This window comes from Macrosteles quadrilineatus, unplaced genomic scaffold (genome assembly GCF_028750875.1).
Source record: "Macrosteles quadrilineatus isolate MER2022 unplaced genomic scaffold, UCM_ALF_1.0 Scaffold_20__1_contigs__length_2534061, whole genome shotgun sequence".
Classification (NCBI taxonomy): Eukaryota; Metazoa; Arthropoda; class Insecta; order Hemiptera; family Cicadellidae; genus Macrosteles; species Macrosteles quadrilineatus.
Window position 1 is genome coordinate 1,282,983 of NW_026542613.1, and position 68,798 is coordinate 1,351,780.

The following is a 68,798-nucleotide window of genomic DNA, read 5'->3' on the forward strand; positions in this document are numbered from 1 at the left end:
GTGCATAATCGAACAGAATAAAAATATTTACACACAACTGCGCTGTCGAATATTTAATCCGTCCGAGTTAGTTTCAACAATGCCATACAATACTTTTGTCTGTCTTACTCTACGTATTTAATAAATCATAGCTATTTACAGCTGTCACTGCATTTTGTGGTTTTCTCGAATTAATTCAAACACTACTAGGCTAAAGCGACTGGACTAAATTTTACTGGAAGATAAATGATTTATCTGGCTAGTGATAAAATGTAGTAAATACACCCTTAAAGGCAATCGTTGAAATAAAATTTCGCAACATGTTTCCGCTACGAGACATCTTCAAGTTGTATGTGGACGCCCTGGTCATCTTCTGCGGAAGACCGTTATAGTCTAGTTGCCAAAAGGCATTTTTCACCCAAACCTGAAAGTAAGGTCCACCCGATGTTTTTTAGTGTTTTCTGTTTCTTTAAGACCTACATAATTAAAATCTGCAGGGTGCCACTTTGTCACTCTTGAGCAAATTGAAATATTCAAGATGGCGGCCAAGATAGCTTAAAAACTGTATATTTGCTGTATCTTTCCCTATAGAAGAGACAGGATAATAATTTTTGCGTCTAATTTTATGTTTTAAGGGTCAGAGAATACCAATAATTGATTATCTTAGTAATAAAATACCCCCGCCGCAGCAAACCTGCCGACTAAGTGAATTTCCAGTTGCCTGAATTGATTTTCAATGAAATGTATTTAATTAACATTAATTTTTATGAGTACATAGGCTTGCTGCTACAGGGAGGGTAAAAAAGTGTGTTTTTTAGTGAAATATTAATAACTTAGTATAAAATAAATAAATTTAACAAGTTTGATCAAAATATATCCATAAACATGCAGACTACAACATTTTACAATATTCCCCATAATAATAACATGTGAATTTTAAAATAACAATTATTTGAATTTTCTCCGTAACTAAAAATGGTACAAAAACTTTGATATACTAAATTATTTGTTTTTTTTAAGCTCTTTAAGAAGGTCTGAAGAGAAATTGGAAAATTATGCGTTTAGAGGGTCAAAAATTAGAAAAACCAATTTTTACCCCATAAAACCCCGCGTAAAACCACACGTAAAACCCCGTTGCCATGGTCTGATCATGCTGGTTTGCGAACTCATTCAAGTTTATCTCGCCTTACACCTTCAAACCAAATTTCATCAAAATTGTATAAAAATTACTCAAGTTATCGTGTTCACGGACACATATATGTAATTGTCTATTATGAAAAATTGAATTTTGGTATGTTTCAAAACCCCTACTTTTTCAGTGTTCTCATGCTCGGTTTTTGTCAGATTTTTTTTATACATTGCCCTATATGTATGAATGTTCATTAATAGCTCACCTGTATGGTAACGGTTTAGTGTAAACAAGCTCATCAAGTTAAAATATAACTCAGTGCATTTGCTTTCACACACGCACGCACGAACGCTCACACACACGGACCTACACATAAGACACGGAAACACGTAACACTGGAAAACAGCTGACTTGACAAGACGTGACCGCTGAGGAATTTGAGTGTAGGATGCAGTCAACTTTTTGCCCACACCAAATGATGAGTTTCTATGAAGTTAAGAATTTTACTGTGGCACTCAGATGACTTATATTGAAGATAACTAACTGCATTAATCTAAGCTGTTAACAATTCAATTAAATTATTCTAAGTTACAAGCTTTGTTCCCTATTAGCTCTGTGTTTATGTAACTATTTGTTACAGGGAATGAAATTACCCCATTAAAACTGTGTCCTCATTATGCAAGCAAATACATTAAACTAATTCACCTAGACAAACCTAGTTGCACAAAATGAAAGCGTTACGTTTTATTTCGTTGCAAAAATATCCAATTTGTCTGTTGAAAATATACACAAAAAGATCTGGTGGAATGATATAACAGATTTAACTCAATGCTTGGAGGATTACATTACACCCATGACGAGTTCATGAACAAAAAGCTTCTGTTGAACTCGGTGGGAGTTGTTCAGAAATGAAACTAGCAAAGCGTTTTTATGAGCTAATGAATTTTAATTCGCACCGTTGGTTTTGTTTAGAACAAATAGAATTTCAAACGGATATAACTGGGAATGTTTCTGATTTCAAATATTCATTTAATCAAACAAATACGTCTGTTTGTTTTCTAGCTTCAGGTTTAAAATGTATATTTGTGTGACTAAAGTTAAAAACTGAAAACTTAACTTTTGACCTGGGAAAAAAGGTCAACAGTTAAGAGAAGTTACATGGTTGACTTGAGTTGGTTGCTGCTTACCTTACAATTAAAAGGTTACTGGTTCGGCACTGAGAAAAGTAAGGAAATGTTTAATTGTTCCAAAACTGGGCCCAGCTGTGCTTAATAATTGGCCTTCGTCACAAAAACAGCTGATCAGTAACGATACTCCTTCATTATACACTTTCCTGTACAGTATATTCAATTTATAGCATAGATTAAAGAGTAGTGTCCTACTCCTTTAGTCTATAGTTCAATTACTTTTGCGAAGTATGCCACTAAAGTTTAATTTAAATTATTAATCGTCCTGAAAACATCTTTCAATGTTTCATCCTAATTTAATTGGTATAAAAACTAGTTATTACAAGAGCTGAGTTGAAAATTCGCTGGGAACAAATTTTCTAAAAATAAATTAATCTTTATCTTTAAAAATACGTTCACTAAATAATCCATCAAGCAATAAACATGTAAAAACTGCGTAGGTCGTGGTTTAACCTGCAATGTCGTCAGCTGTTTAGTTCTTGTAATAATTTATCTCCACTTTCTGCTTGGCTACTTTGATAGGATCTTGGTTTGTCGCTGTTTGACGTTGCTTGGGAAATATCACGGGGTTTTCTGTAAAATTGTGATGTTGGATCATAAGTAAAATGATTATAAAATATTTTAAGTTTAAGTGATGGCAAATTTATAGTTTTTATGCAACGTACTGATTCAAATACAAGTGTGTAGTCATATTAAACTATCATGTAACACTAGTAAGAAATCGATTGGACAATATTTAGAAGTGTATAATAGAAGTGTTTTCATGTTGTAAGTTAAATTAATTTGTATAAGTGTAACCTGGAAAACTCAGGTTGGAGAAGTTATTAAAAAGTTGAACAAAGCATATGTTTCAATTCTTATTATATCTAGATAGTAGATGTCTCCACTATTATTATGGTGTATGGATATCTTTATCCTATTCTTAATTATGGAATAATTTTTTGGGGCGATTCTGACAAAAGGAAAAAGGTATATAAATTGCAAAAACATTAGAATAATTTATTCTCTCAAAGCTAGAGGTCCATGTGAATTTATATTTAAAAATCAAAAACATTCTTAATTTTTCTAGCCTGTACATCTATAATTTACTAATTTTTACTAAACAAAACATCTCTACATTTTCGGTAAGTTCAAACAACCACAATTATGACACCAAACACAAAGACTGCCTTACATATCCCAAACACAAATTTTCTACCGTTGAACTTTCGTCCCACTACTCTGGTATTATATTGTATGATAACCTGCCTGATTCCATTAAATCTGGACCTTCCCTCAGGTCTTAAAAAAAATCATTTAAGTTGTTATGTAACAAATTTTGCCATAAGGTCAATGAATTTTTGCGCTTACTTTTGTACGGTTTGTATATTATTTTAATGTTAAAATTCTTAAAACTATTGACACTATCAATTTATATTTTTTACAAAATGAATAAAGGATGATTTGATTTGATTTGCAGTCTAAACATAAGTTAAAATAAACACGGTATCGAAAGCTTGTATACAAATTTCTGTTGGCTTTGCTGTCAAATTAAGTGCAATGTAGAGTTGAATTAAATTTTCAAATATATGATCATATTTTTAGTGTATAATATATATTATAACCTAAATTGTATGAAAATCATGCGGAAAGTCCGTGTTTTGTCGTACGCCTGCGAGGAGCGGTCAAATCAAATAAACATGTTTAGATAAACCCACTACTGTAAAAAATAAAACATTGCCCCGATGTTAATTTATAATATAATTTCCTCTCATGTATCTCTTTTGTATTTTATCATCACCAATTAATTAATGCAATTGTTTTCAATTAACTATTTCTCAATCAACCAAGACACTCAACTATTAGGATAATACTGATTATAATATTGTCTAATCATATAAAATTGCTTCATTAGTATTAGCAGTATGTTGTGTTGGAGACGATTCATAATAGTATTGCAGTATACATACATTGAGTATATAAGTGTTGCTTAAATTTATCAAAATATATAAACGCTTGTAACTTTTATAAAAATTATGTTCTTCTTATTCGTTGTCAGAAACAGGTGAACCGAGAAATTCAAAAGGGTTTTACTCTCGTATATTTTATATAAGAATTATTGCATAATTTTTATAAGTAGATCCACATTGAATTGCTATTTTGAAACGTATTATGTGCACTATAGGCCTAACTTAGTTGATATAAAGTTTTATTTTATTTTAAATATTTAAGAAATTAAATACTCATTTATTAAAAGAATATTAAAGACCACCAAGCTTTATGTACATTAATACATTGCACATTCCTTGGAGCAAAATTAAAATTTATAATTATTTAAAATTAAAATTTATTAAAATTAAAATTAAATTTAAATAATAAACCTTTTAAAATTTTGTTTCCAAAGACGCCTTTAGAAAGCAAAAAAGCGTTATTAGGTGATAAATTGCAGTCAGAGCATTCGAAGGAATTGAAATAAAAATACAATCGTTTCAAAAGACCTGCTTTTGCTTCCAGATATTTTTAGTCGTAATAACACTCCTTCAACTTCAAATTACCATTTAATTTCTTTTGATCACTATTTATATATTTTTTAAGAGGAATCACTGATATTGTTTTAAAACACAATACTAAAACATTGTTGATACGGTATACTTATTATAAATACTGTTTACCCAGGTGTTTTTTATACATTTAGCTTATTTTATACAAAGCATGTTCTTTAAATATTCATTTATATTAAATTTAACACGAGTTAGTTTGGAAAAAAACTTACTCATGTTTTGATAAATTATGCAAAAATCTTGAATATTTACAAAAATATTATATGTTTAGAAGAAGAGTCCCTAGGAAAACTACTATATATTTCAACTATAAAATTACAGAAGGCACTAAGTTTTGGTATATTTTAATTTTTTCTATTTTAGATCACTTAAAGATATTAATAACAAATAAACTTACATAATTCTTAAATATGGACAAGACAGAAAATAACATAAAGGGTCCACAGTGAAAGCTTATGATCCGATTTGATATCCACTCCTTAACATTCTTTTTCTGATTAAAAAATTCAAGAAAGTTATTTACAATTTTTTTTCTTGTAAATTTTTAAAGTAGGATGCAAATTCAACCAAATAGATGAGCAAATCAACTTTACACATTCCTAAACTTTGTTATAAATTTGCGGCTTCTTGACGCGTACTTACATGGAATTTATTTACTTCGGTTGGCAAGTTTACTTTTAATTAGCTTTCAAACAGAAAGACGTGTTTATACTGTTATATTTTATCAAATTGTATTAACGTTTGCTGACTTAATTCAGTCTGTGTATGTAAACAATGTAAAATCCGATTTTATTTTCTTACATCATGGGTTTTCCCATTGGAATTGAAAAATGTTTACAAACTGAACTACTACTTAATTGAATGTATTTCACAAATATTGAGTTGTACTTCAATAAAAAAAATTGTGATATGTTTTTTTAATTCCCAATTTTTTCCTCTAGTTTTTGTTAATTTGTGTTTTAATCGTTAAAAAGTTAAAAAAACCCCAAAACGTTCGCTAAAACTTTCAACAGTTGTTTATTATAGTCCAATAATTTTAGGCTTACCATAATTCTACCATAATTCTTTAGTAAGTTAACTATGATTCTAGTTAATTTCTAAATAGCTTTATGTTTTTCATATTTTAAACAAAGAACGTCATTATGTATAAACAAAATAAATAAATAAAAAACCTGAATGATTAATTTACATCCTACGTCTGATAAATAAAGAGATCGTTTTATAAATCCATGCGAGATTTACACATGTGCAACTAACAAAGCGGTTTTATGAGATAATGAATTTTACTGCATCGCTGGTTTTATTTCGTACAATCAGAATTTTTAACGAATGGAATAACTGGGCGTGTTACTGTACACATTTAACTTGAATTGTGTAGTAAAACTGTACCGGCATTTTTTGTGGTGTAATTTTTATATATTTTTCACTTTATGATAACTACAAACTAACGATTGTAGTTTTAGATTGTAACTTTCGTTTTGTCAATTGTGTTTTAAGAGCTTTATATTTTTCAGATGATTGTGTGCGATGTTTAGTAAATCATTGATGAGACTGTCGTAATTCTTTAGAACCAACTGGTTGATATTACGTAGGATGATTGGGATTTAGCTTCTATTGCTTTGACTATGTTTATTATTGATTTATCGACAACATATCAACTGTTGTCGAATATCTGCCATTTATTATTGATTGTAGGGTTACTGTTAAAGCTGGAATTCCTTGACATGGGGGATGTCAGTTAGTTGTCTCAGCCTTATCAATAACATAAAGTTGTCAATATAATCTCTCTACGGAATGTTAGGTGTAGTGGAATACTTAAAGGGAAGTTGGCTTTTATTCTTCTCCTCGTTTATATGGTCGTGCGGCTTTATAGGCAGCAAATAATGCAAATAACATAGCAATGGGACATTTCCAAAAAGCAAAAATACTGTAAATTGGCTCTTACGTGTATATTGATGTTTACATATTGTTAATCAACTTATCTTATAAAGGATTATGTGATCTAGTTTATATGACCTTTCTGTCATGACAGAAGCTGCTTAAATAGTATTTTTTCTTTGTACCATCTTTTACAGCCAAAATATCGTGTTATTTTCAATAACGTTACCAAACCAGTGCGCCAAAGTCCGTAATATAGGCAGATGCAAATAATTTGTCAAGATGGGTACCATTTTAGACAAAGTTTCTATGTTTGGATTTTATTAGACACGATAAGAGCAAATATTTCTACATAAATATTTGATATGAGTAGAATATTTAGAATATTTCTTGATATGGACAAGACAGAAAATAACATAAAGGGCCCACAATGAAAAACTTATGATCTGATTTGATATCCACTCCTTAAAATTCTCTTTCTATTTAAAAAATTCAAGAAAGTTATTTACAATTTTTTTTCTTGTAAATGTTTAAAGTAGGATGCACATTCAACCAAATAGATGAGCAAGTCAGCTTTACACATTCCTAAACTTTCTTATAAATTTGCGGCTTCTTGACGCGTACTTACGTGGAGTTTATTTACTTCGGTTGGCAAGTTTACTTTTAATTAGCTTTCAAACAGAAAGACGTGTTTATACCGTTCTATTTGATCACCTCGGATTAATGTTTGCTAACTTACTCTGTGTATGTAAACAATGTAAAATCTATTATATTATTAAAGTGATACAATCAAATTTTATGTAAACGGTTAAGGTCATTTTCTAAATAAAAATATAGGCATATGGCACATCAAAATGAAGCTTAGAGTGTGTAGATTTGCCGAAAAGTATTGATATGGACGAATTTCCTAAGGGCTCTACCCCACAGGCTAATTTCCAAAGGGCTACCCCTGGCATATTTCCAAAGTTCAAATTACATAATTCAATTTAGTTCATGAAACGGTCAGTGCAATGAATTGGTATTTGTTTATTTACTAGAAAAATGACGATTGAGGAGGGTTATGTTTGGTTTTAAAGAAAGGTTGTATAAGTTTTGTTTAAGTATTGCTCAAAGTTTTTATTTTGTAATTTATATAGTAAGCTACATGGAAAGAGGCTTGACTAAAATTGAAGAATTATGGTAAAACATGTCATTCATGAAGCAGCAATATGAAGAAATTGATGCTAAGGTATGTGTCCGTATGGAGGTATGTTCTTTTGGATCTATTAACATCAAAAGTAGGGGTTTGAAAGTAGGATTACACTTTTAAATCAGTTTATATTTTCAAACTAAATCATAGAGTTGCTGTATTTTAAAACACACATCAGCACCACTTGAATAGCTCTCTAGGTCACATTTTCTTCCCGTTGCAAAGCACGGGTATAGCAGCTTGTCCGATTTTATTTTCTTACATCATGGGTTTTCCCATTGGAATTGAAAACTATTTACAAACTGAACTACTAGCTAATTGAACGTATTTATTTCACAAATATTGAGTTGTACTTCAATAAAAAAAATTGTGATATGTTTTTTTAATTCACAATTTTTTCCTCTAGTTTTTGTTAATTTGTGTTTTAATCGTTAAAAAGTTAAAAAAAAAAACGTTTGCTAAAACTTTCAACAGTTGTTTATTATAGTCCGATAATTTTTGGCTTACATTTCCAATTCGACTATAATTATTTTGCAAGTTAACTATGATTCTAGTTATTTTCTAAATAGCTTTATGTTTTTCATATTTTAAACAAAGAACATCATTAGAATATAAATAAATAAAAAACCTAAATGATTAATTTACATCCTACGTCTGATAAATAGAGAGATCGTTTTATAAATCCATGCGAGATTTACACATGTGCATCTAACAAAGAGGTTTTATGAGATAATGAATTTTACTGCATCGCTGGTTTTATTTCGTACAATCAGGATTTTTAACGAATGGAATAACTGGGCGTGTTACTGTACACATTTAACTTGAATTGTGTAGTAAAACTGTACCGGCATTTTTTGTGGTGTAATTTTTTTATATTTTTTTCCATTTAATGATAACTGGTACAAACTATTTTAGTTTTAGATTGTATATGATATAATCTAATGTAGTTATAGATTGAATATTTTTCAGATGACTGTGTAGATTGTAGATTAGTAAATCATTGATAAGATATGATTGAATATGTTTATTATTGATTTATCGACAACATATCAACTGTTGTCAAATATATCTGCCTTATTATTTCTATTTTACGCAATATAGAAGTAATCATGAACGACGAGGCGTTATTTTCACAAAATCTACATGTCATTCCAATATTCCTCGCAAATAATACCAAAAGAGCGAAATTAATGTATTCATGATAAACAACATTTCTCTAATTGACCTTAGTATTGAAGACATGGCTAAAAGAAAGTGGTAGCAGTAACAATTTAACGTTTGACAATTAATTGTAAAACATTTTAGTAAAAAGCATGTTTAAATTGGTACACAAGAAATGTAGAATTATCGATGAAAAATGTTTTAAGATAGGTTTAAATGGGTTATTTTAATAATTGTATACTCTTTGTACATGCTAATAACGAATCTTTGTGTAACTTTTCTTGGAATTCAAATTAAAACAAAATCAATTGACAATATACGTTATTAAAATCGCAAGACTTTGCGCCCTTTGAAGTTTAAATTAATTGTGATTTTAATCTATTCTTTATAGTAACATTGATGAAATATTTCATTATTTCCCTTTCTCCCTTGTCAGATAAAATACAATTTCCAATTTAAAAATAATTTATAATGTTTATACCTTAAGTATATTACATTTAACATCAATTTATTTATTTCTGCAATTTATCAATTTATTTAATACCATCCAGTTTGTGTGGAATTTTTACTATTTGCAAAATTAAGAGCATAACAATCCAAGTTTCTATGTTTGATGGTAATCCTACAGTTATATATAAAAAAATCTATGAAAATAAAGGATATATAAATTTGTATTCAGGTAATTGATATTGTTTTTTCCTCATTCTACTGAAATCTGTCAATGCAACTTATACAGGGTGTGTTGTGTAGTATATAACCAATTCTTTTATTAAAGCATGCTGACAAACCAATAAATTTCCCTAATTTTTTAAGATTTTTTTTTTAGGACACGGATGAAATTAGCATAATTTTTAAGAAACGAATAATTGGTTTTCGTACAAGTTTCTTTGTGATTTCCAATTCGGTCTATTCATAATACAGAAGTATGCAATTATTACACATTTAATTCACAATAAAAAGGCACTTGATATCAATTATTGATGATTTCGTCCGTTAAAACATTTTGCAGAGTCAAAAGTTTAACTCGTATTCAACTTGAGGTATGTGAGATGTTAAATAAACATAACTTTCTTGTTAGAAAATTGAAGTACTTAAAGCACATAACATAGTGAGTCGAAACTTAATTAAAAGCCAACTAGCAAAGTTTCTGATCTAATTTAACGCGGTTTACGTGGAGATGCTTCAAGGAGTGTTAGATTAAACCACAACACTTTATATTTACACTTTTGGTTGGTAATATGATTATATTCGTAGCCTTCTCAGTTGTACTAAATTATCTGCAAGGAATTAAATTAGACCTTCTGAATTCTGTTAGGACAGCTTAAACAATTCGTCTTCTAACCTGAAAGAAAAAAAAATTATGAAGTGGAAATCATTACAACCAATTGATATGTTCTTTGGAAAAAAATTAGGGGCATCGCATATTTGGAATATATTTTATTTATACAATCCCGTCATACCACAGTTTGTATTTTGAGGCAAAGATGAGTTGAATGAATGACATGACAACATACTGACTAGGATCAGCTGGGTTTTTGAACCAGGATGATTCGATCAATAAAAATTATATCCCCGTTATTGTTAGTTATTAAATCATCGCAACGATATGAAAATTTTTATTTTCACGTGTATCTACGATATTGTCATTGAAAACTTTATAAACTTGGTATAAATATTTGCCTTGGTTAACATCACAGAAAGACACGACCTTCTGCATTCTTCTGGACACTGCTGGAACTACGTTCTGTAAGGTGCTGCCACCTGACGACTATGTTGGGTGTTAAAACATAATCTGCCTAACCACGTAATATGTGATCTACCTTACCACGGTAATAAAATATGATCTGTCTTACAAAAGTTATAAAATGCGATCTGCCTGACCGTCACCTGCCTACTGCACCGGAAAATTACGGGAAATTTATAAAGGGGAACCTACCTTTCCAGTCAAAGACCAAGTATTATGGGGAAGTAAAACTTATTCTTGGAAGAAATCATCTATATAATAGTTAAAACTTACTGTTCTTGCAAGAGGATCCATAACTAACCTTTTTTTTGTTTCCCTGATAACGAATTCTATGTTGAAAGAACAGATGTAAATTTGAAATCATTTTATTCCTGATAATTTTGTGTTATATTCAAAAAGCCATATTATTAATACTTAGTGGGTCTTACATTTCTTAAATCATCAAAAATTCCTATTTTTTGTGTTAGTGTAGGTGTAAAATAAAGTTATATTAAACTTAGGTACTCGAATATAATAAGGCTATTGTAAAAACGGTTCACTCTTTTTTTTTGTAGCATTGACATTTTTTACTCTTTTTTAATATGACTTCGAGTATTATTAAAATTTTTATTCAATAGCTCATCAAAGATTGAGCTTCAACAAAATCAACAAATTGATCTAAACAGTAATTGTTCCAGACAATCTTCATTATCATAATTAGCTACTATAATGAGATACATCTGTTGAAGTTATGTACAACTACATATCTGCACCACAACCATCTACACTACCGACCCACTATAGGACATTAATCATGTGTAAATCATGTGTAGAAAGTCAAAGAAATTCTAAAATAAGAAATCTCAACATTTGACGTCTTTAAAAGTTTGTGTTTGTCAATAGAATAGTAAAAGAATGTACTTTTACAAACAGGCAAAACAACTATGTAGCCTTGGGTAGAAAACGTTCTCGCTAAGTTATTCGTTTCTGTTTCCTTTATATATTGGGAAACACCCGCTTGCATCATTGAGCTGTGTGTAGTTCTGTTAAGAGATAAATATATCGTCTGTATTACGTAGGAATAACGTAGTGCAGAATTTTTGGAGCCTCTTTTCTCTTAGGAGACAAAGGGGCCATAAATCAATACAATTTTCGGCCTGTCAAAGTATGGGACCTGAGAAATTACCACCATTGATTGGTGGTATATTGCATGCGCTTATATTAAACAGGAAATATTAATAATACTTATTGGGTCTTACTTGCATCTTTTACGAGATCTGTAAATAATACAAATTTATTTTAAAATAGCTTTTTTACTGTAGCTGTGAAATAGATATATCTGCTCGTTATCAACTCAGTTACTTAGAATTTAAATCAGACAACTGTACTAGTGTGTAATAATGTACTAATATTGTAGGACTAGTTTACTTATTGGCATTGTTTACTCTTTTGTAATTTGACTATATTAAACCCTTACAACAACACCTCATACGATGTAACATCGCCATTTTCTTAGATATAATCGCTAACAATCACCCCAATGACAAATGGCACGACTATCCAGAATCACAAGTTTTATGAATTATTTAATGGCTTCACATTCACATTAAATTTGCTCCATTTCAGCCCTTAAATAAGGGATTTGTCCAATCAGCCATGGCCATATTAAGCTGACTTAATCCATTGTGTACTCCAACTTTACATTTGTACAAATCATTGTTTCTTTCAATGTGTTTGTCTGTTTCTTGTCTTGACTAGCATTAGTTGTATGTGTGATTTATATATTAGTTAGTTACAGTTTGACTGGGGTTAAGTACTGATGATCTTGTTATGTTTTATATAATTTCTCACCTGATAATGGAATGATATTTGAAATATCAAAACGAGAACCCCTTTATCCACACGAATCTCTTGCATAGTTTGTTTTTGTTCAATTGTTCGTCGAAGATCTAGGAAAAATTTAATCATAAAACAATCAACAAATCTATTTAAGGATTAATTGTTTCAGACAATCTTCATTATCATAATTAGCTACTATAATGAGAGACATCTGTCGAAGTTATGTACAACTACATATCTGCACAGCTACCATCTACACTACCGACACACTAAAGGACATTAATGTAAATCATGTATAGAAAGTGAAAGAAATTCTAATATAAGAAATGTTAACATTTGACGTATTTAAAAGTTATTGATTGTCAATAGAACAGTAATAGAATATCCCTATACAAAATCCATCAAAAATTTAACTTAAATAAAAAAGAATCGATCTAAAGATTAATTGTTAAGGACGATCTTCATTATCATAATTAGCGAGTGAAATGCGAGACATCTAGCGAATTTACATACAACTACATACAATTACCAGTACCACCATTACCATCTACTTTACCGACACACTAAAGGACATTAATGTAAATCATGTGTAGAAAGTGAAAGAAATTCAAATATAAAAAATCTCAACATTTGACGTCTTTAAAAGTTTGTGTTTGTCAATAGAATAGTAAAAGAATGTACTTTTACAAACAGGAAAAACAACTTTGTAGCCTTGGGTAGAAAACGTTCTCGCTAAGTTATTCCTTTCTGTTTCCTTTATATAGTTTGAAACACCCACTTGCTATCGTTGACTGGATGTACTTTTATTGGTGGATTGTATCTGTATTACGATAGAATAACGTAGTGCAGAATTTTTGGAGCCTCTTTTCTCTTAGGAGACAAAGGGGCCATAAAAGAATGCGATTTTCGGTCTGTCAAAGTATGGGACGTTAAAAATCCATGTCAAACATTGTTTTAAACATGATTTAATCATTAAACCGTAATGACTGAAGTTTTTACAAATGAACTATTCATCATTTTCAATATTTTACTGATAGGTTTCCAACAATAATAAATTCGAATTTTCTCCTTGCTTCCCTTACATTGATTTGTTTACCATTTTCAACACAGATTATTGTAAACAACAACCGAAGTATATTTGGATAGTTCATTGATCATTGATTATATGAAATAAATAGGATTTGTAACAGTTCCTGTATCAACCTAGCTTCTAACCCTAATATGGTGTTTACATTTGAGCTAATTTGAATGATTTTATTGACATATTTTTGTGGAAATTGTTGCTAAGAACGTTCTGTGAGGTGCTGCATGCTGACAACTATGTTTGTTGTTAAAACAAAATCTTCCTCACTATGGTAATATAATATGATCTTCCTTGCCTTGACAATATACAGTATATTGCCATGGCAAGGAAGATCTGTATATTGAAATAAAATATGTAATAAAATGTGATCTGTCTTATCAATACCTACGTAATGCAACCAATATTGCCAAAATAACTTCGGTTTATCTAATTACATTTTGTATACATGTATATCCACAGCGAATACGCCAATGATTAACGAGTATTAATTGCATTAATATTACATATTGTCAATGCACTTACCCTTAGATTAAAATCTATTTTTCAAAGAAAAATCTACCGTAAAACATATACCTTTGGAGGGAAAAATGAAAGCTTTGGCTAGGTTTGTGTGCCAATATTATGTAGTTTTTCACATGACCACGATATCGGATTACATATCATGACGAGGAACTCTTTCTTAAGTATTGTAATGAAACTATCCACACGAATCTCTTAAATAACGTTTTTGTTTTATTCTATAATTCATCTAAAATCCATAAAAATTAACTCAAATAAACAAACAATTGATCTAAAGAATGATATTGTTAAGTACGATCTGCATTATCATAATTAGCGACTATAATGAGAGACATCTGCCGAAGTTATGTACAACTACATATCTGCACCACTACCATCTACACTACCGACACACTAAAGGACATTAATCATGTGTTATTATAATCATGTGTAGAACGTCAAAGAAATTCAAATATAAGAAATCTAAACATTTGACGTCTTTAAAAGTTATTAGTTGTCAATAGAATAGTAATAGAATGTACTTTTACGAAGAGGAAAAACAGCTTTGTAGCCTTGGGAAGAAAACGTTCTCGCTAAGTTATTCGTTTCTGTTTTCTTTATATAGTTTGAAACACCCACTTGCAATCGATGACTCGATGTACGGTTGTTGGTGGATTGTATCTGTATTACGATAGGATAACGTAGTGCAGAATTTTTGGAGCCTATTTTCTCTTATGAGACAAAGGGGCAATAAAAGAATGCGATTTTTGGTCAAAGTACAGGACGTTAAAAATCTGTTGCCAAACATGGTTAATCTTTAAACATTAACTAGCTGTACCCGCGGGCTTTGCCCCGTTTAACTTCACAAGTGAGCTCGTTCGCATGGCTCAATCACGTCCTGGTTAAAGTTCGTTCGCTACGCTCACTCATATTTAGGTTGGAGCTCGTTCGCTCCGCTCACTTGCCTTCAGGTTAGCTCGTTCGCTTCGCTAACCCGCTTCTAGGTTGAAGTTCGTTCGCTACACTCACTCACCTTTTGGTTGCAAATTGGCTGTTGTCATAAATAATAAAAAATAGTGCTGCACCCTGTTGGTAATCCTTATAACTTTAATGCTATTGAACGTCATAAATAATAAATAAATAAATAAAAAGGCCTTTATTTACAAGCGAGTTTCATATACATGATTTTCAAACTTACTCAAGTCAAACTAAAACTAAACTAACCTAATATATACAGAAATTTAATATACAAAAAACTACAAATAAAAAACATTTACAATTTACATTTGTTTTTATGCATTGCGGCCCTGAATGAGCCATACGATTTGGAGCTCTTTATGTCCTGAGGGAGGCCATTATACAACTGCGGGCCAAAATAAGAAAATGACTTTCTTCCAACCTCAAGCCTCACTTTAGGAAAGTGAAGCCTGCGGTCGGAACGAGTACCACGCAGGCAGATCTCCCCCCTGTACTTAAGCCTCTCGCTGAGGTTCTGAGGCTCTCCCAGCGTGAGCACTTTGTGGACCAGGCAGCAGGTCAGCCTCCTACATATTTCATCCATTGGGATGAGCTTTGCAGCATCTCGGAAGGAGGACACGTGGTCAAAGCGTCATAGAACAGAACCAACTTGTTTAATTGAAACAGCTGTTAAGATTCATTAATTCCATTTAAATATGAGTACTCATAAGGTTAACATAGGAAACTCCAGAGCCACTGGGGCGGAGCCCGAAAGCCCGATCAGAATAAAAACTACTTAGTTTTCCTATTTAATGCCTAAAGAATCGGTGAACCGAATTTCAGCCTCCTAGGTAAATGGGAAGTGGGAGAATTAGTGACGAGTGAGTCAGTCACTGAGGGCTTTGCCTTTTTAGATAACTGAAGGTTTTACACAATAACTTCAATTCAACATGTTGATTATTTTACTTATAAGTTTCCATAGAAACAATAAGAAATTCGAATTTTTCTCATTGCTTCCCTTACATTTATTTGTTTACCATTTTCAATACAGATTATTGTAAAAAACAACCAAAGTATATTTGGATGGTTCATTGATCATTGATTATATGAAATAAGTAAGATTTTATAACAGTTGCTGTATCAACCTAGCTTCTAACCCTAATATGGTGTTTACATTTGAGATAATTTGAATGATTTTATTGACATATTTTTGTGGAAATTGTAGCTAAGAACGTTCTGTGAGGTGCTGCATGCTGACAACTATGTTTGTTGTTAAAACAAAATCTTCCTCACTATGGTAATATAATATGATCTTCCTTGCCTTGACAATATACAGTATATTGCCATGGCAAGGAAGATCTGTATATTGAAATAAAATATGTAATAAAATGTGATCTGTCTTATCAATACCTACGTAATGCAACCAATATTGCCAAAATAACTTCGGTTTATCTAATTACATTTTGTATCTATGGATAACCACAGTGAATACGCCTACCATTAATTATATTAAGATTCCATATAGTCAATGCAACTACCCTTAGAGTAAAAACCTATTTTTCAAAGAAAAATCAACCGTAAAACATATACCTTTGGAGGGAAAAATGAAAGCTTTGGCTAGTTTTGTGTGCCGATATTATGTAGTTTTTCGCCTGGTCACGAAATCGGGTTACATACCATGACGAGGAACTCTTTCTTAAGTATTGTAATAAAACTATCCCCTCGAATCTCTTAAATAACGTTTTTGTTTTATTCTATAGTTTATCTAAAATCCATACTAATTAATTCAAATAAACAAAGAATTTATCTAAAGAACTATATTGTTAAGTCCGATCTGCATTATCATAATTAGCTACTGAGAGACATCTGTCGAAGTTATGTACAACTACATATCTGCACAACTACTATCTACACTACCGACACATTAAAGGACATTAGTGTAAATCATGTGTAGAAAGTCAAAGACATTCAAATATAAGAAATCTCAATATTTGACGTCTTTAGCAGTATGTGTTTGTCAATAGAATAGTAAAAGAACGTACTCTTACGAAGAGGAAAAACAGCTTTGTAGCCTTGGGAAGAAAACGTTCTCGCTAAGTTATTCGTTTCTGTATCCTTTATATAGTTTGAAACACCCGCTTACAATCATTGACTCGATGTACTGTGGGCCTGTTGGTTGATTGCATCTGTATCTGTATTACGATAGAATAACGTAGTGCAGAATTTTTGGAGCCTCTTTTCTCTTAGGAGACAAAGGGGCCATAAAAGAATGTGATTTTCGTTCAAAGTACAGGTCGTTAAAAATCTGTTGTCAAACATTGTTTAGTCATTAAACATTAATAACTGAAGTTGTTACACTTAACTTCAATTCAACATGTTCAATATTTCACTGATAGGTTTCCATGGAAACAATAAGAAATTCGAATTTTTCTCCTTGCTTCCTTTACATTGATTTGTTTATCATTTTCAAAACAACCGAAGAATATTTTTATGGTTCGTTTATTATTGATTATATGAAATAAGTAAGATTTTATAACCGTTGCTGTATCAACCTGGCTTCTAACCCTAATATGGTGTTTAGTCTAGCTAATTTGAATGAATATTGCAAGTTTTTTTGTGGAAATTGTAGCTAAGAACGTTCTGTGAGGTGCTGCCTGCTGACGACTATGTTTGTTGTTAAAACAAAATCTTCCTCACTATGGTTATATAATGTGATCTTCCTTGCCATGCAATATACAGTATATTGCCATGGCAAGGAAGATCTGTATATTGAAATAAAATATGTAATAAAATGTGATCTGTCTTATCAATACCTACGTAATGCAAACCAATATTGCCAAAATAACTTCGGTTTATCTAATTACATTTTGTATACATGTATATCCCAACGATCACATAAGACCATATTGGTCTTATGTGATCGTTGGTATATCCTCAGCGAATACGCCAATGATTAACGATTATTAATTGCATTAATATTACATAGTCAATGCACCTATCTTCCTATTTAGAGTAAAACCCTGTTTTTCAAAAGAAAATTGACCATAAAACATATACCTTCGGAGGGAAAATGAAATCCTTCCTTCGTCGGTTTTAACAATTTTACCTATGGGGGAAAACTTATTGAAAAGGGCGAACTTACATTTAAAAGATCAAACCCTAGAGGGAAGGAAATCCCTATTGTTGGAATTAAACACCTGTATACTCATTGAAACCCCCTGTACTTACAAACAAGCATCCAGGTACTAACTTTTTTCCCAGATAGTGAATTCAACATTGAAAGATCCAAATGTTAAAAGAAAATACTTCTACTTCCGATAATTTTGTCTTATATTCAACTATGGCTGTCATATAAATAATATTTAGGGGTCTCTTACAAGACAAAATATACAAGGCTGTGAATATCTTATATTGGATATTTAGAATATCCTATAAATTCTTATTCCCAATGAAACTGCACCATTTCAGTCCTTAAATAATTGCATCGTCTAAACAAATTTCAGGAGGAAATTTATTAGTTGTGTGCTCCTACTTTCCATTTTTACTAGTTATCTCTCTTTCGATATTTTTTGTTTATGCTTTGGACTAGTTTTTTATGATTTTTCAGCTTTGACTAGGTTTGTGTGCCGATATTATGTAGTTCCTCAACTGATCACGACATCAGATTGCAAATTCGATGAAGAGGAAAACCCTCTATTAAGTAATTTTGATCAAAACTATCCACAAGAATCTCTTAAACAACTTTTTTTGTTTTATTCTATAACTCATCTAAAATCCATCAAAAATTTAACTTAAATAAAAAAAAAGAATCGATCTAAAGATTAATTGTTAAGGACGATCTTCATTATCATAATTAGCGAGTGTCATGCGAGACATCTAGCGAATTTACATACAACTACATACAATTACCAGTACCACCAGTACCATCTACATTACCGACACCTCTACGGGTGTTAACTTAAATTATGCTTATTTGGCCTCAAAGATACAAAAATTAAAATATTTTCCGTATTATGACTCTGGAAATTGATGTGTGTTAATATAATGGTAAAAGAATATAATTTCACAAACAGGTAAAACAATTTTATGGATTTGTGAAGACAACGTTCTCGCATGATTATTTGTATCTGTTTCCTTTATATAGTGTGAAACCCAACCACTTGGGTCATGGTTAGGTAGGATTTAAGTTTTGGAATGGAGAGTAAGTTTACCCACCCTGTATTACGATAGAATAACGTAGTGCAGAATTTTTGGAGCCTCTTTACTCTAAGGAGACAAAGGGGCCACAACTCGATGAAATTTTCGCCCTGTCGAAGTATGGGACTTTAAAAATCCATCGTGAATAAGAATCATTATTCGACTCAACAATGTAAAGTGTTCAGAGTATGAATGAGCTATTTCCCGTTCTATACTGTAGAAAATGTTTACTTATTGCCGCATAAAAATGTCAATCATAATTCTTCTTGCATTTAATACTATTTGAGATTCGATGGTTGGAAAGTTGTATGCAATACCATTGACTATTGGATACAGAAGTTGTTGTATTAATAGTCAGAGGTAATACTAAGATTGACAAGCAGATCAGATTGGAAGCAGATTGATTTGTGTCGAAAATTTGAGATATTACAAATCATCCCAATTATTAGACATAAAAAATATTAAAGGTGTCAAGGCTGATCCATTTAAAATTAAGAATTGAAGAGTTGACAGAGGTTCCACTTAAACATTGGATGCGCAATAAAAAGTTTTTTGAAGAGCTTCCATCGTGCCATCAACACATCTTCGTTATGTCTCAGTAGCCTTTCCTTCTATGAAATAGTTTCCACGTAGAAAAAATCTGCACACAAGAGGCAAAATAGCCCTTTTGTACCTCATAAAGCCTTATTTTACGACTGCAAATCGTGATGTATCAGCTATTCCTTTAGTCAATATCTTTGAACTTGGTGTTGTGTTATAGAAATATTAAATGCTAAATAAAAGTTAGATTTGAAATGTTTCATGTAATTAGACATATTTCAGTAATTTAAGCTATAAAAATTAAAATGGCCGCAATTTTGAAACCGACAAGTGTATAAATGTTTTTTTTGCAAATAGTTTTTTTCTTTGTTAAATCATATACTAAATTTTAAAATTTAATAATCTCCTTATTAGCATTTTTATATGTTATTAAATTTACATAAAGAAAATAAAAATAGTCTAATTATACTCTTGAAACATATTTCTACACCTAAAATGTCAGCATATACCACTTACCATGTTTTATGTATTTACCGTCTTGTGAGTTAACCCGTTAAATTAGTGAAAATGCATGTTTCAAGAGTGTTATTAGTCTATTTTATTTACTTTCTGTAGATATACTTTTTAAATACTAAAACAATAAATGGCTGATGTATCTCAAACGGAGACAATTTAGAACAAACGTTCTTCTTGGGTTACCCATATAACCATTTCCCAGATTTTGACTATTTACTTACGGGACACCATGTATATTCATCGTTAAAATGATCGCCAAGAACTTTTGTTATATTAATTGTTCTTTTTACCTCAAGGGAGTTTTCTGTTTTGTTCTCGATCTTAAAATTTATAAAGATACTATCTTAGCCTCTTCTACCGGGCTTATTAAGTCACTACTTAAAAAAAATATTTTACTGATTCCATGTAATTTATTCTTCCATGTAAATAATAATTTACGATATTTCAATAAAATCTTTTTTTCTTTACATTCATTTGTTTAATATTCTATGTAGTTATCGATTTTATCCTGCTACACAGCTGATGTTGAACAACCAAACAAAATTCTACTTTCGGTACATCCATAGATAAAACATACTCCCTTAGCTACATCTATTGACAACAGTTAAATCGTTTTTTGTGTCTAGTTCTCATAGGTCAACACTAAACAGTAGTGTGGACGAATTTTTTTCTATTAATTTAGGGGTTTGGTTATAAAGGGACAAGTTATTGTTTGAAATTAGATCGCTTTATCTGGTTATACGTGGTTTGAAATTACTAGAATGACAAGAAACAAATTGTAAACAAAACACGACCTCTAGTACACCGGTTAAAACTAACAATAAAATTGGCTTCGGCTGTTCTATGAGGATAAGAAATCAATGGTACATACAACCTTTGACCATAGACAAAAATAATTAAATATAGACTGTCAGCCGTGCTGCTGTTACCAAAGGTTCTGGTGCACACCACTGGGAGCGCCGTGTAGTTACGTAGCGCATACGACGTAACACCACGCTCCCAGCGGTGTGCGCCAGGATCTATGGTAACCGCAGCACGGCTGACGGTGTGTAATTCTTTGTCTCTATCCATTGATTATGGTTTCTATTGATATTATGGATATTTAACTAGACATTCAATTCTCTCTTGAAGTTTTAATAGAAACGTACGCAGTTGAATGTGCTGGTATAAAATTCTGATTTATTTTGGACTCACAAAAGATTCAACCAAGCCAATGTAAAGGTCATGTAATCGACTGTAGTATACCATCTTTTGCGTAATCTAACCTATATCCGCGAAGTTTTAAGGACATATCGAATCCACTATATGATTGGCTCAATCGAGTTAGTTTAAATAAAAGATTAGCTTCAGCTGGTCCTTGTAGATGGGGTGTCTCGGTGGTAAAACTCGTTTATTGTTAATAGCTTTAAAGAACTACCATCTTATTTTATGTGTTTTTGGTCCGTGGGGAAGCACGGACAGAGGTACAGTTTGTTAGTTAGTACTACAGTAGGACCTCAATATCTCGAATCTGAAGGGGTTATGATAAAAATTCGAGCTATCAAGTTTTTCATGTTAGTGAGGTTCGAGTTATGAAGGTTCCGTTTTAAAAAGTTTGAGATACTGAGGTTTTGGGGTCTGACAGTGATGTTACGTCACGGCCTTTATAACTCGACTTATACGTGTTAAACCTTTATAATCGAACTCTAACTGTATTTATACGTACTGAGGAGTAACTTTGGAAGCAAAATAAAACTATTTGAATGCACATAAAGTACTGTATTTATTATTTGGCAATAAGTTTGATAAAGTACATAAAAACATATTAATTGACAAAAAAAATAGTTTAAATACTGTACAAAACAATAATACAGTATATATCATCCATACACGGAACTACATTTACTGTGTATAATGTTTGTTTAAAGCAAACGTTAGTCAAACTCTTTATATGTACTGTAAAAACAAGCTACTGTAACAACAAAAATACTGAAAAGGTACAATTCTGTACATACAAAAAGTATTTAGACTGTAGAGAGTAATATTTAAAGGTAAAATTCTAGTGTGATTGAAATACTAAACAAAATGCATCGTAATGTAGTTAATTACTGAATCTACTTTGGCAAAACGGGCAAACTACACTGACTACATCAGTGCCTAGCCAAACAGACACGGGAAGCAAACACAGGAAGTTCGATTTTCACGTCTCGACCTCGACAGGAATCAAGACACAACTGACTTGCACTGTTAAGGCAAAACATCGAATTATTGAGGCACATTCATGCGAACTTCGACTTATAAAGGTAAACTTCGAGTTACTGAGGCTCGATGACGGAAAAATTCGAGTTATAGAGGTAGAATGTTACTGTTCAATAGTTGTTAAAATTCGACTTATTGAGGTTAAATATTTAGAAACTTCGACTTATAAAGGTACTTTTAACATTATGATTAATGTAAATTTCAAGGGGATTAAAAAAAAAATCGAGATATTGAGTTTCGAGTAATTGAGGTTCTAATTGTATTCTAGTTTTTTTTATATGTTTCCTGCTGGAAAATCGCCATATTTTTCTATACGTGGAAAAAGAAATATCGAAAAAGAAGGTGTACGTAGCAATTGGGGAGAAATTTCCTCGATTGAATACCATTAGAGACTTTAATTTTGCATAATTATTAGTTTTTACATGAACAAAGTCCCAATATTTCCAGCAGCAAGTTATGGCAACCATGGAAACGAATTGGTAACAATGTGTAGAATGTTGCTTATCATTAACTCCAGATGGTCGTTGGTATGTAGCCTCCTCTGTTTACCTCACTCTCTGTATATCACTCGTTAGGCGCCAGCCAGCTTCATGTTTTATCAGACAGGAAATGCCTACTGCTGCATTGACAGTACATTCTCATGAAGACTCAGTCTGGACATGATTTGACAGTTTACAGCAACTTATTGCAATAACTATCGTGTCAGGTAGTAAAATGCAGAAGATTTCCGCATTTTCTTAAAACTCGTTAATAAAAATAACTATTAGCAATCTGACACATAGTTTCTCCCATCATCTTGACAACAATACTTATCATGGAAAGTGGTAGGAGTATTTATGATTCTTTATGTGTGGGAAAAAATTTCAATAATTTTTTTCCTTTTCTTACAGCATTGAGGTTGTACCATTTCGTTTACAGTTAAAAGGGCTATAATGTACTAAGTTTTAATCGTATTTTAATCAGGCCCACTTTTATAAACGGGCAGACTGGGCATATGCCCAGGGGCGCCGGGGGTTTGGGGGCGCCCAAGGGGCGCCCTGTACCTCCGCCCGCACTAGGAAAAATAGGGTTTTATCAGCCGGGATTTCAAAAATAAAGTGGGTAATTTCAACTTGTAGTTAAGTGATTTTCCCTCATTGCAAAAGTAAATAAATACAACAAAATTGAAAATACTCGACCTTCAGGTTATAGGGCCTACCTCGTGTAGTCAGGGAAAGGCAGGTAGCAGTGTGAACCGGGCGCACTCACTATACTATCAGAGGCAGGGCGGTAGGCCTGCATGGAGGAAGGAAAATACATAGGTGTGCTATTCCTGTCGTATGCTGACGTCACTCAGATTGCAAACACCATTTTACCATTGAGAAAAATTATAAAAACAATAACAATCAAATCAAACAAATATATACTTATATGGCAATACATCAGCTGATTTTTTGTTTGCAATATGGGTGACGTCAGAAAATTACGGGAATAGCACGTAGGCCAGCTGTAGTCTACAGGCCTACGGTTGACGTGCCCCTCCTCTCCCTTCCAGTCCCACCCCCATCCCCAAAAGTCACAACTACCAACTACCAATGAATACAAACCACTATTAGTATATAGTGGTTATAGTATATAGTATAACCACTATAGTGGTGTGTATTCATTGCAACTACCAACTACCGCGCGGCGCCAGTCCAGTACAGTAGTACCAGTACTCCTCCCTCAGTAGTCGGTAGGTTGTGTTCGTGTTGTGCCTGATGCACAGTCGTCAAATCAGTCACAACACAAGCTAAACTGTTACAGTCACTAGTCAGTGTTGACACTCACACTGCAGTTAGTGAACCAGTAATAAATAAATAGAGAAGTGTTGATACAAGTAAGTAGGCCTATAAACAGTGAAAAATGCATTAAAAAACCTAGTTCAGCCGAGAGCCGCAAGCTGTTGGCTCAAAGAAAACAAACTCAAGAAGCAGTTTTAAAGAAAGTGAAATGTATTAACCAGTATTTCCACTGATACGGAATTGAAAACTCCCTCCCAAAACAAAACTGGTAAAAAAACACGCTATAATGTATAAATATATATATGCACGGGCCTATATTAGGAACCATGGTAAAAAAATACTCTCTTCGTAGAATATCGTTCAATACGTGTGTAATGCATCGATCTCTATTATTACAGAGATCGATGGTGTAATGAACTGCATACTGTACTGTACTGAACAGTAATCAAATCACTGCGTAGTGCATTATAAGCTATTGGCGCAGGGCAAGAGGCATTCGCATAGCAACTACTGTCAAGTTCATTGCACTAACCCCAATCCCCAAACTAAAACATTTATCCCTCGTAACTCTCGTAAAATGCCACTAGCGTAAAAAAAAAACCTTTATAGTTACTGTATATATATAAGGGGGCGCTGCTTTTGGGTTTGCCCAGGGCGCCACTGACCCTTAACGCGGCCCTGATTTTAATCCGTTTTGTTAAAATCCTATGATTCTATCATGTTATGGGTTTTAATGTGTACTCAAAATTTCATTCAGGGTTTCTTAATCTTCAACATCAAGATTAAGAAACCCTAAGTAAAAAGAACCCCTACGGATTATTACGGAGGATTAGTAATGGATTATTACTACGTACAGTATAAATGAATCACAGGTGTAGTCTGTAGCTCTGTACACATAACTTTTTTGGGACGAGAGAAACCCAAAACAGATGGGCCCTACTTCCATCAAAACTCAAAATTCAAAAGGTTGACAAAAAAGATACTTTCTTCAAAGGTATATAATGTATAGTGTGAGATATTTAAAGTTTAAATAACCGTGTCGGAGGTTAAAGTTAGACCTGGGTTTGCGGTAAAATTTATCAACTTGATAACCATACGTTTTTCGTGTGTTTATTGTTTTAACATTACAGTATTAACTTAGACAATTTTCGTGTATATTAAAATCTGACGTCCCAGTTCTGAGTGATTATTGTAGGAGCTGAAACTGACTGCGTTGTCTTTGGATTGTTTGTAATCAGGTAATTTATTTTTTCTTACATTACTCAATAATCTGAATGTGTCTACAGCTCTTTATAAGCAGTAATTGAGACATCGCTGGATATCAAAGGTTTCATAACTATTTTAGGTGACGAAGAAAGTTTGTTTCAGTCAATATTTTAACTTGTTTAAAACTGTTCAGTCATTTTATTTATTGGGCCTAACCTAATGGGACCATCAACCTCTTAAAAACAATGATCAACAGTTATTTTAAGATATAAACGTAGCATGTTTTATCTACAAATTGTGTTTGCTATTTCAACGTTGTATACTTCTGGAGGACTTAAGTACTTGACCCCAGTCCAACGTCTCCTTCCATTGTCCCACCACCTGGCGCCGTTGACATCTGTACCATGGACATTGACTTGGTATCAATCTTCCGTCTTCCCCCTGAAGGATCTGAAGAGGATAATGCAATCGCTGGAGTGTTAACTCGCCGCAACCCATCTTATTGTCAAACCGGCGACAAAGGTACAAAGGGCAGATGCTCGAGCCCAAACTTTCCTTTTGTTGCTTTTTGCACCCCTCGTCCTTTGGCTTCCAGAGTTTCTTTAGCCTGTAAAAACCGTCCGCATCCTTGAGAAGGCGTATCGTTTTCAAGTGTGCTTCAGATTTTTTTATCAACATTTTTGTTGTGTTGTACAATTACGTGAAGCCATTGAGGATTTTGAAAAATGACATAATGTTGCATTCACAAACAAAGCGTTATTATTTGAGTTACTTTATAAACAGTAACGCCACCTAGGTGGGCATTTGCTAAATGTGAACGCTTAGAACGCAAGTTAGTCTGTGTAGCTTAGTTACTAATATCAGCTGTGTCTTTTTTTTAGTAAAATTTTGATTTCACGTGCCAGGGGAAAGAAGATAGTGAACGACGTTGAAAGAAAGGATGGACAGAAAAGTTTTTGACAAAAATCAGCTATTTCTTATCGTCATCAACTTATTAAAAGTCCATTGTTGATGGATAGCTAGGACTTTGGAACCCTTAAAAATAATGACTATGCTCAATATTAACCAGCCGCATTTTGACTGTCAGACATTTTGAACCACTTTGGATACCCAGCTGGTTATATTACAAACATTTCTTTCACAGAACATATTTCAGAAGGTCAATGGACAATGGTATTTGCACAATACAATGTGAGCTGGTCTAAGGGTTAGAGCGCGGGACTTCGGTCCTTGAGATCACGGATTCAAATCCCACCAAATCCCCAATGGATTTTATCAATGTGATAATGCCGCAACCCCCATGTCTAGCCTGAAGTAATGTGATAAACAATCCCAGGCTTGTGCCTAGCATTCTAGGACAAAATGTATTTGCACAATACATCGGGCAAGATAAATGTTCGTACTGTATTTGTTTTTCGTTGTAGCTTTATTATTTGGAAGCTTCGACATATATGATGTGGCATTCATAAAATATTTTTAATTCCGGATATTATGTCGTATCCACTGAAGTAAATATTACAACGTCGTACAGAGTCTAAGGGAGTTGTAATTATCTGTTTGTTTATGATTAATTGAAATCTTCAGCGATCTTTGTAGGAAGCATAGACATTTATAATGTAGGCATAGTAAAAGGTGTACTTCCAACCGAGCTATTGTACCGTGTATAGTAATATAAACTAATAGCTGAGAAAATATTTGGTATCTTTGTACAATGATCAATTGGAATCTCATTGAAACTGCTAGGAAATCGTAGACAAAAACACTGTGAGACTCACAAAACATTCATACGATGAAGATCGTTATTCAAATTCCTAACTGAATGTATACTGCGTATTTGTGATCAAAGCGATTTTTTCTTTTTTTGAAATTTGCCAACTTAAAAATTGTATAGTTTTTTTTTTGTTTATTCGTATCACATTTGAACCTGTAGTAGCTTTTTCAAAGTAGGACCTGCACTGCACGATATTTTTCCTTTACATAGCAATGTGTTGTCGTTCAAGTTCAAAATTTGCCATGTTCAATTTATAAAGAAATGTTACTTCCTTACGTTTCACAAATGTGAAATTTGGTTAGCCTATAAAATGTGTTAACAACAGGTTTATTTTATGTAATGGAGCAAACGTGTTTATTAAAAATACCAAATGGCCAAAGATGTGTTTTGAACAGAAAAAGACTGAAGTTGACTTGTCGAGAGGACAGAGGAATCTATAATCAATTCGTTGTGAGGCAAAAAAATATTTGATTTTTACTTTACATCTACCGAAAACATCAGGAAGTCAGAAAGTGCGGCTCCCTATATTTTTTACTCCAGTTCTGACGAAAGTTAACTATTCAGGGTGCAGTCACCCTGACGAAAAAAATACTAGAAAAACAAACACCCTAAAACCTTGTTCCAACGTTCCTCAATAAAGTTTACTACCAAACTAAATATTCAGACTTTCGCTAGAAACCAATTCAAGGTTGCTAGGGGAGTCTTTGACAACAATGGTCATTTTTGGAGGGGAAGGAGAGGTAGGGGAAGTAACACCCCCTCCACTGAACACGTGACTTTTTGTATTGTTGCTTCAGTTTCAGTTTGCATCGAACCGTCAGGAGTTTCATTTGGGTTGAGTCTGACTTACTCTGTGCTATGTTCGTACCTTTTATTAAATGAGTGATAGTTTAGTTTTTACGATATAAAGTGTTTATTTTAATGTGTAACATATTTTTAACCTATTTTTCTGGACGAAAGTGAAGGTACAATGTATATGCTCGTGATCTTAGTTCAATTTGGATTTGCATTTGGTAAGTTTTTCCAAGAGTTTCTAGTTTATATGTTTATGTCTAGTGTACACAAATTGATACAATAAAATACAATAAGGCTATATATTTCCGTCTGAGATAAATTTAAATTCAATTATACAGCTTCTTTTGACAATTCATAATTTTAGATGAATTTAGATTCATTATTTGTTTGTATTTTAGTTATCAAAAAACTTTCTTCTATCACAGGATATGTTTTTGTCATGTGCTTCCATTGAGTTATCCAAAAGAGTGCCCTACATGTATTTTTTTATATACCTCAACTAAGTGTTAAATCATATTAAACTGAAATGTATACGATAGCAGCATACGTGTCTCCACCAACTACTATGAAACAAAACACTAAAAATTAAATGTTACTTAGAACTTGTCACACTCCGTATGTGAAAAGTTCCTTTAACTATATGCAGCATGGGCCTATGAATTTGATGTATACATTAATAGAGGAATCAATGGTTGTAGTAAGTTTCAGAGGTGTCCATAGATTTGAGGATATTATTTCTACTATAGTTCAAACTCTAGTATTTTTGTGTACACGACTACTTTTATTGACAAGCCCCAGTTAACTAAACTGTCAGGCAATCAACCACTTCCGGAAACCGTTCAAACCATTGTTGTAAAGGTGTGAAATCGGATGCAATTCACATGACCAGCTGTATTAAACGGTCCAATGGTTTTTAGGACAATTGCAGCATTGTTGACTGTTATCACATTGTAACCAGTGTTTGATTGAAGGTCTAAACGATTGTCAGTCCGGAAAATGATGTGTTTACTTATAGTTTTGTTGTCCTTTTTTTAGAAAAAATTATGAGCAAATAAATTGTGATTTAGGAAAATAATTGAGGTGAATATAAAACCTGGCCCTAACAATGCTAGCCTGAAAAAATAACAAACAAATAATCAAGTGTGTATATCCCCTTATACCCTTAATTGAGTTAAGGGGATTCCTGGAATTGCCTACGTTTTTAACCAATTTTAACATTTTCTGTTGTTGGATTGAGGTCAATTGATACTGTACTTAGTTTCAAAAGGTGTTTTTGAATGAGAAAACCTGATGTCCTAAAAGTCGTAGAGGTAATCTTATATAAGGCTAGGAATACAACTCAATCTATAATACTGCTGTTCGTAGAAGAATCCATTTATCAGTCATACTGAATCATCGATCTAGTAATAATAGAGATCGATGTACTGAATATGTTTTCTTTTAACTGACCCATGTGTGACCATTATTCATAACAATTACGCGAGAAAAATACTTGCATTGGCCATGAACTAAGCTTATGCTTGATTTTAAATTTGTTTACCAGATTCAACAGCATCACGTATTATCACTTTTTGGAATGCATAAAGCCCGTATTTGAATATTTATATAACTTTTGGGTTTAACAATATTTAACATGAACACAGACAGATTGTAATCAAAACATTATATATTTTTAAATTTATTAGCCCTAAAGTAGGCCTAATATAAAGCTAAAATATAATTAACAATAAGTTTGCAACAAACGGATTTATTTTAACCACTAATCTGTTTTTATTATAATGACATATTTTCAATGTTGTTTGAAGTTGACTCAAGAGTTCGTAAGTAAACTAACCGAACACCAGTGAAGTTTTAACCGCCTTATTTACCTTAAGCAGTTCTCTTGTTGCGCAGAAATCTGAAGGATTTAGAGAAAAGAAGTAAATTTCTAATGTTTCGAACGTCAACTAATCAGCTGATCAGTTGACAATTTTAATTGTTGATCCGACTTGTTCCTGTTGATACTCGCGTATTCTTAACCTAAGTTGGTGGAAGTTAAAGGAATGTAGATTGAACTTATTTAAAAATGTCAGTTAGTGAAAATGAATTTGACGAGATGGAAATGAGAGCACAAACTGTTTGTGCTAATCTTTTGCCACCAAAATCGAAACAAATGTATGAAATTACATACAGCAATTCATTAAATGGACGAAACAAAATAAGGTTAATTTAATAAATGAAAACGTGCTTCTGGTTTATTTTGAAAACCTCTTAACCACTGTTCCAACCAACTCGTTGTGGACCACATATTCGATGCTGAAATCTAACTGTAAATTAACTGTTTCACTATATTATTCAGTTGTTGCAAAAATATGCAATATTTCCCAAAATTGTACCTGATATTTATGGTAATAATGCTGCTAGCAGAACCTATTCCCTAAAAAGATTAACGCATTATTTAACGAAGATTTATACAAACACGTAGTTACATGAAGTCAGCTGATTATACAATAAGTCGTTGCATCACTTTCAGTGGCAATGACAATAAACGAAAACATAACCCCTCTAAGAAGTCATGAGTAGGTAGTGATTGTTAGTAATAAAAAAACAGATTGTTAGTAATTAAAAAATGGTCGTAGGTAAAGGTAGTGTACGCAATTCGCGTTAGTACTCTTTACTACACGAGTAGAAAATTTAAGGCACGAGCCTTCCTACTATTTAATTTTTTTAGAATTTCAAAACATTCATCGAAAATGTGACAAGCTTTGAAAAATAAGATTAATTTTGAAAAGTTCATAAGATCCTGAAATATATGCCCAACTTTAAGATATCCAAGCCTTTTTTCATACTTTTGCTTTGATATACCTATGTTACACATTTTGAGAATACACGTGCTCAAGATAGATTGGTAACCATCTTTTTATAACCACGTTGCCTTTACAATACCATGACCAGCCAATTGAACCCTCAGAATATAAGCCCATAGGTGTCACCGGCATCCCCCCCCCAATTGGGTTTTGGGGCAGCGACAGCCCGACAGCCGTGAATTGTGTAAATGATCTGTGGGAATGGTCCTGCCTTTTACATCACCTGCTCGAAATCCACCTCGGTGGGAATCTATCCCTGTGCCCTTGAACGGTTTTGAAACTAAGTTTCACAAAACCGCATTAAAGGCTTTGAGTAAAATATAAGCTGACACACTTCGAGTAAAAAGTGAGCTTTTATGTCAGTTAACTCAAACTCAACCTTAAGTACAACCTTGCAAATGAAAGAAGTATCTGTAAATAATTTAATATTAGTATAACTAATTCGATCACAAAATTGAAGGTACATTAATTAGGTTCCTCCATCGCTTTTTACACAGCTTGTTTTATGACCGACTCAGAGGAATTTGGATATTTTGGCGTGCCATGATACTCTAGTCCAGGATTGTACAAGTCAACTGTTTTCTCACAATCACTGTTGAAATATTGAAATATTTATATCTTAAATATAAAATTTTAAAGAACGTCTTAAAAACTTTGTCATAATCTTCTTTGACGTTTGCTATTTAACCCTGTTCCATTACATTCCAACCCACACAAAAAAAACTTATTTCAGCCTTTGACTATCGGTACAAATAGCAATATCCAATAGTCATTGCTCAAACTAAATAAAATTTAACTCTTCTATTGAGTCAAATTACTCTAGGAATTCGATTATTGAGGGTATGGGTCTGAAAGATGATTAATAGCTTATGTATCAATTACTGGACAAAACACCCGCAGTGGGTGGTCTAGGTGGTTGGGTCTAGGTCGGGAAAGGGGTGAATACAATAACACTCTTCACACAATTTTGGAGAATATATATTTAGGGCGTTCCATACGGGCGATCTCGACCCCAGAAGTCACAATGGGGGCGTAATTAAGGGGTTCGTGGTGGGACGTTTTATGATTTTGGGTGTTTATTAGCCTCTTTGTGGATTTTACGAACCTATTTTTTGTGACTCGTGGGTTTTGGGTGTGTTTTATGAATTTCGAGTTCCTGGACATTGAGTATTTTTCTTGTGACAATAATTGTTTTTCTCCTACAGTTATCTGATAAAATGGGCTTCATTGCACTGATTATAGCACGCAAAGTAGCTAGTTGCTGCATTTACTTACTTTTTCCTCACTCAATTGTTTGACATGCACTCAGGTCCTTTCTGTTATGCAAAGTCAGTTAGACACATAACCCTGATAATAACCTAAAAGACAATCCTAAAAGACAATTTTGTAGACGCTCGACACTCATAACAACAACAGTTGATAAAAAGTTAATCTGCCCCTGGAAGTAGTCTTACCCCTATACCAGACCATATGTCTAGTCTAGTACCCCCTAATAAAACCTCCCCTACATGTTCACCCTAGCAATAAAGATCCTGAGCCAGGTAACTTACAAAGATGCAATTAACGAACCCTGATTCAATATAAATCTCATGTGACACCCTTAAATCCTACCTATATAGAGTCAGAAACATAGAACTCCTATCATAAAATCATTGCCGTTTAAGTTTTCAGCACATGTTTGAGTCTAGTGTTAAGTATTGTGGGGTGTATAACTCCGGACAAAAAGTGCTGTCCTCTGTCCTAACTTTGGTAATGATTCATAAACACCTTAAGTCCCACAGGCGCGTAGGCACGTTTGAGTGTAGTTTGAATTTGCCGCGCTAAAAGTAGTTATTGAAGAAGAAGAAGAGTAACTTAAACTCTTGTTTGAAAACTTAAAAATAACATATTACAAGGCCGCCTTTAACTCCAGGCCGCGGCCTGTAGTTAAAGGCGGCCGTGCATATTAACATACAGGTAGCAACCAAATTTAGTGTACCTCGGGACTGCATGGATTTAAAAAAGCATAGCCTGGCCATCAGCTTAAAAAATAAAATACCCCCGTCGCAGCAAACCTGCATACTAAGCGAATTTCCATTTACCCGGCTTGATTTCTTCTAAAATATTCCCTATAAATTTTCAGATTTATTTCCTATTTAAATAACATTAATTTTAGTAAGTAGTTAGGTTTGCTGCTACGGGGAAGATGTTGAGGTGTGTTTTTTTTAATTGAAATATTGATAGCTTAGTATGAAATAAACCAAATTGCCAAATTTGATTAAAATATTTCCATAAACAAGCAAACTAAAACAGTTTATTTATTCTCCATAAGAATAACATGGGAATTTTAAATTTACAATTTTTTAATTTTCTCCGTAGTCAATGAACATTCAAAAACACTTCAATATACTAAATTATTTGTTTTTTTAAGCTCCTCAAAATGGTCTAGAGAGAAATTTAGAAATTTAAAGTTTTTAGGGTCAAAAATGAGAAAAACCCATTTTTACCCCATAAAACCCCCCATAAACCCCTGATCCCATGGTCCGATTATGCTGGTTCGCGAACTCGTTCAAATAAATGTAGGTTTACACGTTTGTACCAAATTTCATCAAAATCGGATCAATTTTGCTCGAGTTATCGCGCTAACGGACACATATATAAATATATATATATATATAAATATATATATATATATATGAATTTGAACGGATGGTGTTTTTGGCCTCTGGGGACCTCAAAACGAAAAAGTAAATCGGTCCCGGGTCTAGGTCTTACCATGAGACCTACGGTAATAGCTTATTCCCTATATGGGAAATTCGCTAAAAAATATGTATTTTTTCTATTAGTCGACTTTTATGCATTTCGTAATACGAAAACTCCTCCTAGACGGCTGAATCAATCGTTTTCAAATTTTGCATGGCGATAAAGACCATATCGGTGAGTGCCAACATCTATATGGCGTTAAAAAAGTCTCTCAGGAATCCGCCCCGCTGGGTCTCAAAGTTTCAATGTAATCCTTATGGAAGCAGTATTTGACACATAAACAAAGACATATGATCAGCTGTTGACTTTTGAATGCAGTAGATAAATAAATAGCTGATAGCATTATTCCACAGATATTAGAACATAAACGGTGGTATGGATAATAAATATAATCAGACGACACTAGCTTGAGGTCCGTGACGTAGGAAGTGGTGAAGGAAGTAGTTAATGTGAAGAGTCTGGAAACAACTGTGACGATTAGATTTAGGTAGGTATCTACATTCCTAAAATTCCATGGGAAGGGAGGAAAACGGGTCCGTGACGTAAGAAATGGTGAAGGAAGTAGTCAAGGCGAGCTGCCCGGAGTGTGGGAACTGTTTATGACGATTAGATTAAGGTATCTGCAATTTAAAAATGCTATGGAAAGGGAGGGAAACAGGTCCGTGACGTAGGAAGTGGTGAAGGAAGTAGTAAAGGCGAGCAGTTCGGAGTGTGGGAACTATTTATGACGATTAGATAAGGTATCTGCAATTCTAAAATGCTATAAAAAGGGAGGGAAACAGGTCCGTGACGTAGGAAGTGGTGAAGGAAGTAGTAAAGGCGAGCAGTCCGGAGTGTGGGAACTGTTTATGACGATTAGATTAAGGTATCTGCAATTCTAAAATGCTATGGAAAGGGAGGGAAACAGGCCCGTGACGTAGGAAGTGGTGAAGGAAGTAGTAAAGGCGAGTTGTTCGGAGTGTGGGATCTGTTTATGACCAATAGATTAAGGTATTTGCAATTCAATAATGCTAAGGGAAGGGAGGGAAACAGGTTCGTGACATAGGAAGTGGTGAAGGAAGTAGTAAAGGCGAGCAGTCCGAAGTGTGTGAACTGTTTATGACGATTAGATAAGGTATCTGCAATTCTAAAATTCTATGGGAAGGGAGGAAAACGGGTCCGCGACGTAGGAAGTGGTGAAGGAAGAAGTCAAGGTGAGCTGTCCAGAGTGTGGAAACTGTTCATGACGATTAGATTTAGGTATCTGCATTCCTAAAATTCTATGGGAAGGGAGGAAAACAGGTCCGCGATGTACGAAGTGGTGAAGGAAGTAGTCAAGGTGAGCTCTCCAGAGAGTGGGAACTGTTTATGACGATTAGATTTAGGTATCTGCATTCCTAAAATGCTATGGGAAGTGAGGAAAACGGGTCCGCGACGTAGGAAGTGGTGAAGGAAGTGGTAAGGGCAAGCTGTCCGGAGTGTGGGAACTGTTTATGTCTATTGGATTAAGGTATCTACAATCCTAAAATGCTATGGGACGGGAGGAAAACAGGTCCGCGATGTACTAAGTGGTGAAGGAAGTAGTCAAGGCGAGCTGTCCGAAGTGTGGGAACTGTTTATGACGATTAGATTAAGGTATCTGCAATCCTAAAATGCTATGGGAAGGGAGGAAAACAGGTCAGCGACGTAGGAAGTGGTGAAAAATAGTCAAGGCGAGCTGTCCGGAGTGTGGAAACGGTTTATGACTATTAGATTAAGGTATCTGCAATCCTAAAATTCAATGGGAAGTGAGGGAAACGGGTCCGCGACGTAGGAAGTGGTGAAGGAAGTAGTCAAGGTGAGCTCTCCGGAGTGTGGGAATTGTTGATGACAATTAGATTAAGGTATCTTCAATCCTAAAATGCTATTGGAAGGGAAGGAAACAGGTCCGCGACGTAGGAAATGGTGAAGGAAGTAATAAAGGCGAGCTGTTCGGGGTATGGTATCTGTTTATGACCATTAGATTAAGGTATTTGCAATCCTAAAATGGTATGGGAAGGGAGGAAAACAGGTCCACGACGTAGGAAGTGGTGAAGGAAATCGTCAAAGCGAGCTGTCCGGAGTGTGGAAACTGTTTATGACTATTAGATTAAGGTATCTATCTACAATCCTAAAATGCTATGGGACGGGAGGAAAACAGGTCCGCGATGTACGAATTGGTGGAGGAAGTAGTCAAGGCGAGCTGTCCGGATTGTGGGATCTGTTTATGACCAGTAGATAAAGGTATTTGCATTCCAATAATGCTATGGGAAGGGAGGCAAACATGTCCGTGACGTAGGAAGTGATGAAGGAAGCAGTAAAGGCGAGTTTTTCGGAGTGTGGGAACTGTTTGTGACGATTAGATTAAGGTAGGCTATTATAGTATCTACAATCTTAAAATTCTATGGGAAGAGAGGGACAGGTCTGCGACGTAAGAAGAGGTGAAGGAAGTAGTAAGGTGAGCAGTGTGGAGTTTGGGAACTGGAAACCGTGTGTAGCAGTTAGATTAATGTATCTGCAATGCTGAAATGCTATGAGAAGGGATGGAAGCATGTCCACGACATATAAAATGGTGAAAGAAGTAGTAAAGGCTAGCAGTGTGGAGTCTGGGCATTGTTTGTGGCAATTAGATGAACGTATCTTAAATACTAAAATGCTATGGAAAGTGATGAAAACAGGTCCACGATGTAGGAAGTGGCTTAGGAAGTAGTAAAGTATGAACATATTGTGAGAATCGTCTGTGGCAGTTAGATTATTGTATCTTCAATCCTAAAATGCTATGAGGAGGGAAGGAAACAGGTCCCACGACCTAGGAAGTGGTGAAGGATGTAGTAAAGGCTGGCAGTGCAGAGTGAGGGAACCGTTTGGGCAGTTAGATAAATGTACCTAATACTTAAATGCTATGAGAAGGGAAGGAAACAGGTCTATGACGTAGGAAATGGTGAAGGAAGTAGTAAGGCTTGCAGTGCAGAGTGTGGGAACTGTCTTTGGCAATTAAATTAATGTATCTGCAATCCTAAAATGCTATGGGAAGAGAGAGAATGAGGTCCACGACGTAGGGGGTAGCGAAGGAAGTAGTAAAGGCGGGTAGTGTTGAGTGTGGGAATGGATTAATGTGTCTGCAATGCTAATAATGCTATGGGAAGAGACTGTGGACTGTAGGTTAAAATGATTATGAAGCACGAATCGTTACATATTTCGATACGTATTCAATCGTTTACAATATAAATTTACAACTGAGTTGACAACAGCTGAGTTTTACTCCATAGAGGTTAAAAACGAATTTTATCCCCTAAAGAGTGAAAATGCTACTTTAGACCCGCAACTAACACACGCACCAATGACGACTGTTTTTACTGCAGTAGGCCTGAGGCAGGGGTTGCCACCCGTCCCGATTCTGCCGGGACAGTCCCGATTTCAGTTCCTTCTGCCCGTATTTAAGCCTATGATAATCCGGGGGGAGGGAGGCCATGTCCCGATTTTTCCCTAACCAAAGGTGGCAACCCTGCATGACAAAAACAATATAATATGAACCCTTGATGACTCCGCTCAATTTTGTGGATGCATCTGCGAACGCCACCTAGTATTGCGTTCGGGGAAGCGTAGGCCTACTCTTTCAAGTGGTACATTTCGTTTTCCAATATTCCCAACGACATCCCTGCAGCGATCGATCATCGTTCATCAAGTCAGCTGTTGAAAATCATAATTTTTTTGTTGCCGACTCGGAAAAAAGTTGTAGTGGGAGTCAGGTGTTTTTGTTTTGTTTTGTTTTGGTTTTTACTGTTTGTTTACAAACAACCTGTTGCTGTTGGCTGTTGCTTGCTTGTTTCAGTGTTTCACACTCCGCTCCTCAACCGCTGAAAGTGTAAGTAAACATTAAACAATACCGAATCGTGAAAGTATTTATCCTAGGGATGAAGAAATATGTAAATATTTGGGCGACGACAGCTTAAGTGATATATTTGATATTTCCGGATAAGATTTTGGCAACGAAGTGGATTTGTGTAGTGATGTCGGCCCACCAATGCAGTCGGGTTTCGGGTTTTTTGATCCACCACCATCAAACGCTCCAGGAGTTAAGGTGTCCGACCTATTTTGTTAAGTTAATAGCTTAACTTATTCCTAGTGTCACCCCTGAAAGTTTACCAGATTTAGATATTGGTTTTTGAAATGAATCCATTCCCAGTACTAGGCCTACTACGAGCACTGCTAATTAGGCCTAGCTATAGCCCTAGACGTTTTTGTGTGGTCCCATAGGCTTAGGCCTGGCCTACCCAATCTGAGGAGCTGGCCATAGGTGACAGGCCACAATTTTTGTACAAAGGAAAGTTGGCATTCCGGCAATACTTAACCTATATTCCCAATAAAAGAAAGGTTCGGGACACAAGTATTTTTGTCTGACTGTGATAAAAAAAAAATCTACAATCTATATATTTTATTTTGTATTTTGTACTTACAGGTACTAACTTAAATTATTAGGCCTATGGTAACCATCCTGGCATAGGTAGGTAAGTATAGGAGATTACAGGGCAAGTAGTGCTTACATACTCTTTTGGAACCTTTTTTGTCCTTGGTTATGTTCAAGTTTGGGTACACTTCCATATCTGTTGGCACAAACAACCGAACGAGTAATATTGATTATTCGATTGTTTAATTCGATATATCGTTTGGTTAGTTAGGTTAGGTTAACCTTACCTAACTAACCAATTGATATATCGAACAATCGATCGATGTTTTCATTCGGTTGTTTGTGCCAACAGATATGGAAGTGTACCCTCAAGTTTAATGAGATAATTGGTATGGGAGCCCTAACTTAGCGAAAGGGGCTAGGCTATCTTTGAGCTAGTAAAACTGTTGTCAATCTGACAGGATTTTAACAGAATAGGCTAATATCCCTAGTACAGTCCCAGACTCTTTGCTCTATTGCAGCCTCGGTCTACCAGGTGACTTGGGGCTTCATCCTCAGATCAAGTTTTGTAAAATTTATCTATTTCTTCCAGGTACCCAACTGCCACGTTTCACAGAACACCCTGTAGACCTCACGGCCGTGAAGATAGCTGTCACCAGCTGTCGCCTAGCAGTTGCGGCGGCTCCCCCACTCCTTCACCCTGGCCCCAAGATAGATAGTCTGTTATTTATGAGAATAGACCACGAACCTCACCTTGCTACTGATTGATTGCACCTACTGTTATTACACATTGTACAAGTATACAGGATTGTTCTTATAAAAAAATATGTAAATTTAAAAAGTGAAGGATCTTTAGGAAAAAATGCTGTTAAAAGAACACAAATACAGTGGTTTATTATTTCATTACACTATGACCAACATTCATAATTTTCTTACCTTGGCCCTGTTTGATTGAACAAAATTGGATTACTGATTGTACTAGTGTAAATGACTGCTTTTAATAATAAAACATAATAATTGGAATAAAGACTGCTTTTAATAATAAAACATAATAATTGGAATAAAAGTATAAGATGTTGGCAAAAATGGTGTCGAAAACTACCAAATGGTCAAATAATATTTCACATTCAAGATTTTTTGTTACCATGACTCCGATTGATTGCACCAAATGTTATTACTGATTGTACTTGTACAGATGATTGCTTTTAATAATAAAATATAATTATTGGAATAAAAGTGTAGGATGTTTGCGTAAAATGGTACCAAAACCACAAAAATGGTCAAATAATGTGCCACATTTACAAATTATTTTTACCATGACCTTGATTGATTGCACCAAATTTTATTACTGATTGTACAAGTATAGATGATTGCTTTTAATAATAAAATATAATAATTGAAATAAAAGTGTAGGATGTTGGCGTAAAATGGCAACAAAGTCACGAAAATGGTCAAATAATGTTATACATTTAAGATTTTTTCTTACCATGACCCAGATTGATTGCACCAAATTTTATTACTGATTATACTATTATATATGGTTGCTTTTAATAATAAAATATAATAATTGGAATAAAAGTGTAGGATGTTGGCGTAAAATGGCACCAAAACCACGAAAATGGTCAAATAATGTGACACATTCACAAATTATTTTTACCATGACCCCGAATGATTGCACCAAATTTTATTACTGATTGTACAAGTATATATGGTTGCTTTTAATAATAAAATATAATAATTGGAATAAAAGTGTAGGATGTTGGCGTAAAATGGCACCAAAACCACGAAAATGGTCAAATAATGTGACACATTCACAAATTATTTTTACCATTACCCCGAATGATTGCACCAAATTTTATTACTGATTGTACAAGTATATATGGTTGCTTTTAATAATAAAATATAATAATTGAAATAAAATTGTAGGATGTTGGCGTAAAATGGCACCAAAACCACGTAAATGGTTAAATAATGTTATACATTTAAGATTTTTTCTTACCATGACCCAGATTGATTGCACCAAATTTTATTACTGATTATACTAGTATAGATGATTGCTTTTAATAATAAAATATAATAATTGAAATAAAAGTGTAGGATGTTGGCGTAAAATGGCACCAAAGTCACGAAAATGGTCAAATAATGTTATACATTTAAGATTTTTTCTTACCATGACCCAGATTGATTGCACCAAATTTTATTACTGATTATACTAGTATAGATGGTTGTTTTTAATAATAAAATATAATAATTGCAATAAAAGTGTAGGATGTTGGCGTAAAATGGCACCAAAGTCACGAAAACGGTCAAATAATGCTACAAATTTACAAACTATTTTTACCACGACCTTGATTGATTGCACCAAATTTTATTACTGATTGTACAAGTATACATGGTTGCTTTTAATAATAAAATATTATAATTGAAATAAAAGTGTAGGATGTTGGCGTAAAATGGCAACAAAGTCACGAAAATGGTTAAATTATGTTGTTCATTTAAGATTTTTTCTTACAATGACCCCGAATGATTGCACCAAATTTTATTACTGATTGTACAAGTATATATGGTTGCTTTTAATAATAAAATATAATAATTGAAATAAAATTGTAGGATGTTGGCGTAAAATGGCACCAAAACCACGTAAATGGTTAAATAATGTTATACATTTAAGATTTTTTCTTACCATGACCCAGATTGATTGCACCAAATTTTATTACTGATTATACTAGTATAGATGATTGCTTTTAATAATAAAATATAATAATTGAAATAAAAGTGTAGGATGTTGGCGTAAAATGGCACCAAAGTCACGAAAATGGTCAAATAATGTTATACATTTAAGATTTTTTCTTACCATGACCCAGATTGATTGCACCAAATTTTATTACTGATTATACTAGTATAGATGGTTGTTTTTAATAATAAAATATAATAATTGCAATAAAAGTGTAGGATGTTGGCGTAAAATGGCACCAAAGTCACGAAAACGGTCAAATAATGCTACAAATTTACAAACTATTTTTACCACGACCTTGATTGATTGCACCAAATTTTATTACTGATTGTACAAGTATACATGGTTGCTTTTAATAATAAAATATTATAATTGAAATAAAAGTGTAGGATGTTGGCGTAAAATGGCAACAAAGTCACGAAAATGGTTAAATTATGTTGTTCATTTAAGATTTTTTCTTACAATGACCCCGAATGATTGCACCAAATTTTATTACTGATTGTACAAGTATATATGGTTGCTTTTAATAATAAAATATAATAATTGAAATAAAATTGTAGGATGTTGGCGTAAAATGGCACCAAAACCACGTAAATGGTTAAATAATGTTATACATTTAAGATTTTTTCTTACCATGACCCAGATTGATTGCACCAAATTTTATTACTGATTATACTAGTATAGATGATTGCTTTTAATAATAAAATATAATAATTGAAATAAAAGTGTAGGATGTTGGCGTAAAATGGCACCAAAGTCACGAAAATGGTCAAATAATGTTATACATTTAAGATTTTTTCTTACCATGACCCAGATTGATTGCACCAAATTTTATTACTGATTATACTAGTATAGATGATTGCTTTTAATAATAAAATATAATAATTGAAATAAAAGTGTAGGATGTTGGCGTAAAATGGCAACAAAGTCACGAAAATGGTTAAATTATGTTGTTCATTAAAGATTTTTTCTTACAATGACCCCGAATGATTGCACCAAATTTTATTACTGATTGTACAAGTATATATGGTTGCTTTTAATAATAAAATATAATAATTGGAATAAAAGTGTAGGATGTTGGCGTAAAATGGCACCAAAACCACGAAAATGGTCAAATAATGTGACACATTCACAAATTAGAAGATTGCATTACTACTTCAATATCCCAAATTCAATAGTAAAGTGTGTTAAAAGACGTTCATTTGGATCCAATAATTCACTTGACATGTAGTAATTTGGAATTGCCTATGCCTGTAAATATTTAAATTCTTGCTGTGTAAATCTTGTTAATTTTTCTTGTGTGTTAACCAACCAGCCTACTCCTTTTCAAAGTAACAGTCTAAACCCTGATTTTTTACACAAACTGAATGTCTGAGGTTAAACAATTTTAAAATCCGCCCAATTCTTAGTATTTCAATCCTATCCGGAAAGGCAATTTTATAATTCATCCCTAGACCAAAATATTTAAAAAAGCATTTTTACCATTTTCATGGTTAAAATAAATAACATACAGTAGACTCCCTCTCATCCGGACACCTTTTAACCGGACATCGGTTTAACCAGACTACACTCGACGGAAATGACATCTCGGACAATTTATATCAGCACATTGGTTTAACCGGACTAGATCGGCAGGAAGTGGGTGGTACTGTAACGACTGTTCTCGTGGGAAAGATTTGAGACCAGTGATCACATGTCTAAATTCAATGCTCTCCTAAATTTAAGTTGAGTATGACCGTAAACGGTCCATTTTAATGAGTTTTTGGGGACGTCGTCTTAACTGGGAAAACCGTTATCCGGACTGGCCTTGGTCCCGAGGAGTCCGTATAAGAGGGAGTCTACTGTATTAATCAAAACAATACACATGCAGATTTTAGAAAAATTATCATGTTTTTATGTTTTCAAAGAAACTATAGCCTACAGTTAACTATGATTTCCTCAATTTATTGTATAGGTTAGTGAACCTTATAACAGTCAGCATTTTACATGATAACTTGGATTGTTTTGTAATATTTTTAGAAGGGTTAAATAATTAAGGAGCATAGGCCATACCAAACATATTGATGAGAAAACCGACAAATTCCTAGACACTTTGTATGTGTGGCCTACATATAAAACTGTGTTGAAATTTGAAATCTTACATGAACAAAAATTATGTTTAGCTTCTCAATATTACCTACTATACTATAATATTAAATGTTTTTTTTTTCAGCTCCCCCGCTGATTAGCGTCCGCCCTGTAGAACTGACTGTAGAGGAAGGACAGGATGCAGTGTTTTCCTGTGGGGTTGTAGGAAGACCATCCCCTACAATATTCTGGTTGGTGGAGGTTAACCACACTCTGATATTGCCGGGTAGTGAGAACGGGAGATTTGTGTCTTCAGAGGAGGAGGGCTACGTTACCTTGACTGTAAAAGTAAGTTTTACAATTTCAGAATTTTAAACTGTCTAAAAAATTTAACATTTAGAGTCTTTTAAACGAATTCCCGATAAAATTGCATACCAAATTTATGATTTCATGATAAATTTTCACTTATCAATTTTTTTATTTTTTTTTTAGAAAAAAGTTATAATAAACCACTTGCGGATGGTTAGAAAGTAGTATGTACTCATGAAGCACATACTACGTAGTAAGCGTTGCTTACTTACGTTGCTTTGGTGATTGCTGTTTCTGTGATGTTTATAAACCATTCTGCCAAAAACAGAGTTATTTCTATTAAATATGCATATACTTTTACAACATTTAAATAATAGTAAGCATTTTTTCCCTCGATTAACCAGTAGGATTGCCTCATCTTATTATTTTTGTACCTTTGCAATAGACATTAAACCTTTTTAATCTACTCTCTGAAGAGGTTATATTTACAAATGAAATAATAGACCTTTTACAGAGTATTTTTAGCCCATCAACTAAAATTTTTACTTAGATAAGCAGGCTGAACTCTATTTGCTTATAAACGATTCTATGATTTTTGCAAGAATGTCTTTTACCTTGCTTTAGGCTGAAGCTAGCATCACTTTAATAGCCTACCAATAAACTTTAATTTTCATTCCTTCCTCATGAAAAATAATTCAAATAGAATTGTGGTCTTCTAATGACACATGTGTCAAAATCTAGGACTCACTATCACTCACCGACGTTTTCGGCCTCGATGTGGAGCGCCATCCTTACGGAAACTTTACTCCGCACAGATTACTTGATTTGTCGGTTTTGACATATTGGTCACCAGAAGACCACGTTTCTACAACAACATGGAAGCCTATCCAGGAAGAATAATTAAAATAGTTTAATCTAACTCTAAATAAAAAACGAGATCTAATTTTTAATTGTTCTACCTTCAGCAGGTGAAGAGAGAAGACGATGGACTTGTAGTGATGTGTGGCGCCGTCAATTCCGTCGGATCAGACTCATGGTTTTCTCGTCTAACTGTGTCCACCCCCGCAGATCATCCCCCGCCTATCATCCAGCTGGGCCCCGCCAACCAGACACTGCCCCTGCATACCCCCGCCACACTGTTGTGTAAAGCTTCTGGCCAGCCATCCCCCGTAGTGTCCTGGTACAAGGATGGTGTACCGGTCAAAACTGATCCTCCGATGATAAGCATCTCGGACGACGGCACACTTACGATCAAAGGTCAGTTGTAAAACTGATTGGCAGTTTACTATTTTTTAAATTTTTATACCTATTGTTCATAAACAGGTAGAAAGAACTTATATTATAGCTAAGTAGCTGAGAAGTTAATGCTCACCTTGTAGTAAAAAGTCGCTGGTTTGATCCCGTCGAAACAGTGCCTTACAGCCCTTGATAATTGGGCCACTCCAGCCTCCGCCTAGAGCCCCGCACTAAGTTCGATGTTATCTTGCAGATCTTGTAAAGAGTGACGAAGGTCTCTACACCTGTGTGGCGTCCTCACCTGCAGGCAAAGCAACATGGAGTGCAAGCCTCCGCCTAGAGCCCCGCACTAATCCAAATGCTGCATTCTTCCGTAGTCCAGAACCTGCTACTTTACCAGGTCCTCCCAGCACCCCTGTCCTGGTAGACTCTACTGACTCTAGCATCACGATATCTTGGACTAGAAACAACAAGATCGGCGCATCCTCACTTCTCGGATACCAAGTGAGTACCGGTGTTTACGTTTTTAGTTTTGCCTCGTAAACAAGTTTAAACCCCTATAAAAATATGCAATTTTTGCACGTTCCTCCTCCTGCTCCCATGAATTGATTCACCTCAGTAAATATTGTGAAACGTTTCAGGTAGAAATGTTCAGCAGGTCACTGACGGGGGGTTGGCTCGTAGTCGCAAGGAGAGTCGCTGGTCCTACCTACACCCAGAACTACCTCCAGTCCAACGCCTCGTACAAGTTTGTAGTGAGAGCGGAGAACTCCCACGGTCTGTCGTCTGCTTCCCCTCCTTCCGCTACCCTATCACTGATGACTTCTCATACCAGAGAGGACGCTGGTGTCCAAGAGGCTAGGGCGAGTCTGTCCACGGGACATGTGGTTAACTTGAAGTCTGTGCAGCCTGTGTCTTCAACATCTGTCAAAGTGACTTGGGAGGTTGGTTTACTAGAAGAAAGTCGTACAAATAATTTTAATCATTCAAACTAAAAGCGTCCAAAATAGTTATTCTTTGTTGTGTACCGGTACGGGTTGAATCAAAAGATTTCTATTAATCTACTTTGGATTTTGTTTCAAAAAGGAATAGAGATCAGCTAGCTTACTTGAGAAAATTAGAGTTCAGAGGAGACAGAGTACTTTGGTGATGTGAAATAAAAAGCATGAAAAATCAAGCTTGACAATAAGGATAAAATGGTAAAACATACTGACAATAGTAGAACAGTTTGATAAGCAATTTGTTAAATAGAGAGCTAAACGTTTGTTGAAGATATTGCCAGTTCCATTTTGAGAATAGATTCAAATATTTCAATGGAAAGGTGTCTTAGCAACTTAAATGGCTTTTATTGGTGGACGGCTAGATTGTCTAGTATAAAACTAATTTTTGTGAATCGTAACATGTCAATTGAATTCATATGATTGCAGAGAGAGAATAAGGTGATTTGTGTAGCTTTTTACTGAGAACAGTCGTTCCTTTCCTAGATCATTACCATTGGCCCATTGATTAGAGACAGCTGGGGTTTGAACTATCAAAATGCTTCAGACTTTTCAGGATCACATTGACAATCTTCTGATTAGTATGCCAGGGAAATTAGCCACTCCTTACAATTTCCTATACCTCCATTCTAAAAAACTTCTGATGAAACCTTATCACCAAAAATAAATGTTAAATCCATCCAACCTCGATGAAAGAAAAGTACTAATAAACCAATTAAAATCATACTTGTATTACTAATCATACCAAACCAATTGCAGATTCTGAGTGGAGATCACGTCGAAGGAGTGTTGATCTATTCTCAAGACAAAAACACAACTTCGTCAGTGTCGGTGCTTCACTCTAGAGATTCTTCGAGCTACTTGGTCACTGGATTGCAGCCATACACTCAGTACCAGTTCTTCCTCATACCATTCTATAAGACAGTGGCAGGCCGACCGTCCAACTCTGCGACCGCCGTGACTTTGGAAGACGGTTAGTGTGATTTCTTACTTGTAAATACCCTGAAGAAATTAAGGGGCAGTTGAGAAGGCTCTGCTCAGGGGTATAAGACTATGAGGGGGAATTTGGTAATTTTGTTTTTCTAAGTTGCTTTTGAAACTCAAAATTATTTGACGCTTTGCACTTTGAGAATCATATAGACATGCGTTCTTCTTTTTAACTGTTTTACTACTACCATTGACTTTTGGATGCTGAAATATACATCTATATGCTAAATTTGTATTAAAAAAGAATATAGTTTAGTGAGCTATTTACATAGTGCCCTAGTGTCTATCATTCTACTCAACCTACTACTACCTATTACTACCTACATGACATATGACATAAGCTAAGCTTAGGACTACAATAAGTCGTCCGATCAGTTTGACTTGGGTAAAAAAAAGTCTGTGTATTCGACAGAAGTCCGTAATTTACATTAGCACAAACTGTCTGTTGCTCAATTGAATTAACTTGATTTTTATTTTAAAACTGGAGACAACTTTAACGAGATGGAATGTCTAGTTGTATCAATAGTCAAAGATACTTACTGCCGTGGCTCCACAAATCTCAGTTGATTCTTCACCTCGTGTACCAGCCTCTTCCACCCTTCTCTGTCTTCTGCCAAGTTGACATTTGCACCCATTGCCCTGATGTCGTTCAATACTTGGTCAGTCCATCTCAATTTCGGCCTTCCCAATGGACGTTTACCTCCAGGTGTGGCTCTCCAAACTTCATACAGTCTTGTTCCTTTCTCTCTTCTCAGCACATGCCCTATCCAACTTAACCTTCTTCCTTTAACTATTGCAACAATATCTGGGTCGGTGTATAGTGATCTTAACTCTCTATTTTTCCTTATTCTCCACATTTGTCCCTCCTGTACTGGACCAAATATTTTTCTTAGTACTTTATTTTCAAACACCATGAGTCGGTTTTCATTTTTCTTGGACAATACCCATGTTTCACTTCCATATAACAGAAATAGTCAAAGATACTACACTATAAAGAAAATAATAATGGTTTTTAATTTTTTCTCTCTAGTTCCTTCAGAACCTCCTAGTCATCTACAGGCTGTGTTGGTCAGCAAGAGAAGTGTTCAGCTAAAGTGGAAACCTCCAACGTATGGTCAAAATGGGATCATTACATCTTATCAGGTAAATACCTCAAACTTTGAGTCACTGAAAAATGTGGCAACAAAAAAAGTATGAGAGCTATTTGTAACTTGTTATGGCATAGTGAACTAGTTCAAATGATCAAATTTGGCACTGCAGGGTGTACTTTAGTTTTTGCAAATTCGCTAACATTTTTGTCAGAACCACAAACAAAACTTATGTTTTGTTTGAAGTTAATTTTTGGTGATAATGGCTCTATGGTGTTTGATGGATCATTGGTGACATTCTCCATTGCAATTAGTAAAAAGGTTTTTACAAGACTGGTCTTGCTTGAGCTTTTAAAAACAAAAACGTGCCCATTTTATTTGTACCTACCTTTGTTCCAACCCATTTTATTGCTTCAAGTTTCATTTTGTCGATTGCACGTTTTGACTACAACGCAGTTGTCTGCGGGGTTATTCCATGTGACTTTCTAGATCCCGCAATGTCGTGAAAACTTTTTTTTTACTAATCGTGGTGGAAAATGTCTATGATATCAAACACAACATCGCAAATATTGTTAAAATGTTTAGGACCATCTTCAAGATCCCTCTATTTCTTACAGACATACACACTATCCCTACTTTACAGACATGCTCTTTCCAAACGTGTTTCTCCATTCAGGTTCGTCAACTGGGGATGAACCTCTGAAACCTAATAAAAGAACAGAATTCATACTTGGCGAGGTGGGTTTATTTCCCCTCACATTGCAATGGCTACTACAATGAAGTAAATCATCGCATAGGAATGACCAGCTAAAATACTAATGAAGGAAGTTATATATACATAAACTGGTTTCAGGATTGAACTAGCACTTACTTAAGGAAACTGAATCCAAATTTAAAGAAAATTAAACCTCTAGATTTAAGTGAAAATCTAATTAGAAAATTGGAAATTCCCTTAGTCAGCAGGTTTGCTGCGATGGTTATTTTCGTTACTTGTCGTAACTTGGCCGCGACTTTCGCTATTTGGAAACCTTATTTATACATAAGAATAGATCAAATTATAGTTTAGTGTACAAGTGAATATATTATCTTATTAAAACTTGGCTCAATGGAGGGAATGTTAACATTTATGTGTTTTGAACAAAATTAATCCTCTTCACAAGCATATATAAGGAGATATTTGGCCATTCCAACAACGCCCCCCATCTTTTTCTTTTTGCGTCTTCCTCAGCTGCTCCTAATCCTGAACTTAACTGTAACTTTAACGATTTTTAATTTCTATTACTTCCCCAACATTTGTTTGTTACCATCTTTTTGTCAACAGTATTTTGATCTTCCGGGTTTAGGCGTGCTTCTTTTAACAGCGCTCTACTGAACAAAACTTTAGAACAAAACTCAACCGAAATTTTACCAACTTGGTTCAATCCTCCGTGTTGCAAGGAAACTCTAAAGTGTATTTTAACAAATTAGATACGTAAACAATAAACTGATTCACAGGTGATGGTCAGAGTTGGGAACAGTGTGAACAACGTCACAGTTTCTGCAGCAAACCCTTCCCTCCTTCTGACCAATCTGACCGTGGGGATTGTCTACACAGTGCAGGCAGCAGCGGCTACTACAGTGGGGGTTGGACCCTACAGTAACCCTAGGTCTCTAAGGCTGGACCCAACAGCTGCAGTGTCAGGACACTTTGGGTATGCTACATGATTTGTTCCGTATTGCAATGTTTGGTGTCATACGTGATAGTTTGAATAGGGCTGCCTAGAATGGGGAGGATATTGAGGCACTATTTACGCCACTGGAATTGTTGGGGGGTATAACAAGAAGGTCACAGTTGTTTTTTTTTGTTTTTTTTATGGATTGTTTAACACTGGAGGTGGAAACTTGCGTTTACTTTTCTTGTTAAAAAATATATTTAATATTTTCCTGCTAGCATTTACACGAGTATGAGATCAATCTACATTCATCGTAACAGTTCAAGAGAATTAGTGAATCAATCAAAGCGTCTCTAATACTCTATTCAATTAATTTTTGAAATTTCTTACTAAATTAAATTCTTGATGTAACATAGACAAGGGCATAGGTTTTAAAGATTTTTGTGAGGATATCAGGCTTACCTGAATTGGAAAAAGTCCAAACTGGTACAGGATACACAAAACTTAACAAAACATTAGAATATTTCACTGTCACTGACAGCATTTTCAAATAAGGAAGTTTCTTTCATGATTTTCTCCTCAGTTTTCTTAGTTCTCTCTTCCATAGTTGAACATGCTTTCAGTGAGAAGTTGTTTTGTGTATATAGTGTAAAGTTTTGTGTTTCTTGTGCCAGTTTGGACTCTTTCCCATTCAGGTAAACCTGATATTCTCAAAAAATCCTTTAAACCAAATTTTTAATTTACCTATATTATAAATTCAGTCAGAATACCAAAAACACCATTACTAACCTTTTTTTTCATTAATTATTATTCCCTTTTTCTACTTTTTAACTTTTAACTACATTGACTTTTGAACGTAGGTATTAAAGGAATATTTCAATTTGCAGCCAGCCAATCAACATGCAGCCTAGCCTGGATATGACAGAACCAGATGTTTTGTCCGAGTCGTGGTTTACAGCACTTCTAGGCTCCATGGTTACAGTAATGTTCTTGTTCTTCTCTGCGATGTTCTATGTGTGGCGGAAACAGATGATAAACGACAAAGGATATCAACAAGGTGAGAAACTAACTTAAACTCCTAAACAAACTCATTTCAAATTTTCAAAATCACCGTTAACAAATTAAAAATTGTGATTATGTGTTTTTAACTAGTGATTTGTCAAAACCGAATCTCAAATCTCAAAACCATCAAAACTTAGGAAAAGTTTCGGTTTCGAGATTCGATCGCCAAGTTTTGAGATTCAAAAGTTTTGAAATTGAAGATTTTGGCAGTTTTATTTTTGAAACTGCTGACACTTTTTTGTGCCATTGTTATTGTTTTTAAGACTGTTTCCAAACAAGCTGGTAGCAACAGAGCAAACATCACCATTAACAGTAATGAAACAAGTAAATTTTATTCTGAACTTCAAAAGGTATCTTAAATACCATAATAACATAATGACGCATTAATGTACGATGTATCTGTACGTTCTAAATAAAGATTTTATTGATTGATTGATTGAATACTATAACTGGTACAAATCAGTTTCACATCAATATTTACTTAACACAAAGAAATATTGACCACTAAATGTTCTAATTAATCTAATATTCATGTTTATGTTGGTGTTAGAAGTTTAATTTATTTTTTTTGTTGGTTGTTTATAAAAAATTGTTGAACAGTATTGGGTTTTAAGATTATCAGTCACATTCACATACTGTATTTATGTTATGTCACGGTCAGGAGGAGTCGATCTCTTTCAGTTTTGATTGCATACTTAACATTTTATAATTATGTATATTTTTTGTAACCTTGACCTTTGTAACCAGCTAAGTAAAAAAGTTTCGCGTTTAGGTTTTGAGATTTGAGATTCGGGATTCAATTTTTTAAAGTTTCGGTTTCAGTTTTGAGATTCAAAATTTCTGGTTTTGACCATCACTATTTTTAACATTGCTCGAGGGTTTTTAACTGATTCAAGATTCTATTCAATTTGGTAGAAGTATTATATCTTTTAGGATGTTTTACTTCTTATTTTCATGATACATTTTATACCCTAATCGTTTTCCAGTTTTCACTTGGACTGCGGTGTTGTTTTTATAGAGCTTCTTGACTGTGGAAACATTTACTGAACACAACTAAAGATATTTTTAAAAGTCTAAAATGGCAGATACCTGGGTTGTTGTCAGCAATATCAACTACAAGGCACTTCCACAGGTTTCTCTATTTTATGTAACTTACCTAATAATATACAAAATACAAAAAAAGTGTTCATACACTGTGCATCAATGCAATTTAAAATATTGTAATAAACAAAAATTGTATAACTTAACAAAACTTATTTTAATTTCCAGATGCCCAGAGGAATAGTGAAGTTCTCGGTTTTCGTGTGATTCCACCTCCTCTCTCGGATCTGTGGATAGACCAACATAAATCTGAAGCCAAAGATTGCGCTGAGATCAATGGACAAAGCTACGATGATACGTCAGCTGCCTATGCATATACAACTCTTGTTCCACCGTCTGCGAATAGGGTAAATTAAAGTTTACAATTTCTATTTGTAAATCGTATGATTTACATAACCACGTGTGTAAGCCATTGATGGAAATTTGCAGCCCATAGCTACCCCATCTGCTTAGTGCTTACCCATTTTAATTGTTTTGTTTTTTTCTTCAATTTTATTGTCAAGCAAATGGAAGAAAGTATGTGTCAGTTTGCTGATACTGTATATTTCTGTTGTTTTAATCATGTACCTTTATATGTTATTATGAAATCCTTTAACTTTTAATTTTATGAATTTCCAGAGCGTTGACTGCAATAAAGGCACATACTATGGCCCATCTTACACTTCCTTCGGTTACTACGGGAGGAAAATATATTGTGACAACTACAATTACAACTGCCTCAGCAATAAGGAATATTCTAAACTAATAGGTATGCATTGTTTATTATAAACAATTCCCATAATATTTTGTCAATAGTTTATTTTTCGATGCAGTGAAGGGTACAATATGTATATTTGATGTGAGGTCTATAATTTAATAAAAAAAGCATAATAATAAAAAAAATATATGTTTTAAGTGTTATAAGACATATCTTTATTTACTTTCCGTATAATTTAATCTCAATATCCCCATCTGCCATGAAAAATACCGAACCAATACAGCTAATTAATCAAACAATACAAGTTTGACTGAATTCGTTGTTGAGTTTTGTGTTGCTACAGATTACCCCTGTCTCCTGTTATGTGTTTTACGTTTTGTACTATTGCTTGTTGCTTGTAATGTACATGTCATCCTGTTGGTTGTAAAAATCATTGTACAGTGGAGTCCCGATAATCTGAACTTTGGTAATCAGAAAGTCCACTTAACCTGAAACCAGAAAAGGAGTTTTTTTTAGTTGTCATGGTACGACAATTAGCTGTACCTCGTCGAAGTCTGTAACATCTGATCAGCCGGGCGAGGTAGACTTGTTGTAGTAGGCCAATGGGCCAACTTTAATGTTGTGTTTTTCATCATTATGTGTATTTTAGTAAACGTTTCACTTAATCCGAAATATTCGTTAATCCCTAATCCGAAATGGGTCAGGTCCTGGCCATTATATTAAATCATATTGTAAACTGGTTTACGCCATAGTTAACTGAATTGATATGAATCATGTACATCTTCCATAATGCTATCTTTGTACTCCCCGACGAATTTTGAATGCCTGAGTTTTCTGTTGCAAATTTTACAAAAAGCATTATGAAAGCACTGCTTCCACACTTTTGACTAAATGTGTTGTATCTTTTCAGGTAATTCAAGTCCTATGGTCACTCATGTTACTGAACAAGGAGGGACTCAGATGGAAACAGAGAGGGAAGCTATGAAGAACATTCAGCCAAGCAAACCATCTCTCTTGCCTAGATTTTATCCAACTGTAAACAGCACTTTATTGACCTCAATCCCTGTAAGTTACGGTGATGATTTAATTCCTTAATGTTTTGAACCGAAATAGTAATAGCATCCATAAAAGCCTTCCGAGGTCTATGTGTTAAATTTGTCATCTTCTTTCAGGGCAGAAGCAGACAGCAGGACAAGATCTATACAGAGATTGGTATTGAGAGAAACTCAATATATTATCCCCAAACGAGAAAACTGTCTACGTTTAGCTGTCAGACCCAAATCCATTGCAACCAAAATCATAATACAAACATATATCACTCATCTACAGGTGAACCTCCAAGATTAACCTAATTTTTGATCACGCAGCTTTCAACAAAAGTAGGATGCTGTGTGACCTTCTTTTTGATTTGTACTATTTACTTTTTTGCCACTTTCTTCATGTTTTCTGAGATTATGACAAAAGCGTGAATTTTTCGACCGCGCGAACTTTGCAGATGTGTTTTACAATCGCGATCGTAAAAGCTCGGTTCGGGCTCGATTTTCCGACTTTGGGCTCGAGCTTGTAGGCCAGGCTCGGCTCGGCTCGAAAATCGAGCCGCTCGCTCACCTCTACCATTTATCTTTTTTTTTCTTGTTACTACTCCTGTGCTTTGTTACTACACACCTTTTATACACAAAGTTCCTTTTGGTAATATGTCATATATGAATAAGAAATCGTTTTTCTTTGAGTATCATATATTTTTCCTCGGTGAGACTACCTTAACCTTCTTCCTGTGCATTACTACGGTTCTTGCTTTAAAGCGAATTTTACGATGGTAATGTTAGTGTATAAAGAGCTTTTACTTGTGGTTCCTCCTGTTAATTATTTAAACCAAGAGTTCCTGTAAAATGCTAATGCATTTGTAATAAGACTGATGGTTTGTGTACTGTACATAAAAATGTTATCCCTTTAGAATTGTAAGATATTTATTTATTGTACATAACTACTTTTACACTATGAGAGTTTATTAGCTTGGACAAACAATTGTTCTCAAATATAGCATATCTTAGTGTTGTAACTAAGTTCCGATGCTATGTATTAAATTAAAAGTGTACATGTTATTCATTTATTTATTTGTGCAGGCTAATTCTTGCACTGTTCCTTGGACCCAAATAAATTAGTTACAAAACACCCTTTATGAAATTATAATTTTTAAATGTTTACTAAGGATGTAAACTTACAAACTATCCGTCACCTACGAGACTGGGACCATGACCGGTACAGTTAAAAGGTTGGATTATCCAAGTAGTATCATGTTCAGGATTTTCAGCGATTACAGAAGACAATATTCCCATGCCTGTGGGAGAAATTCAGTTTTTTATCACGATCGAGGTATTTGATGATAATGTTTCCGTTCCCACAAGAGATGTCCTAGATTTATCAGGAGGATGATGAGAACTTATCCATGATCGCTTAAGACGATGACGAGTTTTCTGTGATTGTGGAGGAAAACTAACATTTTTACTGTGATTGCTGGAGTCGATTATGATGTCTTCGACCATGGGCAATGGTCATGAGACTATTGGGATATTTACATTGTGATTGATAGGTCATGGCATGGTTCTAATGTATTTACAATTTTCTTATATGTTATATAGCCATGGCATTATTTGCGAGATGATAAAAAGGTAAACAAGATTCGCAACATATGTTAGTCAACGAATTATCTAAATAGTACATTACAAAAGCCGTACAGAGAAAAGGGAAGAACAATAGGATTAATATCATTGAGCATAATTTACTACAAAATGAATGAGCAATAATTAAGGCCGGAATAAGGCAGATCGGCAGATGCACCATTGACTTAAATCACAGGCAATAGACCATTTTGCTTAAATCCTAATAGCCATTCCATTTACGTGAACCAAAGGCATACAACTTACAACTGAGTTTGGATACTACAAGTAGATTTTCCATTTATGTGAACAAGAACTACGTACCATACAGGCTATGAATTCCATTAATGTAAAGCAAAGACACCATTGAGTTGGATATAGCAATTAGGCACTCCATTTATGTGAATCAAATGAACCATTGCTTTGGATCCTGCAAGTAGACAATTCATTTATGTGAACCAAATGTACCATTGAGTTTGGATACTGCAAATGAACATTTTATTTATGTGAATCAAATGCATCATTGACATTGAATACTGCAAATATACATTCCATTAAAGTGAACCAGAAGTAAGCCTGCCATTGGCTTTGGATAGTAGACATTTATTACATGAGCACCAAATGAAACATACTTTGGTTTCCTTAAGTAGACAATTTATTTACGTGAACAAGACTTATAATTGACTTTGAATACTGCAAAATAGCCATTCCATTTATGTGGACCAAATATACCCTTGACATTGGATACTGCAAGTATTTAATCTCATTTACGAGGAACAGGTGTACCATTGACTTTAGAAAAGTATTGGATTAGTATACTAGCTCCGCTCAATATTGCAAGCAGACAACTGCATTGTACACCTAGTAATTACAGAATTGCTCTTTGGCTCTGTAATTTGTGAGCCATTATAAATTAATCAAAGGGAAGAATATGACAGATAAGTAATAGGTAGCTTCGTCATCCTACACATTGCATAGCTAGTTTAGCAAATTTTCTTATAGGGAAGTAAGTAGCAATTACCGTTGGTGGCACAGTAAGACCTGGGCCTGAAAATGATTTTTTTTTTTCATTTTTGTTCCCAGACGCTAAAAACACTATTCATTCAAATTTTTGTATTTACATACTGTCCGATTTTGATGAAATGTGACTTGAAGGTGTAGGGCGGGACAAGTTTGAATGAGTTTGCGAACCAGCTAGAGGGTAATAGGAACGGTGTATTCTGGGGCTTAAAACTGTCCGAAATTGGGTTTTCAAAATGTTAACCCTTAGAAAATGAAAAGGCCCAATTTTCATTTCAGGTACATTTTTTAGTTTAGAAAAACAAATAATTTTGTATATTAATGTACTGTTGTTAAATTAAAGGTTACGTAAAAAACTCCAAAACACTGTAGCCTAATTTTCATGAATAAAAAGAAAACTGCTAACCTTTTTCCGCTTGTTTACTGAAAATAGTTCGCTTGTTTATTGATTTATTTTGATGAAATTTGGACATTTTTTATTTCATCCTACACTATCAACATTTCAAAAACACCTTTTTTTAACTTCCCCATCGCAGCAAATCTAAGTAGGTACCTACTCGTTAAATCTAATGTTATTTCAATGAGGATAACATGATGAGGAAATATGTCTTGTTTATGGAAATGTTTTAATAACAATCCAATCCGACTAATTGGTATTCCCTTAGTCTGCAGGTTTGTTGTGGCGGGGGTATCTCAGACACAGAGTAGGGTCAACCACAAAATAGAGGAAAACTTCCAGATTTCCTTAGTACAGCAAGCAAACATTTGTTTATTTTCAACAATCAAAAGTTAAATACATATTAGGATCAACTACGGTGATTTATATATTTTATTTACTAAACCAAGCAATAATCTTTGCTCTCAAAATAAGTAGTTTGTTCAATGTTGATATAGTTAGTCAAGAGATTGTAAGAAACTGATGTATGAATATAGGGCCGTAACCACCTGAAAAATACATATGTTTAGTAGGCTATATTAAAATACAGAGGACCCATGCACCTCCGCAGTGTTAAAATAAATATCATATCCGAGAAATAATCAAATATTTGATTGAGTAATACAGTATCTTGAGCTTAACTGATTCAAACGATCAACAACTCAAATTAAAGCCTGTAATTTACTGATTATTTTGAGTATAAACCATATAAAAAACATGAATAATACTGGAGCTATTGATTGTTAATAATAGAAATACCTTATGAATAATAATTTTATGTTGGTTGTTCACCTTGTATTTGCTTGAAACTCGTCCGATTTGAATCACTAATAGCTCAAATGAAAGCCGGGATTTCACTGAAGTGTCTTAGACCAAAATATATAGGATTAATTATAACTGGTGAAATACATCTTAAATTGAAATAAAACTTCAAAAATAAATCAAATTTTTGTTTTTGGGTAGAATAATACAGTAAATAAATATATTCCGATGCTTGATGTGAAATCTGTGTGTGCATACCTTCAATTTGAGACCTCAATCATGAAAATTGGTCGGATAGAAGAGCCAAACGAACTCAGAAAAGAAAAACCAAATTTAACTCCCATAAGAAATACATAGGGAGCAAATTTTGTTTACGTATAAACCGAGTGGGAAAGTAGATAAATATATACCGATGGTTGATGTGAAATCTGTGCGTGTATTTTTTTAAATATTAAAGATTATTAGCAGAGTATCTGCTAATTGTTTACTAAACTACAGACAAGAAGCTATGATTATTTCATACATATTACTACAAAAAAATTCTTATTTCAGATATACTCGTGCTCTGCGTTTGCAATGGGGGAGGACAAGGTTTGAGAATATTTGGTTCTTTTAATTTACGGTATTCTATAGTATATAACACATCTACCATAGCCATAATGCTCTTCCACTGCATCTAAACGATAGAAAAAAAGTACATTATCAAAACATTTGTATTATACTATCACAAATTATTTATTAAATTAAAATCATAAACATAACTGTAAACAACTGGCCTTTATTTAATGAACAGATATTTGTTCATCCAGCATTGCCTCCAGGATTAATTGATCACTATATAAAATAGGTTTATATACCTTACACTTATATTGTCAATCCTAGTATAGTCTCGGGCGACTATTCTCAAAACAACTGTTTTATTTACAAGAAGACTACAAATTAACTCACATTTCTGTATGTCTCCATACCGAGGTTGTATATGCCACCAATGGTCAGTTTGAGAGGTCTGGACGCCATGATCTGCATGATGAGAAGACCTCGCCTCAAACTATGAGGCTTGTCTGTCCAGTCACAGTTGAACAGTGCTTGCCGGAGCAACTCAGACTGCAAAAATGAAATTATAAGTTTAGCCTGCGCCATGAAACGTTTGTTAATATACGCTACATTTATTTCAAAACGTAGTATGAACACGTTTGGTTATTTTATCCTAAACACCCGCACACACTTGAATCTTCATCTTTTAAACTCGTTACACTCTTGACAGATTCAAATTGTGTTGAGGTTCTATGTAGCTTGAAAAAGAATTCATAGTAAGGGTTAGTAATGAAATATTACAAATTATTAATTTTTTTACAGAAAATTGTCAATGACTTGTATCTTTGACTATCTTTTATACAGCAAGTACATTTTATTTTCCATTGTGAAATACCCCTGTTTTGATGATGTGTATGTGGGCGGAGCAGTGATATTAGCTAGATGTTTAATGCTTATCTGAAACAATTCAGAGGAAGATAAGTAGACATGAGCTTACTCAAGCAGAACCTTTGTGAAACCTCTTTCCAAACTAAAGATTATACAATATGATGAGAATTCTAATAGTATCAAAAGTCTATGGTATAACCATCTGGAATAAAGAACAATTTTAAAAGAGAAACACACTTTTACCTCGTCAAGAAGGGTTTGTCCTAAGAGACTGATTAGGCCGATTATTATCAGGAATGCAAACAACTCCTGTACACAATAGATGTATTCAAACTTTAGCAGTTCTGAATTATACACCTGAAATTATATAAATTAGTGAAAACATAACACTAACTTGTTAAACACTAGCAATTTATACTACATTCAAGTCCCATTTTTGACCCTAAAATCAAAAAAGTTGCAATTTCTTATTAAACTGTTTTGTAGAGCTTAAAAAAAGAAATAATTTAGTATATTAAAGCGCTGTTGTATGGCTAACGGTCTCGTAAAAAATTCAAAAATAGTGTAATTTAAAATTCCCATGTTATTCTTATGGAGAAAATTAAAACTGTTGTAGTTTACTTGTTTATGGATATATATTGATAAAATTTGGCAAATTTATTTATTTCATCCTATACTGTTTTTCAAAAACACTTTTTACCTTCCCCGTAGCAGCCAACCTAAGCACTTGTTAAATCTAATGTTACCGGTATTTAAATTGGGAATCAAAATTTCTTATTTATGGAAATATTTTAGTAAAAATGTAATCAGACAAGTTGAAATTCGCTTAGTCTGCAGGTTTGCTGCGGCGGGGGTATTGTATTTTATTGTAGTTTTCATTTTAGTCTATGGCGTTTGTGGTTAATGGGCTGTAAATCACTTTTCATTTAGTTGGTCAGTGTTTAAAGTTCAAGAAGTACAAAAAAAAATTCCAACAAACGTTATCTGTAATAATTATTTGTCACTACAGACCAAGCCTATGGCACAGTTTTGATTAAATGTGGTATGTGAATACAAATTTCCTTACAGTCAGTTCAAAATATAGCATAAAACTATCAGCGTTTTGGGCATATCTGGTGAAGAACTCTCTTCACATCCAAAGTAAAACACTATTTCAGATAGACTATTGATTTATGATAAAGGGTTTCAAAAAAACAAATAGTTTTCTCTAAACTCACCAAACTAAGCTTTGGAGCTGCCGTTGCCACACATAATGTTGCGATTTGAACAAACACCATCAGTTGAAATCGATAGCATCGGTCAGTTAGTTGAACGTACCTGCAAAATGTTGCACCACTTACTCGAACATTCTTATGTTTATTGAAAATAGTTGCAATTAAAAAAAAAATGTAGGGCATTTATTTCTTTTGATTAGGTGATCTTAGATGTAAGTTCTATCACAACTTTTACAAAAAAAAACCTAATCCTAGAGATATGTTTTACAACAAAAACATTGTGATCTTGAGCATAAGCTTGACGCCTAGTCATACCTAAAATGTCATGCTGCAAATCTTGATATATAAATACCCCAGCCGAAGCAAACCTGCCGACTAAGCGAATCTCCATTTGTCTGAACTGATTTTCAATTAAATCTATCTTTATTTTAATTACATTAGGGTTAAGAACTACCTTAGTTTGCTGCTACAAGGGAACTAATATAGTGTGTTTTATAGTAAAATATCAATAAATAAGCATAAAATAAATAAATTTTATATTTGTAAAAAATTGAACAAATAGTGTTTTTGGCCTCTGGAACATCAAAATTAAAAAGTAAATCGGTCCCGGGCTCAAGTCATACCATGAGACCTACGGAAATAGCTATAGGGAAATTCGCTAAACTATATAAAATCTTACTTAAGCATAAGATCAATTGATTAGCCTTCAACCAACGTGTTTAATCTATTTATAAAACACTTCCTACATTTTGCCATTTATCTAAACCTGTACTGTAATAATTTAAAAGTCATTGAATTTAAATAATAGATAAGAGATACTATGGTCCTAATTAATTAAGCAGTGTGGTTGTTAGATATCAACATCATTATCTAACTTGCTATTAGTAATATAATTTTTATTTTTATTTATTTATTTCTACTTCATAAAATTACATCATATGCAATTCACAAACTAACTAAAATATAAAATAGGATAGCTGAAGGAAAACACAAGTAAATATCATACTTACTCTATGATAATGACGTGGCGTTTCACAAGTTTTTCCAAATACATTTTTATTTCTTTCTCATGGAAAGTTTCGTTAAGAGGTTTCAGTAGTTTTAAGCTGCTGAAATTGACTGCATTGATTACTTTTTGTTCTGCACAGTTTTGTTTCTGTACACTCTCCTCATGGTTTCTCCTCAAGGTAGACACGTAATAGTAATATGATTGTTCATTTGCCGTGTCCATTATTTTGTTCACATCGTCCAAGTCAGCGAGAAGCAGTTTTGTGGTAAACTTGGTCTTTGCGACCATGTAAGCCAAAACCAGATAGAGCAGACACATCCCCGCAACTTGCAACATCATCAGAACAGCTGATATGAGATACAAGAGTAGGAGCAAAGACGATTCAGACTTCCATATCCACCCCATGGAAAGATCTACACAACTTTCATTGATTCCCATTTCTGTTTGCAACGACAGAAGCAGTGGAAGTAAACAGTATAAAGGGGCGCTAGAAACGTAGAAAACCAAACAAATTTTCCCATACAATGTAATTTCTCTGTTGAAATCCCTGAACAATTTCCATTGAACAGTGTTCTTCTCTATTTCAACGATTGGTTCTAGCAGAATCTCTACCAAAGAACACAGCTGCGACTTGTATATAATTACGAATAGTTCAATAGAAATCACTTCAAGGATAATAAATAAATCGTGATATTTAGAGAAAGAGGCTTTTTGTTCATTTTCATTGTTGGTTATGCAAGATAACGTGGTGTAAAAGAAGAGGATGAGGAAGAATAATTTAAACGAAACTATATACTTGTTGAGGCTACGTTTTTTTATGTCAATAGAATAGGTCACTTTGAAGATTAAAGGGAGGTGTTTGAAGTATGTAGATTGTTCCATATTTATAACCTGAAAAACATATATTAAATATAAAGCGTAATATTCAAAGTAATATTTTAATTAATTATTGAAATTTTAATTTTTATTAGTAATTTCTCTGTAAAAACCCCCCAAAAAAAAATTTATTTTCTAAAATTAGCCGAAAATATTTTGATTAAAATTTACAATGTTATACTTCTTTTGATTCTGAGCAAAATGGTGCAACCACTATTGCTGTAAAATTACGGTTTAGAAGTTATTGCAACTGTTGTGATTTTTTCTATAAATCATTATAGTTAGGTACTCTCACCACTTACCATGTGCCATGATAAGGGTTGTTGACAAGCTAAACGGGAGAAAGTATGTGTCAGCTTGCTGATACCGTTTAATTACCTTAGATCTAATGTTTAAATATTGAAAGTTATTTATTTTCAAATTCAATCTTTACTCAATAAAAAGGAGTACTGGATTGATTCCATTCTTACCTCAAAATACTTCAAATTCCACTGTTGTGAATAGCTCTAGGAGTTATTTTGAACTGCCAAAACAAACTTCTTGGCTTCCATTGACAGTTTTCTGGTTCTATAAGATCCTTTCCTTAAGTTTTTAGAGGGTTGGGCAAAGATTCTACAATGGGATTTTTCTATACATAAACAGATTTAAGATTTAAATCACAGGCCAAGGCTGATAGTTATGTATATGACAAACCGAGATGTACTTCTCTTTTGATCAGTCAATTCTAAGTTCATAATATTCTTAACAAGGTTGGCGCATGCCCCTTCAAATAAATAACCAATGAAAACCGTCACTTGCGGAAAACTGCCCAGAATACAATGCTTGCTGTTAAACTTTAATACGTTAAGTGCCATGACAATCTTTTGTTTGATTGACATTGACCAAGTGCCAAACAGAATTCTAGATGAGTTTTCAGCTATATATAGGACCTACGCTGCTCCGCAGCATGGAAATAAATAATTACTAGAGGACACATGCTGCTCCGCAGCGTCAAAATAAATATAACATCCGAGAAAAAAAATCTAATTTATGAATTTTTGATTGCGTAATACCGGTACAGTATCTTAATCGCTTAAATAAAAGCCAATATTTCACTGAAAGCTCTTAGACCAAAATATATAGGATTATATAATTATAACTGGTGAAATGAATCTTAAATTGATGTAAGAATTCAAAAATTAATCAAATTATTTTTTTAGTCCAGTAATACAGTAGGTAAGTAGGTATATGCCGATGCTTGATGTGAAATCTTCCGTGCATGACTTCAATTTGAGACCTCAATCATGAAAATCAGTCAGGTAGAAGAGCCAAACGAACTCGGAAAAGAAAAAATAAAATTAACTCCCATAAGAAATGCATGGGGAGCAAATTTCTATTACGTATCGGACTATATTTAATGCAGACGCTCGATTTGAAATATTTGCGTGCATACCTTAAATTTGAGACCTAAATCATGCAAATCAGTCAGGTAGAAGAGCCAAACGAACTCGGAAAAGAGAAACCAAATTTAACTCCCATAAGAAATATATGGGTAGCAAATTTTGTGCACTTATAAGCCAAATGGGATTATAGGTAAATAAATACATTGGGAGCAAATTTTGTTTACGTATAAGCCGAGTGGGATTATGGATAAATATATGCCGATGCTTGATGGCAAATCTGTGCGTGCATATCTTCAATTTGAAACCTCAATCATGAAAATCGGTCGGGTTGAAGAGCCAATTTATTTATTTATTGAGTTACATGTCAGTACATCATAATAACAGGACATATTGTCAAGACTAATAGATAAAACTAATACATCTGTATTTACACAAAATCAACTGAATCTTCCCAAAATACAACATTGTTACATGACAAAAAATTGAGCTAGAAGGAGTGGGAAGGTTTACTTATACCTAATTCCAGCAGTCCTTAAAATAATCTGCCAATGAAAAAAAATATTTTTAGTCTTGAGCCATTCTTTTAAAGAAAGTCTAAACTTATAGGGATTTTCTAAAGTAATTAAACTTGTTAGTACGTTATTTAAGATTTTTGGACCAATGCATTGTGGTGATGATTAGAATTTTTGAAAATATGAGCTACAGGTTTGATAATATTCTTTTTTCTTGTATTGTAATTATGTTGAGTGTGGGTCCCCACAAAAGTGGAGAAATTTCTATGGGCCCAGCATGCTATTTCCAAAATACAGTATTCGTAAAAAGTAAGAACTTTAAAGTTTTGAAACAGTTTTTTACTAGGGGTTCTAGAGGGAACTTTGTCAATAATTCGTATTACTTTTTTTGTAATTTAATAGCTGAAGATATATTATCATTACAGGTTTTAATTATTTAGTTTCATTGTCCTTAAAATTACTTGTTAAGTATCTGGTGGCTGAACCTGTTTTATTTTGCAATAGTTTTCTTCCCACTCATCATTGTAATATTTTACCATTACTTTTAGTATTCAACAAAAATTGTATTTTTATGGGGAAATAAAAAAAACTGTTTTCATGCATTTTTTATTGTAATCAAGACAGTCAACTTCTACAAAACTATTATAGTAGTGTATTTAATTTATAATATAATTAACACAGTGTGAACAATTTATTAAAAAATAATATAATTATTAAGATTAAGCAAGTGCCTGGAAACCGCAGCTGTTCATTCGATTGATTGAATCAAACTGGTATATGAGTAAAGAGCTCTCACAACCTAAAACAAAACAATTAATAATTTTTCAACTTGGTGTTCATGTGTATCAAATGTTGCACTTTTGTATTGACCACAACAATGTGTTCAAATAATCTTATGTAACCATCAGAAGGCTTGAAAATGAAACATTTTTGTCTCAAAACTAGCCGCTCGAGACTAAGATGGACGATGTAATGTAATTAAACCTATTATATAGGCCTACTGGTAAAGATATATAATTATTTTTCCTTGAAAGTAACTAACTCACATTTCCGTATGTCTCCATACCGAGGTTATAGATGCCGCCAATGGTCAGTTTGAGAGGTCTAGACGCCATGATCTGCATGATGAGAAGTCCTCGCCTCAAACTACGGGGCTTGTTGGTCCAGTCGCAGTTGAACAGCGCTTGCTGGAGCGACTCTGACTGCAAATACAAGATGATTAAAACTTTGGCAGTAAGTTTGTTTTGCTTAAAACTATACCATTGATTTTTTTACTAGGACACTATATGCAGAAGCTTGGGGATTGTTTATCACATTACTTATAAAGCTAGACCTAAGCATTATCACTTAGATAAAATCCATTGGTGATTTGGCGGGATTTAAACCCGGGACATGAGGGACCAAAGTCTATGGCTCTAGCACTAGACCAGCACACTCCCCAACTTTAGGACGTTGCAGCAGACATTCCACCTGAATAGACCAGCTGTAGCAAATTCTTATTACAAAATGTTCTGTACAAAATGTGCTGGTGTGTTTACACCAAAGTTTAAAACAACATCTTCGAAACATTTTGTTACACTGCAACACTGGTGTTTAAATCATAGGTTTTGACATTTTGTTGTAAACTCTGCTGTATGGATTTAAAAATACGCTATAAACTTCTGTTTACAACTTCTTGAGAAAAAGCTTTTACTGAAAAACTTGCTGAAAACATTTTGATAAAACAAGGGTTGTTTGGATTGTTGTGGACTTTGGTTTTAATACACATGTTGTAAACTCCTGTTTACGCGGCTTAAAACTGAGTATATTTATCTATACCAATAAAATCTATAAAAAGTTACTATCAGATATTATCAAGTAAATTATTTGAATACCTCGTTGAGTAGAGTCTGTCCAAAGTGGCTGAGTAAGCCAATTAGTATTAAAAATCCAGCAACTTCCACTCCACCACTGATATAGTCTACCTTCAGAAGCTCCTTGCCCTAAAATGCATAAAAAAATCCAGCAACTTCCACCCCACCACTGATATAGTCTACCTTTAGAATATCTCCTTGCCCTGAAATGCATCAAAAATCCAGCAACTTCCACCCCACCACTGATATAGTCTACCTTCAGAAGCTCCTTGCCCTGAAATGCATAAAAAATCCAACAACTTCCACCCCACCACTGATATAGTCTACCTTCAGAAGCTCCTTGCCCTGAAATGCATAAAAATCCAGCAACATCCACCCCACCACTGATATAGTCTACCTTCAGAATCTCCTTGCCCTGAAATGTATAAAAATCCAGCAAATTCCACCCCACCACTGATATAGTCTACCTTCAGAATCTCCTTGCCCTGAAATGCATCAAAAATCTAGCTTAAAATAACAGTGAATCTGATTATTGACATTTTAATTTATTGTACAGTACAGTAAGTGTTTTGGTTTTGTAACTAAACTTTGAAATCCTGTAGTGATATTGTAGTATTTTCAGTTTTCATTTAGAATATTCAATAGATGGATCAATTATTATTTTAACGATAAACCAAAACTACCTTTAAACTCTTGACAGATATAAAAGAAAACCTGTCCTTTTTTACCTTTTATCGTACATCAATGTTTCAATAAACTAAATTATTTTATTTTTATGAGTTTTACAAATTGATTTAAGAAACTGAAAATTTTTATATTGTGAGGGTGAAAAAACCAATTTTTACTCAATAACGCCCCATATAAAATCCAGTTCTCATAGTCCGATAATGCTGGTTCTAAAAAACGTAGGTTTATGTACATTTGTACCAAATTTGATTAAAATTGGTTGAATTTTACTTGAGTTATTATGCTAACAGAAACGTATATACAAATTTGAACAAATGGGGTTTTTGGCCTCTGGGGATATCAAGACGAAAAAGTAAAGGTCTAGGTCTTACCGTGAGACAGGTAATAGCTTATCTCCTACATTGTAAGTTTGCTAAAAGCTTGAACTTACAAGACTAAATTGAGGCACTGCCATAGCTACAGCTATAATTTCTATTTCAAGAAACACCATAACTTGAACTCGGTAACATTGGTCAGTCAGTTGTACACACCTGTAAACATGACATTTCGATTTTAGACATCAAAACTATATTAAAGATAAAGATGAATTAAAACATAATCTGACAATAAACTGTAGAAAAGTTTGCTTGCTATAAGTTTAATCTACCAAAGAATTAAATATTTTTTCTTTCATTAATTATCTATATATTAATTTGAAACTGTTTTTCTTTGTCACAGCTAATTTGAGAGAACGGCTGGGCATAGAAACTCGGTAGAGGTGTCTAAAGAAAGGTCTTGGTCTGTAGATGAGCCATCAAAAGAGAAACATGGTGAATTCCCTTGGGGCTCTGCCCCAGTGGCCTTTAAATTCCCATCCCATGTTATTCTTATGGAGGAAAATGGGGTTTTTGTCACAGCTAATTTGAGAGAACGGCTGGGCGTAGAAACTTGGTAGGGGTCTCTAAAGAAAGGTCTTGGTATGTAGATGAGCCATCAAAAGAAAAACGAGGTAAATTACCTTGGGGTTCTGCCCCAGAATCCTTTAAAGTTGCCTCTTCAGATTTATTTACATTACGACCATATGCATAGTTCTACACTACTTTGTAATGCAACAGCTGTTATATTTAAATTGTGATTTATTGAATTTGTCAAAATGAAGTACAGTATTTGCAATGGGTTTTTCTGATTTTAAAATTGATTTCCTTCTCCAAAGAAGAAAGAATCTCTAAGAATGTCATCGTGTCATGTTTTGCAATATAATGTTCTATTACCAAATCAGTGGAAAATCCTAATAAGTTATCACAGTAACTCTTAAAATTATTTCTTATGGAGTTAACTTATATCTATTGCCTTGGTTGGTTTCTGCCTTTTTTACCACTTCTTGGAGATTAATGTCTGTATCCAATAGGTGATATTCTCTGGCATATTGCATCCGTAGATGAAACTTGGGTTGGTGTAATTATTACAATGGAAAAGAGCGAGAAATCCTGGACAATTTGATATAGGCTAAAAATAAAACTGAATTAACACTGTGCTACATTTCTTGAGCACTCATTGAAATAACCGATTTGCAAACAATGGAAACACAGAAAAAGTAAAAAAAACACAACCAAGTAGAAGAAATAGAAATAGTGTTTTTTTTTTTCATTTATAATCGTTATTATAGACAACCTAATGCGGCTATAAAAGGGAAAAATTTGTAGAAAAAAACTAAAAAAAATAGATCAGCTTTTTGAAAAAAAGATAATTACAAAAGATTTTGATTATATCTAACTGTTGTATAGATCGTGAGTATTTCCATAATCTTTGAGTAGCCTGTAATGCTTCGCAATTGCTCGAATTCGAGCAACAGGTACACTAGTTACTGTACTAATTTGTGGTTATTTCTGCAAGAGATTTAAAGTACCTTTTATCTTAAGTGTACTTGAGAAATATCAACAAGAAATAACAAAAATCATCGTGGATTGATATAGAACAGAACCTGTCAGTTTTGACGTGTAAATTATAGATTAGGATGTTTTGTTTCCTTTTGAGCCTTTTATGCAATTTTGTTATAAGAGTTTGCCTCTTTTGTTTTGTTCTACGTAGTAATTATGGTAGCTAAATCTATAATGTGGTTCTAAATAGTTTTTAAGCCCTTTTTCTGCAACCTAGATGCAGCCTCTTTTGTGCATTCCAAAGTAAGCCGACCACCAAGATACTTTACAACCACCCTCACTCAGCGAACCCTGGCTATGAAATCTTGCCTTAACTTAAATCTCTTAGGTCAGACATACAAATTGTAGTGACAAGATCTTATTAGTGGATCGCTACAATATGAAATGTTAAGAACAGCTAAGTTGCATTTGTTGTGCATATACTCAACATTAATCAATAAAATGATAAATATCACTTATCATTGTACTCAAACCCTAAAATATAGTTAAATATGGAAAAATATAGTTGAACTATGAATACATATGAAATAATTACCTAATAGCGTTCCCATGTCGTTCTACAACTTTTTCAAAAAAATTCCTTATCCGTTTCTTCAACAACTTGCCCTCAATGAGGTTGAGCAAATTCTCTCTGGCCTTTTCTATTTCTAATCTATTTAGTTTATTTGTTCGGTTTTCCGTAGGAAAATCCTTTCTAAGAGTACTTCTAATCAAAACATCTTCTCTCCGGTACATTTCAGTTGAAGGACCATCTAAATCTGAGTCAGAGGCTTTACTGGAACCTAAATATTCATCGACGTTGTCCAGATCAGCAAGAATAAGTCTTATTGTAAACTTGATCTTGACCACAGAGTAGATCATCACCAGGTAAATGAGAAATAACAAAGCAATTTCCACCATTGTTAAAACAGCTGATACAAAGTAAACGGGCATTATAG

At 33.8% G+C, this 68,798-nt stretch overlaps 1 protein-coding gene across 1 annotated transcript; it reads left to right on the top strand.

The window, feature by feature from the left end:
* The first annotated feature begins 26,028 nt into the window (after positions 1-26,028).
* On the top strand, positions 26,029-53,586 carry LOC129005383 (protein sax-3-like). The gene is made up of 14 exons (XM_054434252.1): positions 26,029-26,146; positions 38,776-38,901; positions 43,130-43,332; positions 44,259-44,550; positions 44,783-45,033; positions 45,171-45,473; positions 46,287-46,500; positions 47,545-47,657; positions 49,097-49,293; positions 50,142-50,311; positions 51,586-51,764; positions 52,036-52,165; positions 53,025-53,179; positions 53,287-53,586. The coding sequence occupies exons 1-14, from the start codon at positions 26,029-26,031 to the stop codon at positions 53,464-53,466; spliced, it is 2,631 nt and encodes an 876-aa protein (XP_054290227.1). The 3' UTR covers positions 53,467-53,586.
* Positions 53,587-68,798: the final 15,212 nt, after the last annotated feature.

Excerpts from the sequence above, each read along its gene's own strand:
- LOC129005383 (XM_054434252.1), top strand. The coding sequence starts at position 26,029 with ATGGACATTGACTTGGTATCAATCTTCCGTCTTCCCCCTGAAGGATCT. Across the intron at positions 38,902-43,129 it reads CCCTGGCCCCAAGATAGATA|CTCCCCCGCTGATTAGCGTC; the intron begins GTCTGTTATTTA and ends TTTTTTTTTCAG. Across the intron at positions 47,658-49,096 it reads GGATCATTACATCTTATCAG|GTGATGGTCAGAGTTGGGAA; the intron begins GTAAATACCTCA and ends ACTGATTCACAG.